Consider the following 72089-nt stretch of genomic DNA (forward strand, 5'->3'; position numbering starts at 1 on the left):
GACAAAACATCTATACAGCCAATAGACAGCTAACATCCAAACCATATAAAGAACTTAGAAAGAAAGGAAGGGAGAGAGGGAGGGAGGGAGGGAGGGAGGGAGGGAAGGAGGGAGGGAGAGAGAGAGAGAGAGGGGGAAAGAATGAGGGAAAGAAAGCAGTACGAAAGAAGAAAAACAACGACACGAACGAGGCCCCGGAATTCCGTCCGCCGTCAGCCTCTTCCTAACTGCCTGCCGTCCTTCCTTCAGCCAGGCGCTTTGACGGACAGCTCCATAATAAAGAAAGAAAGAAAGAAAGAAAGAAAGAAAGAAAGAAAGAAAACTGGGTATCAGGGAGGGAAACAGTTTTAAATGGCGTACCTATCTAAACAGAGAAATCTCAAAAGAAGAAACTCAAACGGCCAAGAAACAACTAAAGAAATGTTCAACATCTTTAGTCATCAGGAAAATGCAAATCCAAATTACTTTGAGAGTCCATCTTACAGCTGTCAGAATGGCTAAGATCAATAAAACAAGTGACAGCTCATGCTGGCAAGGATGTGGAGTAAGGGGAACATTCAACATTGCTGGTGGGACTGCAAACTTGTACAGCCACAGTGGAAATCAGTGTAGAAGTTCCTCAGAAAGAAGGGATTATGTCTACCTCAAGATCCAGCTGTATCACTCTTGGGCTTGTACACAAAGGATGCTCCATCCTACCACCAAGGCATTTGCTCAACAAGTTCATTGCTGCTCTATTCATTTTTGGGGGTAGTGCTCTATTCAAAATGGCCATAAATTGGAAACAACATAGGAGTTCCTCAACAGATGAATAGATAAAAAATGTGATGTATTTACACAATGAAATATTACCCAGATGTTAAAGAATTAAATCATTATATTCACGGGTAAATGGATGAAACTAGAGAAAAATCACCCTGAGTGAAATAACCTATACCCAAAAAGACAAATATAGTGTGGATTCATTTGTGTAGATATTATCTGTAAATGCAATGATAAGCAAACTACAATGTATAGAATAGGAAATGTGGAATAGAAGGAATAGATTGATCTCCCTAAGAAAGGGAAATAGAATAGGGAGTTATGGATGAATGCAGGGGCAGGGGTGACTGGAACAGGAAGATCAAGCAGAGATGGGGAGACAAGAAGTGGACAGGTGAGGGAATAAGAAGAGAGACATCTAAAATTAAGAGCCATTTAAAGGGTAGTATTTGGAAACCTAATACAGTGGAAGTGTCCTGGAAAAAAATTATAATATAAAGGTGATGTAAATAAAATTGCCATATAATGAGGAAGACAGAGACCCAACTGGGCATCTCTTGTCACCAAATGAGTCTTTCAGTACCAGCAATGGGTTATATCTGAGTTGTTGTTTAAAGGGGTCACATGGGAACCCCCCAAAAAAACATAGGTTGTCACCAAGGCAACAAGTTGCTCTTCACAAATGAATGGCAAGACTCTATTGTTAAAAACAACACCCACACACATCACTGAATATGGAGAAGTTGAGATTGTACTTAACTAGAACTTTCACCCTTATGGGCTAGAGTCCTTGGTACTAGAAAGGGCTCTGTAAGCTACCAAAGGAGACATACACACCAGCCCAGTTGCAAACCCTTCAATCTATAATAGTGTCTTCCCTGCAAGATATGCTAGTGCAATAGTGGCACAAAGCTCATGAGAATAATCAGCCAACACATGATTCGACTGAAGGCTTATTCCATAAGATGGAACCCAAACTGACTGCTGCTTGGTGACCAAGAGACTAAATAGCCCAAAGATCCAGAGGGGGCGAAATACTACTGTTCTTCTAAAGGAGCATAGCAACAAAAGGACTCCTAATGACCTACTATACTCATAAATAAGTGTCTTGCTCAGCCACCATCAGAAAAGTTTTCTCCAGCAACAGATGGGAGCAAATACAGAGAGAGACCCACAGCCAGACAATATGCAGAGACTAAGAGACCTCAGAATACTCAGTCCTAATCGGGACGTCTCCATCAAACCCCTCCCCTCAGACCTCAGGGAACCCTGTGGAAGAGGAAGCAGAAAGAGTGTAAGAACCAGAGGAGATGGAAGGCACCAAAGAAATAAGCCCTTTTAAATACAGCAGGACCAGCACACATGTGAACTCTTAGAGACCGAGGCAGTATGCACAGGGTAGGTCCAGGTCTGAACCAGATGAGGTCCTAAAGCCACTCTGGAACCTCAAAAGTCCATTTTCGCTTTGGTGAGTTTTATTTGCCCACATGTATTAAAATCTCTCAGAAAGCTGGAGATTTTAGCTTTATAAAACATACACTTGTGTTGACCTCAACCCTGTATGAATTCCTTCCCCGTACAGAGCACAGAAGTCAGCGTTTGGAAATGAACACAGCACAAACCCTAATTCATCATCTATGAAGAGATTGTTGGAGGATGCCAAGAAAAGCAAGTTCTCTCTCAACCCTGAACAAATCAATACATTTTCATCCCCACTTTGGGTATCCAAGGACAGACATTCCAAGCCTAGAGGAGAACACTAGCCAGGACTGTTGAAAAGGTTCAACATCCTGACTTCTTTAGAGAAATCCTATGTCACGCCAAATCCAATCCAAGACTCAAAGCTCTGTACTCTCTGTGGTTCACTGTATCAGGTAAAGAAGTTCCAGCTCATATTTCATCTCAACGACAAGGTACCTGGCAGGGAGAAAATGTCTGTTTCTTTCTCTACTGACCTTGGGGTGTTTGGGATCCCAACTGAAGTTCAATAAGTTACTCCGATCACCAGAATGAGACTTTCATTGAACAGCTGAGTTACTAGGGCCAATACCTGAACATCTAAGTTTCAATTACCATGATGCTTATACTATTTTATCTGAGTCTGCATGCTATGCATTCCTTCTGCAATCAAATTTCCACCATCATCTTCTTAATTAACTTAGCTTTTTCCAACTCAAAGCCCAGTAGCACATATATATTGTTGAGCATGTACAAGGGTGTTCCCCCTTCCCTGCTTCGCTATCAATATATGTCATTGTATACTTTCATATGTGTATTTAGTCTGTCTCTTCCAAATTCAGAGAACAGAACTAGAAAAAGTGAGTTGTTAATTTCTTTAAAGCATTCAACTTAGAGCTCTGTTGGAGATCAGTAATCAATGGAGGTTGTTTGTTCATTAGCTGTGTTAGCTCTTGGACTATGAATGAGCCTGAAGAGTGATAGCAATGGGCCTTGCATATGCTCTGATGAAGAACAGAACAAAGCTCTTTCCTCCTTACCACATGCATTCAGCCTGCACGAGCAGCTGCCCGTATTCTAGTGTCACTCTGAGTCTTTAGGAGAATGGGGACAAAGTATACATATAACTGCCTGGGGCTGGGCAGGCTGCGCAAGTCAAGACTTAGCTAGAACAATCAATGAAAGAAATTAAGGCGCTGGCTATTATGTTCAAGGTGCTTTCAAGATAAATATAGGCAGCTAAAATTGTGCCCTAAAAAATAGAAGATTTAGTTCTGAGACTTCAAAATCAGACATTAATGCCACTTAGCTGGGTTAGTATACTAACCTGAGAACCACTGGAGTATATTCTCCCTTCCACAGCACACTTCCTTGAAGCTGCACCTTGTTGGAAACACCAGTGATGTTTGAGTCTGGATCAGTACAGGAATATGGACCTAGTTAATTTTTCTATGCCTTGCATCAAGAAGTCAGTGATGTCAGATTTGCATGTTGACCATTGATATGGGTGCAGGGTGTCTTAAGTCTACACTTTAACACTGATGTTTGAGCAGTGAGTCTTAAGTCTATATTTACCCCTGACATGTGAGCCGTGAAGTCACAGTCTGCTTAACCATTGACTTGTGAGCAGTAAGTCATTAGTCTATTCCTTAACCATTGGTGTCTAGAGTGAGTCTTTAATCTACACCTTAACCATTGACATGTGAACAGTGAATTAAAACTTACCCACCAATATGTGAGCAGCGAACTTTAAAAGTCTCCGCCTTAACCACTGGTGTGGAAGTAGTTCTGCCAACTGTGCCTCTACTTATGACTTATGAACTTGCACTGTATGATCATCACCTTGCTGGGCCACGTCTTAAAAGCAGAACCATGGAAAATGTATGTGTCCAGTCTTAACAGGGTTTGGTCGGCGTGGCCTTTCAGTGTAGAATACACATAACAGTCTGCTCTAAAGGGTTTTTCATTAAACATGCCATGTAATAAACTTCTTGACTCCAACCAATGGTGTTCTTATTGTCCCTGTTCCTATGTGAGTGGCCAAACGGAATCAGACAGTATTGCACCACACAGCAAGCCACAGCAGAACACCTGTATCCTGACCTGTGCAGTCAAAACGAGAAACTCTGGCCACTGCTGAATTTTGTGTGCCTCGAAGATTGCAAGCTTTCAATTTTTCTTCCACTCCTCAGCCATTCTTTATCATTTTTCTCTAACCTTTCTGTTGACAAACAACCAATTTTGTAGCCTTTCATGATCTTGGTTGTGAAAACTCTTGGGCTTTAAAGAATTGCTGGTGTTTTGATCACTGTTTTTACAGCATGTTTAGGCCTACCACATAATTTACTTCATAAACAACCCAATGTGAACTTCATTAAGTTCTGGTGGGAAGGAACAACACTCTCCAGAGCTAGATTATTAAGAAAAACTGAAAGCCACTCGCAGTGGTTCTCACAACTTAGATGCAGTTTGCTATAAATATGCTCAATGTTGCAGACTGCCAAATACTGTATTTCAGTGTTTGTTCATAAAATGTAATTTGAAATGCATGTAGGATGATACAGCCTTTTTGTAAAAGGAAGTTATTATCTGTGATAAAAGCAGTTGTTGACATTAGAAATGCAGATGCAAGGATCCAGACGGGAAATTTAATAAAAAGAAAACAAATGTCGCAGGGAAAGGGGGTGGGAGGTGAAGTGAACAACACAGAAAACAGAGCCAGATGTGGCTACAGGCAAGACCTGGGTGCCGACCTTCCACAAGGGCCACTGGCAACTCCCAGGAGGAGGACATGGCCCAGATTTAGAAAAGGAAAGTGATGTGCTGGATTCATGGCTGTGTGCTGCACTCCACCCCTGCGCATAGAGCTGGGTAGCAGCCTTGAGAAGCCCGGCTTCCTTTGTGTCTGAGGATAATCGAGCACAGTGTGTGCACTGTCCGCATTTCCTCTGCCTCCTCGGCAGCTGTTTCCCAGAAGGCTGCCACACAGTAGTTAATGAACTGGCTTTAATTACATGCCTAAGAGCCCCACAAAGATACAAGGCCGTGCTGTAGGAACTATACCGCAGCATGTTTGAGTTAGTCTCAGATCATCTGTTAAATGTCAGGTTCCTTAAAGGAAACCCAATGACAAGCTCTGCCCTCCCTGTGCCCACACCGCAGTCGGCTCAGAAGATTGGTGTGGATGCCTAGCTTCTCGGAGACTCCTAAGTTCAACTTCCTGATGATCACCAAACCAAGTTGTTGCATTGTTGAGGGATATGCAGTCTCTGATGTTGAGACTGTGTTTGGAATAATGACTTCAATATTTCCTTTAAGCCAAATGTGTTTTACCCCAGGCAGCTCTCTTTCCTCAATGCCCAAAATAATTTTGTGCCAAAGTAAATAGCAGAAATTCTGTAGATCTCCCAAGGATCATGGTTGGCACCATCGAAATGTATCAGTGGACTCAAGGTTCCTCTTCAGTCTGGATTCCAGGTTAGGGAATTTTGGTGGTGTGTGTAGGGGGGAACGGCTGGAGAGACATCTCCATGGTTTCTAGCACATATTATACAACTGTGAGGAATGGAGCTCAGACCACAAGCCTTGTAGTCCTTTGAAACCAGCAAAGTAGGCAGCAGAGACAGAAGGATCACTGGGACATTCCTCCTGCTAACTCAGTCAACGAATGTGAGTTCCTGGTTCAGAGACCCTGCCTCAAAGAAATAAGGAAGATACCTAATGTTCTCTCTCTCTCTCTCTCTCTCTCTCTCTCTCTCTCCCTGTCCTCCTCCCTCCTCCTCCTCCTTTTCCTCCTCCTCCTCCTCCTCCTCCTCTTCTTCTTCTTCTTCTTCTTCTTCTTCTTCTTCTTCTTCTTCTTCTTCTTCTTCTTCTTCTTCTTCTTCTTCTTCTTCTTCTTCTTCTTCTTCTTCTTCTTCCTCCCTCTCCCCATCCCTCCTGCCCCCTCTCTCTTAGACACACACACACACACACACACACACACACACACAACCAGGGAGGACATGCTGAAAGTGTCAAAGGACAGTCACGTTGTCTGAGCCATCTGTAACCTTAGGGCAGCTCTTGCAGGAAAGAAGCTGCTGACAGTTCTCCAGACTCTGGTGCAACTTAGCTAACCATGCAGCAGTGATGACAACGATGCCCAGTTGAGTTCTTACATTCTCACCACTCAAGACAAACTAGTCTTGAGTATCACAAAACATTTGTCTTTTTCCTTCCTCTCTCTCTAGCTATCATACCGGAAGAGTGAAACTGTAAAGGAGTTAATGAGCTTGAAACCTGTGGGTGGTGTAGAAATACTTGGGCCTGTGTCAAGCCCATAAAAATTCCACAAGGAAGACAGCACCCAAAGGTATGCACAGGTCTTGTAGGAAAAAGATTGAACTTAACCTCAGAAAGGTTGGCTGAATTTCCTGGATCCTCTAAGTCTTTTTAACTGTTACTTTCTGTTTCTGTTTTGTCAAGAAAGAATCTCCCATAGCTTTTGCTGGCCTGGAGCTCACTGTGTAGCTGGCTTAGAACTCACTGTGAAGCTAGCCTGGAACTCACTGTGTAGACGGCCTGGAACTCACTGTGTAGCTGGCATAGAACTCACTGTGTAGCTAGCCTGGAACTCACTGTGTAGACGGCCTGGAACTCACTGTGTAGCTAGCCTGGAACTCACTGTGTAGACGGCCTGGAACTCACTGTGTAGCTAGCCTGGAACTCACTGTGTAGACGGCCTGGAACTCACTGTGTAGACGGCCTGGAACTCACTGTGTAGAAGGCCTAAACCTGAGAAACTCTTCCTGCCACTGTCTGCAAGTGTTGGGATTACAGGCATGTGCCACCATGCCAGGCCAGAGAATGTTTTCTAACAGTTTTAACAAGAATAAAGCTTTTTTCCAGGTCTTGCCATAAGTATTTTCTTTGAAATAGCCACAGCCACATCAATAGACATAAGATCAGAAAGATGTACAGCTGAGTTATTATGATGATATACACATTAGAAAATCGGGGAGATTTTTTATAACATCTATTTGTTTGTAAATAAGTATGTGTGTTTGTGTGTACACACATGTGTGTGGGTCATGGCTCGCATGTAGAAGTTAAAAGACAATTTGTGGGAATCAGTTTTCTCTTTCTACCATATGGGTTCAGGGATCAAATTCAAGCCCTTGGCGTTGGTGGCAAACATTTTCCCCTTGAGTCATCTCACCAGGACTAAGAAAGTTTTTACATGTAAAGGTTCTTGAGCAATGCTTGACAACACTCAATTGCCAGCTGAGACTCACAGTCCTGGAACTCTTGACAGGGCTCGTCCTGGGCATTTCTAACTAATCTCTAGAAACCTAGAGCCCAACACCTGGCTGTGGCCACCTCCCTGTCACTCCTCTATGGTCTGCAAAGACAGTTCCCAAGCACACTCAGGCCAGACAGAACATTTCTAGCCAAATAACTTAAAGTAGGGCACTTTTAAGACCTGGGTATTAACACATAGCCATATTATTAACATATAACCACTTATTTTAAAGGGTTTCAAATCAGCAGGCTACTCAAGAAAGAAGTATTTAAGAAGACTGAGAGTAAAGACAATGAAGAATAAATCATACAGAGAATGATGAAATACAGGTGCCAGGAAGATGGCGTCTCAACTGGCAGAGGTACTTGCCACCAAGAATGACGGCCACATCCTTTTGTCTGTCTTACTTGCTTATACTTTCTTTTATTGTTCACACTTTCCTTATTAGTTGGAAAACACTAATACAGATATTAAAAATACTAACCCTTTGCAAACTGTGTAATAAAAGGCCACACGTTACAATGGGTCTCCCTCAACAGACTGTCTCCATTTTCATCCTGATTAAGTTTGTTGACAGTTACTTGTGCCCTTTGTGCATATTGAAGAAATCCTATTATATTTCAGTGTCATAAGAACATTCTTCTCAACTGGTGAGATGGTTCAATGGGTAAAGGTGTTTGTTACCAGTCCTGAGGATCTGAGTCCAGTCCTCAGGACCTACATAGAGGAGGGAGAGAATCCGACTCCTGAAGGTTGTCCTCTGACTTCCACTCACCATGGCATGTGTGCAGTGTGCACACACCTCTGACTCCCACACACCATGGCACGTGTGCAGCGTGCACACACCCATACCCACACACCATGGTACGTGTGCAGTGTACACACAGCCATACCCACACACCATGGCATGCGTGCAGTGTACACACACCGATATCCACACACACATAATTTAAATTTCTAAAAGATACTCTTTCTACATTTTCTTCTAAGACCTTTAAGTTTTTTCTGGTCACGTTTTGGATTTTAATCATCTTGTCCTCTGGCTTCAATACTATCACATGATAGTGCTTGTAATTCTTCCTAGCGTACACACCAGCCGTCGCAGCACCACTTGCTGTAGAGCCCACCATCTCCAGCTCTGTCAGCACTGAGGCTTCTAACATCTGCAGTCTCCTCATTCCCTCCTTTTCGTCAGTCTTGGCTAGCAGACGCTATTAGCCTAACATTGCACAAACCTCCTTGAGCTGCTTCTCCTTAAGACAGACTTGACTGGTCTTATTAATTCACTCTTCCATTTAAATTTGAAAAACTATTAAATTCTGCAAGAAAAATAAATCCTGTTGGTATTCTTTTCCTGAAACTGCATTGAATTAATCATCACTTGTAGGAGAATTGGCATTTTTATTGGTGTTTTATATAGTTCTCTCAATGTTTATTCCACTCTCTTGATTATAATTGAATATGTCATCATCTTCTCCACGAAGGGCCATCATAACATTTGTCAGACATGTGTTAGGCATCCTACCTTGGGCTCCCAAAATACCCTGTGCTTAGGAGACCAAGCTACCCAGTGCTCATCATCCTTGGTTGGACAGGGGTGGCTGTTCATAAGCTGTTGCTGAGGTGAAGGAAGTTGCATTCCCAATCTGATCTGCTAAAGTTTCATCACAATGGTTGATGAATTCCATCAAGAGTCTTCTCTGAAGCTGTGCCACCATGAAGGCGTGTGTGTGTGTGTGTGTTGTTGTTGTTGTTGTTGTTGTTGTTGTTTTCTCCTTAGAGTTATAAATAGGATGTGATACAGTTCATTTTACAATATTAGATCTGTCACTTCTGAAAACGCCCTTTTGCTTTTCAGTCAGGCTGATAGATGTCTCCATGGATAAGAGCACTTTTCATTAAGCCTGACAACCTCATTTTGATCCCTGGGTCCCACACCCTGGAAAAAGAAGTGACTTCTACAATTCTCTCCTTCTGATCTCCATATGAATGCTGTAGGACAAGCACACTCACACACACGCACACTCACACACACGCACACACACATAAATAAATACATGTAAAATGTGACTTAAAACTGATACTGTATTTGTCCACTGTACAAGAGGGAAGTTCCTGTCCCTAGAAAGACTGTAAGCATGAAACTACTTCTTCCCTAAGTCTACAGCAAACACTGCTTATGAAAGTCTCTGGGACTGGTGTTGATTTTGTGGAAAAGGTTTTTAACTGCTGCCTTAAATTCCTTAAAAATTATCGACTCCTCTGGGAATTTATTACTTTTTAACTCAGGTTTAAAATCTATGCTTTTCTAGGAATTTTTCCATCTCAGCAGTCTTTAAGGAAGATGAGTGAATCATGATATTACCTAACATGCAGCCACTGCTGCAGCGCTGCGACTTGATTCATCTCGGTCACATCGGCTTCTTCTTTCCCTTCTTCCTGCTCTACTATGGGTCCTCTTTTCAATTGTTATTTCTAAATGTATGAAGTTCATTTTAACTTTATTTTTGCCCTTAATTTCCAGATTACTTATAATGAGAGAATCTAAAACTTCTAGACTTGCTTTATGATCTATTAAGCAACCAATTCTCTAATTAATCCATTAACTATTAATCTATCAATGTTTTAGTCTTCTAGACAGGATTTCTCTGTAGCTCTGGCTGTGCTGGAACTCACTCTGTAGACCAGGCTGGCCTCGGTCTCACAGAGGTGTATCTGTCTCTGCCTCCCAAGTGTTGGGACTAAAGTTGTGTGCTACCACCACTCAGCTCTATTCATTATTTTAACTTTTTAAAAGTATGCAGTTTCATACCTAAACATAATAAAGGCCATATGCAGCAAGTCAATAGCCAACATTAAACTAAATGGAGAGGAACTCCCAGTGATTCCACTGAAATCAGGAACAAGACAAGGTTGTCCACTCTCTCCATATCTATTTAATATAGTTCTTGAGGTCCTAGCTAGAGCAATAAGACAACAAAAGGAGATCAAGAAGATATAATTGGAAAAGAAGAAGTCAAACTCTTACTATTTGCTGATGATGTGATAATTAACATAAGTGATGCCAAAAATTCTCCCGAGGAACTTCTACAACTCACAAACACCTTCAGTAATGTAGCAGGATGCAAGATTAACTTGAAAAAATCAGTAGCCCTCCTTTACACAGATGATAAATAGGCTGAGAAAGAAATCAGAGAAACATCACTTTTCACAATAGCTAAAAATAACATAAAATATCTCGGAGTAACTCTAACCAAACAAGTAAAAGACCTGTATGACAAGAACTTTACATCTTTGAAGAAAGAAATTGGAGAAGACACCAGAAAATGGAAAGATCTCCATGCTCTTCGGTAGGTAGAATTGACATAGTAAAAATGACAAATTTACTAAAAGCAATCTACAGATTCAATGCAATGCCCAACAAAATTCTTCACAGACCGAAAAAACAATACTCAACTTCATACAGAAAAGCAAAAAAACCCAGGATAGCCAAAACAATTCTGTACAATAAAGGAACTTCTGGAAGCATCACAACCACTGATTTCAAACTCTACTACAGAGCTACAGTACTGAAAACAACCTGGTATTGGCATAAAAACAGACAGGAGGGTCAAGGGAACCAAATCGAAAACCCAGATATCAATCCAAACACCTACGAACACCTGATTTTTGACAAAGAAGCAAAAAATATAAAATGAGAAAAAGAAAACATATTAAACAAATGGTGCTGGTATAACTGCATATCAACATGTAGAAGAATCAAAATAGATCCATATCTATTACCATGCACAAAACTCAAGTCCAGATGGATCAAAGACCTCAACATAAAGCCAGCCACAATGAACCTTATAGAAAAGAAAGTGGGAAATACATTTGAACACATTGGCACAGGAGACCACTTCCTAAATATAACCCCAGTAGCACAAACACTGAGAGAAACAGTTAATAAATGGAACCTCCTGAAACTGAAAAGCTTCTGTAAAGCAAAGGACACAGTCAACAAGACAAAACAACAGCCTACAGTATAGGAAAAATTCTTCACCAACCCCACATCAGACAGAGGACTGATCTCCAAATTATATAAAGAATTCAAGAAATTAGTTATCAAAAGAACAAATAACCCAATTTAAAAAAATGGGGCACAGACCTAAACTGAGAACTCTCAACAGAGGAATTTAAAATGGCTGAAAGACACTTAAGGAAATGTTCAACATCCATAGTCATCAGAGAAATGCAAATCAAAACAACTCTGAGATTCCATCTTATACCTGTCAGAATGGCCAAGATCAAAAACACTGATTACAACTTATGCTGGAGAGGATGTGTGGTAAAGGGAATGCTCCTCCATTGCTGGTGGAAGTGCAAACTGGTACAGCCACTTTGGATATCAGTGTGGTGATTTCTCAGAAAATTAGGAAACAACCTACCTCAAGACCCAGAAATATCACTTCTTGGTATATTTCCAAAAGATACTCAATCATACCCCCAAGGACATGTGCTCAACTGAGTTCATAGCAGCATTGTTTGTCTAAATGCCCCTCAACTAAAGAATGGATAAGGAAAATGTGGTACATTTATGCAATGTAATACTACACAGCAGAAAAAAATGACATGAAAATTGTGGGCAAATAGGTGAAGCTAGAAAACATCATTTTGAGTGAGGTAACCCAGAACAAGAAAGACAAATATCATATGTATTCACTCATAAGTGGCTTTTAGACATAAAGCAAAGAAAAACCAGTCTACAATTCACAATCCCAGAGAAGCTCGACAACAATAAGGACCCTAAGAGAGACATACATGGATCTAATTTACATGGGAAGTAGAAAAAGACAAGATATCCTGAGTAAATTGGTAGCATGGGGACCATGGGAGAAAGTAGAAGAGGTCTGGGGAGGAAGAGAGGGGAGCAGAAAAAAACAAATAGCTCAATAAAAAAAAAAATTTTAAAGTATGCAGTTTTCTGTGGCAAGTTTCCCACACATACACATTTCATGTGTGTAAAACAAATATAGTCTCCCTAGACACATATGCTCTTCAAATCTTGTTTATTAATGATTTTAATGGGACTCTTAGTTATAAGAAATGGATGCTTTAGAAAATTGTCGACTTCTCCCTTGAAGTAGCCTTGAACTCCCTTGAAGTTTTGTGCATATCTGTAGACATTGAGATCTATAACTTCCTGTTTAACAGAAACCATTGCTAATAGGTTCAAGCTGTCCAATAGGTTATTTTTTACCTTTAAATTTAGTATTATAATACCTTTATAAATGGCTTCTGAAGACCCATGTTTCAAAGACTTGCTGTCCGGGTGTAATGATGCGTGTCTGTAATCCCCACACTTTAGAGGTAGAATCAGTAAGATCTAGAAAGGGTTCCAGGCTAGACTAGCCTACATGAAAGCCAGTCTCAAAACAAACAACCACAACCAACAACTTGGTGTTAGCATGGAAAGGTCTGGAGGAGATATTTAAGAGATATGTCCTGGTGACATGTTTTCTGTCCTTGGAGCATGCCCAAAAAGGGGAAGGGCTGTGTTTTGCTGCCTCTTTCTTCCCTGTGTGTAAACATGCATACACCTGTGCTCATACATGCATACACCTGTGGTCATACATGCATATACCTGTGCTCACACATGCATATACCTGTGCTCACACATGCATGGGCCAGAGGAGGATATCTGTGGAAAGACTCTCTATTTTCACTTAAGTTTCGGAAACAGAGTTTCTCACTGAGCCTGAAGCATGCCAGTTTAGCTAGAATGGCTGGCCAGCAAACTACCAGGGTCTGCTAGTAGGCACCTCTCAGTGCCCAGGCTGCGGGTGTGTAGACATTGCCCAGCTTCCACGTGAGTTTTAGAGGTTTGAACTCTTGTCCCCTTGCTTTCGCAGAAAGTGTTCTCATCACTAAACCATCTTCCTGCCTGATCCTTTCCCTTTTGATTCCTGGCCACAAGGTAAGGGGTTTTGTCCCACCACACTTCCCATCCTGATCTCCTGCCAACCACGAGCCCCAAAGCAACAGGGGCTATAGATGGAAACAATCAGGCAAAATAAGCCTTTCCTTTCAACTACTGACTACCCAGACAGAAGGCTGGCAGGTAGCTTTTCTTCATGGCCCATATTTGTTTAATTTGTTTAAAAGGATACCAGCATACTGAACTAGTCAAATAAAAGACAGAACTCAAGGAGCTGGGGGTGCAGTTCAGTAACAGGTCATTTGAATGGCCATGCAAAAGGTCCTGAGTTCCATCTTTACTACTGCACTCAGAAATAAAAACTTTTAAAAAATACAATGAATTCAAAATCATCTCCTGGATACACATTGCTTACAGCTTGAACAGAGCTTACAAAAACAACCTTGAAAGGTGAAAATCGTGTTCTTTTACTGTAGCTCTCCCTTATCACAACTCCCTATAATTTTTTTCAAGTGCTACCCACTACTTAAGAGCCTCTAAGGCCGGGCGGCGGTGGCGCACGCCTTTAATCCCAGCACTCAGGAGGCAGAGGCAGGCGGATCTCTGTGAGTTCGAGGCCAGCCTGGTCTACAAGAGCTAGTTCCAGGACAGGCTCTAAAAAAGCTGCAGAGAAACCCTGTCTCAAAAAAAAAAAAAAAAAAAAAAAAAAAAAAAAAAAAAAAAAAAGAGCCTCTAAGGTGAAGTTATTCAAGTGTAGTCTAAGCATTGGTCAGACTGGAACCCAAAATGAACTTCTAAGCCCCACACAGGGCTCTCTGATCTCAGCTGAAGCATTCCCAGAATCCCATTCTCAGTCTCTCTAGAACACAAAACCCAGGGCCAGATGTGGTGGCACCTTTTATCCTAGCACTCTGGAGGCTGAGGCAGGCAGAGCTCTGTGAGTTGGAGGCCAGCTTCGTTCCAGGTCCATCGAGGCAACATACAGAGACCCTGTCTCAAAAGAAACAAAAGAAACAAAGGAAAAGCAGAACAACGTGATGTGAGAGAGTGGCGAACTCAAGAACAATCTAAGGTGCAATGGAAGGCATAGGCTCAAAAAAATATCTTAGGCCAATCAACCAACAAATAAAAAAATTAAACATTGAAATGTAGTAAAAGGTGCGGGCTGCTTTTCATGCCGCCCGGCTCCCGGCCGCCCAGCTAGTTTATGCCCAAAATAATCACACAGAAATCTGTATTACTTAGATTGCTGCCTGGCCTGTTATCTCTATCCTCTTATTGGCTAACTCTCACACCTTGCTTTAATTCACATCTAATAAACTGTATGTCACCACGAGGTAGTGGCTTACCGGGAAAGATTCAGCATGTCTGACCTGGAGGCTGGCTCCATGGCAGCTCTCTCTGCCTGCCTTCTTCCCAGCATCCTGTTCTGTCTACTCTGCCCACCTAATTTTCTGCCCTATCAAAAAGGCCAAGGCAGTCTCCTTATTTAACCAATGAAAGTAACACATAGACAGAAGATCCTCCTACACCATTGAAATATCAAAAAAAAAAAATATTCAAAGTGTCAACAAATGGTGTGAGGGTTTTTCATTCAATAATCTCTTTGCTTGTGTCATTTTGTCTGTTGAGATAGGGCTTCATTTTGTGAGCAAGTATCACAGCTCAGATGGCCTTACACTCACCCTCCTGGGTGTTGGGGTTGCAGGTGTGACCACCACACCTAGCCCAATCCCTATCTGCACAATGGTGTCAGGCTGAGCTTAAGAGGAAGCCACAGGTCTGCCCATGCGCCCACTGCAGTGCTTTCTCCAAGCCTTTCTTTGTAGTCTTCCTAAAACAGGCAGAAAATGAAGTAACCAGTCTTGGAACAGGAGCTGGAAATTGGATCAACAGTTAAGAACTCGAACTGCTCTTTCTGAAGGCTTGAGTTCAACTCCCAGCACCTAAATCCATCTGCAGCTCCAACTCCAGGGGATCCAACACCCGCTTCTGGCACTCACAGGGAAACTGCAGTCACAGCTATAGACCCACACAGGAACAAAATAAAAAATAAAATATTTTTAACTTAGAACAGAAACAAATTCTGTGGAAACGTGAAGTAGAACAGAGATGTGGCCTTTCTGATGCAGGATTGGATACAGCTAGTATAGTAGCTATTGTCACCAGTAATATAGTAGCATATTGTCACCTGAAAAAAGGTCCACTCACCTTGGTCAGGTCAACATTTAGGAAGAGGGGCAAAGACAGATTTTGAATGCAAGTCCAACTTGAGCTACATAATGAAACCCTTTCTCAAAACAAACAAAACTGAACCAAAATAAAACCAAAGAAATGAACGTGATCATCTGGACAGTGCCCTGAAGACCATGAGAGAAGATAAGATCGGGAGTGAAGGGGGCCAATTGGAAGGATGGCAGAGGCCTCTTTGCAAGGGGCACGAGCAACAAAAGCCTGGGGTGGTAAAGGTGGGATTTCTTCTAGTGTGGGGAAAACCAGGAATCCTTGAGAAACAGAGGTCTAATGTGGAAGAAGGGGCTGCCATCCAACTGTCTTTGCTTTGCCAAATGCAAAATCTTCCCTCCAAAGATACTTCCCTCTAACCAGGTCATACTTCCTAACCTCCCACAGGTGGAATCGGTGCTTTCAGGATCCATCACGTAACCATATCACCAGCAGCTGGGACAAACCGTTGACACTTCGGGAGACATCTCATCTCCAAACTGTCTTTCTTTCATTCTCAAAAATCTAGAAAAAGTGAGCCAACATACACCAGTCAATCCTGTAAATAGCCCATCAAAGAAGCATCCTCACTCACCCCGAGAAACTGTGGAGAACCCAAAGAAAGCTCCTGGAGCAACTGGGTACCTTGAAGATTGGGTAAAGCTGACAGTAACTGGGGAAAGAGACTGGTTTTGCTAACTACACTTGAAGGTGGAAAGTGTTGGGACTGTGGACCCCCAGACCCTGAATTTCCTGTGACCTCTGACTGTCAGAGTAAACAACTTGTTTTCCTATGCTTGCAGCTGCTCTGAGCACGAGACCCTCAGGAGTTCCTGATGGCAGGGCAGTGGTTTCTGGTGGACTTGCTGCTGAGAGTTAGGGCATGGCCGTTTAGTCAAGGAGACCCTATATAAGCTGTCCTGGAACACAATAAAGTGGACATTCTTGGTGAATTCTCGGTGTTACCCCCCCCCTCTCTGTGTGTGTGTGTGTGTGTGTGTGTGTTTCAATTTCCAGCCCCTTGCCCAACTCCCGAACCATACCATAGCGGGTAGAGCAGGCATTCACTACAAAAAGCACTTAGAATGAAACATTTTCCTGGCTGGAAAGACATGTGCTTGGAAAGATGCAGATGGAAAGGGACAGTTAAAATGCCATGGCAACATCTTGCCCTTCTTGCATTAAATGAATGCCCTACCTGCACATTTTAGAAACTAGTGGGTTACATCCTGTGTCTTTAATGTAACAAATTTTAGCAGAATGGGGAGGAATCCTGAGATGAAGGCAGAGACAAAGACTGAGGGGAGAAAAAGACACAGAGGAGGGAGGAGGGAAGAAGGAGGCAGAAGGGGAGCTAGAGCAGAGGACCAAATGTGCTCTGCTGGGGCTGGCGAGGAGGAAGGGAAGGAAATCCCACACCTCTGAGGTTTGTTTGTCTCGCTTTTTAAGTTCTGCAAAGAACAGATAAGAAGGTGGTTGGGAGAGGGGACTAGGGGGAGAGGGCAAGGGAGGCTTTAGAACATTTTGTTACACAAGCAGAGGGAGGGCTCTCAACTGCTGCTGGCGTTTCTCTGAGTAAGAAGACCAGCGCCAGCTGACAATGCTATCCCACATCCTCTCCAGTGGAATTTCCTGTGAGCCCTCCACCAACTCTGTTCACCAGGATGAAAGACGACACTCAGGTCTCACAAGGTCCCAGTCCCAGAAACTGCAATTCATGGTCCCCCCACCTGACTAGTCTCCTGCCTCCTCAGTGCCGGAGGCCCATGCAAAGAACCTTGCTCCAAGCCAAGCAAAGCCAAAACCTGTACGTTTCCTTGGAGCTGTGGAAACCCTCAACATCCAGCTACCGTGTCAGATATTCAATAGCATTTAGCTTCTACCTGTGCGTGCATCACAGTAGGGTTCTGCTGAAGTAGGGGAGCTATGGGCTTGTCTGCAAAATGTCAACCTCTCCAGCTTTCTAGCCTGAACCATTTTGTATCCTCTGGAGCCTGACAAACAGAGTCGTGTTCATAGAGGAAAGACTCCATAAATTTAGAACTGAACTAAAACTGGGGCCAGCTGAGAGGTCACACAGCTCATTAGCACGAAAGCTTGGGTCCTCTGGGATCCTGTCCCAGGATTCTTTCAATTTGGCCACACCCTCTCACTCAAACACTCAGCAGAGTTTCCTTCTTCCAGACAGCAAAAATGCTCACTTATCAATAGCCATCTAGACTCAAATTAATACTTATGTTCCGGATTCCTCTAGTGTATCTCTGGTGGCTTGTATTTTGTTGTAACACTGGGTCTCAAACCCAGGGCTGTGCACATGCTAATAAAGGCCCTACCACTAAGCTACACCTCAACCCTCTGTTCTCTTTCTAATCCATACCATGCAATATCTACAAACGTCACTGAGCTTATAAAACAGAGTCACCTCTTTGAGGGTGTAAGTACAAGACACACAGATCACTTTTATGTGGGGGTGGTGCAGCAGTGTGGGAGCCCAATATGGACCCTCTGCATGTGCACTGTGGGTCTGACCTAAGGAAGGGCTGAAGCAGTACTGGTCTTGGGATCTTCCAGTTACAACCTAAATCCTAGACACACACACCCTTTGATTTTCCTGGTCCAAAATACCTGAAGAGGGAATTGTTCCGTCTTACAGGGAGCCATCCTATTGGACAGAGCCTTTGTCGGGTGATTTAATCCTTCTTCCTCTGGGAAACAGGGCTAGCACCTAAGCCTAACCTCGCCTCTCCAAGACATCTTCTCTAAAAAGTAGAATCCCTATTTCCCCCGACGTCGTCTTCATCGTTGTCTTCTTCTTCCTCTTCTTCTTCTTCTTCTTCTTCTTCTTCTTCTTCTTCTTCTTCTTCTTCTTCTTCTTCTTCTTCTTCCTCTTCCTCCTCCTCCTCCTCCTCCTCCTCCTCCTCCTCCTTCTCCTCCTCCTCCTCCTCCTCCTCCTTCTTCTTCCCCTTCTTCCCCTTCTTCCCCTTCTTCCCCTTCCCCTTCTTCCCCTTCCCTTTCTTCCCCTTCCCCTTCTCTTTCTTCCCCTTCCCCTTCCCCTTCTTCCCCTTCTTCCCCTTCTTCCCCTTCTTCCCCTTCTTCCCCTTCTTCCCCTTCTTCCCCTTTCCCTTCCTCCCTTTCCCCTTCCCTTTCCCCTTCTTCCCCTTCTTCCCCTTCTTCCTCTTCCCCTTCCTTCCCTTCCCCTTCTTCCCCTTCCCCTTCCCCTTCTTCCTCTTCCCCTTCTTTCCCTTCCCCTTTCCCTTCTTCCCCTTCCCCTTCCCCTTCCCCTTCTTCTTCTCATTTTAAGATTTAGCTGGGACTGGTGACACACAACTTTAATGCCAGCACTCAAGAAGCAAACAGAGGAGAAAATATATAGGTCAATAAAAACAATTAAAAATTTAAAAAGAGGCAAACAGAAAGATCTTTATGAGTTTAACACTAGCCTGGTCTACAAATCCAATTCCAGGCCAATCAGGGCTCCACAATGTCTCAACATCTCTCTCCACTCTCTCCAAAAGAAAAGAGAAAGGGATTTTTACGTTTAGTTTTATGTGTACATTTTTAGCTTTACAGGTATGAGTGTTTTGCCTGTGCATATGTGTGTGTACCGTGTGCATGCCTAATGCCCAAGGAGACCAGAAGAGGGTCACAGATCTTCTGAAGCTGGAGTTACAGCCAGTTTATGAGCCCCCGTGTGAGTGCTGGGAACCTAATACTGGTCCTCTGAGAGAGTAACCTGTGCTCTTAACTGCTGAGCCATTTCTTCAGCCTGGAATCTATTTTCATAAAATTTAAAAAAAGATTCTGTAGTCCAATAAAAAATCCTACAAGAGGATTTTTGGCCACAGCCACTAGATGAGGGAAGTTGCTTCTGAGATGAAAGCTCAGGGACCTCAGAGGCATCTGGATCCTGACTCTGGACACCCCAGGGAGTCCTGCCTTGCTTTCTAGAATGAGGTTCTGAATTATCCTTATACAACTTAGTAATAAAGCCTTTTTGCTATGTTTTCTTTCTGTGGGTTTCTCTTTCTTGGAATTCATCTGACAGTTGGAACAGAGACAAAGCATGAGAGGATGGCATCCCTTGGCTGAAGGAGCTCTGCTTGCGTGGAAACTGGCTCTGGGTAGACCGCAATCCTGTGTTAGTGTGTTCTCCATTGCTGGGGGAAACGCTGTGACCAAAAAGAGTTTGGGAAGGAAGGGGTTTCCTTCCTCTTACAGTTTACCCGTGGAGGGTAGCCAGGGGAGGAGCTCAGGGAGGGAATCGGAAGTCGGCACTGACACAGAAGCCATGGAGAAATGCTGCTTCTCCTCTTACTCCACACAGCTTTCTCAGCTTGCTCTTTAAAGTACTGGCTGCCTGTCCAGGTGTGGCACCGCCCACAGTAGGCGGGGCCCTCCCTGCATCAAAGGCCTTGTTAAAACACCTCACACACTTACCTACAGGCCAACCCGATGGGAGCACTTTCTTATGTGAGTTCCCCTCTTTTCAAATGATCCTGGCTTATAACAAGTGTACAAAAAATAGACAGCAACAACAACATCCAAAATAGCATTTTTCTGTGATCTTCAAGTTGGTATACTCAGAAATTTGTGATAAACTAACTTAGGAATAAGAAAAGGTGTGTTTCTTAAGTAGGGAAGTTAGAGAAGTGGATCTTGACGTCTAGTTGGCTCAAGTAACATCAGTTATTTGTCTTTTGTCTTATCCATCCGTCTGTCTATCCGTCCTTCCAATATCCAACCGTGTGTGTGTGTGTGTGTGTGTGTGTGTGTGTGTGTGTGTGTGTGTGTGTGTGGACACATTCATCATTCACCCCTTCATCCTTCCATGTATCTATGAAGGCATACAACCATTGATCTATCATCTATCTACCTATTCATCCATCCATCCATCCATCCTCCCACCAGTCCATCTGTCCATCCATCTACACATGCATGCATGCATGCATGCATCATCCATGCATCCAACCTTCCTTCACCCTTCATCCTTTGTGCGATATTATTCTCTGGTAGTTTCTACTACATTTTAAGGAGGAAAGCCCCCAGCTCTGGTATTTTGTCTCTTTGAGGAAACCAGTCTTTCTCAACACTTACATCAGTCTCTGAAAAAAAGAGTTTCTCTGGTCTCACACCCACTCTTTGAGAGGAGTGGGCTTGGTTGCCAGCTCTTAATTGGCTAACCCACCAGAAGCATACAAAATTCGACAATATCAGACAAAGTCGTAAGTGATATCCGCTGTGTGGGTGTTTATTGTAATGCAATGACAACGATTTTCCATGTGGTTTGCTATGTGTATCATACTATAACACCAAGATCCTGAAAACTCTAACAGGCGCTTAAATATATTTGAAGGAAATTTCCCTATTACACACGTGCACACACACACACAAACACTACAACTCTGATAGAAATGTTGATTTTAAAATCAAGTTGAAGCGGTGCCAAGGAACATTTTCACAGGGAAGTAAATCAGAGATATATGAGATCACCTGATTCGTTGATTTGAAATGACCTTGTGTAAACTGCGGGAACCGGAAGAGATGGGGCTGCTTTAGGCACTCTTTCTTAGGAGCCAGAATCCTGAGTTCCATGGAATCAGTGAAGTGTAAATGAGTCTCCTGAAAGGTAGAGAGAGGAGAAGTAAGGCTCTGGGTTTTGATATACAGTGTGGAGAGTACAGGTCAGCAGGGGAAAAGAAGGTCATTCAAACAAAGACCCCCAAGAGGCCTACAAATGTGTCTCATTTTGTGAGTATTACACGTGCCAGGGAGAGAGGGCAGTCAGATATTGATTTACGGAGCGGACCACCAAATGCAACTTCCTGTCTGTCTTTAAAGGCATTGCTCATTACCTTCGGGGAAGAATGAAATCCAGCAGGCTGGCTTGCAGTCACGGAGGACCCGACTGTCCCGGTGCGAGTTATGCAAACCCTTTTCCTGCCTCATCTGTCAGTGCAATTAGGTCACCCTAAGGAACAGGGCGGAGCAGAGGAGCCTGGGGAGGGTGGAAATCTGTGCTGAGAGGCCTGCTGTAAATGACTGGGGGTGCAGGCCCCTCGCTCCTTGCTCCTTCCGCTACTTACAAGAATCACACAGACTCTGCTACCGTCTGTGGTGTTGCTGTCATTTTGCCCCTGTCCTCCTCTACTTTTGGCTCTTAGAATCCTTCTGCTCTTGAGGGAAGGGCTGTGATGCAGAAGTAGCTGCACACTCTGCAGACACCTTCTCTATCTACGCTTTGGCCAGTTGTGAGCTCTGTATTAACCAACATTCGGGGCAGTTTTTTCAAATGCTAGCAAGACTATTTCCTATGCAGCCTTCAAAGCCTCTACAAAGCAGAACATGGTGGCACACAGTGTACTCTTAGCACTGAAGGCTGAGACATGAGGAGCACCATTTCTAAGCTTCTTATGCTTCAATAGAGAGAGCCTATTTCACAATTAACAAACAAGGTTTTGAAGTTTTTCTATCTGCGCCCTGGCACATGTTCATACCTCCTCTTTAAAAGGCACTTCCGTTTTCCTTGAGATGGTGTTTCATTAAGCCCAGGATGGCCCTGAAGTCCTGGGCTCTAGCAATCCTTCTGCCTTAGCCTTCACAGCCACTGGGCCTGTGACTGAGTGCTATCATCGCTGGCTTGAATATACTGTTTTTGTTACCACTTCGTTTTTGCTTTCACGTTTGTTTGGGTTTTGATCCAGGATCTTTCTCTGCAGTCCAAGTTGGCCTCAAACTCACCAATCATCCTTTTAAATCAAAATGCAGTTCACCGAGAAGGTTCTACACGGCACCTATTGCATTCCTGTGTTAATTTAATGGGTCCACAGCCTTCCAGGGTTTCTGAGGCTGGCCTTCCATGTGTGCAAATGTTGAAAGGTAAAGGTTCAGGTCCTCAGAAATCAACAATCTCATTTTCACCCTGAATTTCAGACTCCAGCCGTTCTCTCTTTGCTCCCAGCTTCCATGAAGGAAGCGGTTTCCTCTGCTATAAACTCCAAACGTGATATGCTACCCACCACAGGCCCAAAGGCAACCAACCCCAGATTGAAATCCCCAAGAGTGGGAGCTAAATAAAGCATTCTTTTCAAACTGATCCCTCAGTTATTTTGCTGAAGTAACTCAAAGCCAATAAAGAAAGCCAAGGAAAACAGGACTTTCTCATCTTTCTAGTCTAGGGGAACCTCATGCTCTCGGCTCTCTCTCCCTCTCTCTGTCTCCTTTCCTAGAAAGTGAAGTCAACATCAGTTTCTGGTTGGCAGTAGGGTTCCTTGGTGTGAGTGGCACTACTTTGACCTAGTCGATCAAGCCTAGTTTAGGTGCTCAAGCCAAACCGATGGGCTCCTAAATCATACCTAGCAGTCAGCTTTTAGACACATTTTCTAATGTCCACTGAAGCCACATGGAAGAATCCTTTGTTCTCAAGTGTCAAGGAAGGAGACCTTCTGTTTCTTAGTGGTCATGTGGTTTCACAGAGAACAGAAGTGGAGGCTAGGCATAACGCACAGTCCTGTAATCCCAGCGCTCAGGAAGCCGAGGTGTCGGGGTTCAGTCTCAGGCTGAAGTTCATAAGGAGACTGCCAGAGAGAGGGGATCCTTAGCCCACATTCCGCTGTTGAGTTTTCTTCCTGCTCCTTTAGTTCTTCCTTTACTAGATGTTTCAAATTTCTTGCCAGTCATGGTGGTTCATGCCTGAAATTCCAGCATTCTGGAGGCTTCGAGAAGCAGGAGGACTGTCTTGAGGTGGAAGCCAGCCTGGGCTCCATTGTGAGATCCTGTCTCAACAACTAAATGTGTACAGCATGAGAAAATAAGAGAAAATATTTATACATTCAAATCCCTAACACTCCTAAGGATAGGATCCAAGAGATCCGCAGCCTTCTTCCTGTCTCCCCTCCCCCTGCCTCCTCCCCCACCCCCTCTTCCTTTCTCCTCTCCCTTCTTCTACCCCCAGCCATCCACTCTGCTTCCTGGCCCTCCCTTTCTCCCCAAGTCACTTTTGCTAGTCAGCAGACAGCCTAGTTCGTGTCCAGCCACAGACCCTTTTCCATGATGAAAATATAAGCATTTTCTGAAATTCTTTGTTAAATTCTCTCACGTGTGTGCATGAGAGAAAGAGGGAGGGCTTCTCTCAGGGCCCAGAGGAGGTAAAAAGTTGCGTGCTGGTGGCGAACAGCTTTCCTCTCTGTTTATGTTTCTGCCCTGTCCCACAATTTTAAGTGACTCAGACATTGGAAGAGATGGCTTCCAGGTCGGGGGAGGGGTGGCCTCGGAGGTAGCTGCTGCTCATACTAGGAAGGGTGTTCTGCAGAAAATACCTAAAGAATCTGGGAGCCTGTTTTAACCCCAACAGCCAGTCTCCAAATTTCATATTTTCCTCTTAATTCTTGTCAGTTCTGTCTTCTTCTCCATCTAGCCACTGAGCAGTATCTTATTGTTGCCAGTAATCTGGGGCAGAACTGGAGTGACTTTCTTGGTTCCCATCCACAGACCACTGCATCACATTTTGAGCCATTTTGCTCAGCAGTGGTGAAATAAGCAAAATATTCTAGTAAAGAAAAATCAGATGGATAAAAATCATGAGATAGACTGTTCTTTTGTGAAGGCCTTTATATTTTCACATCATGATATTGTGGAAATAAAGGATTAGGAAAAGAAGGAGGAGGAGGAGGAGGAGGAGGAGGAGGAGGAGGAGGAGGAGGACAAGGAGAAGAAGCAGCAGAAGAAGAAGAAGAAGAAGGAGAAGAAGAAGAAGAAGAAGAAGAAGAAGAAGAAGAAGAAGAAGAAGAAGAAGAAGTGATGAAGGCCCTTGTCACTTGTCAACCTGAGGACCTGAGTTGGATCCCAGAATTCACAAGGTGGAAGGAGAAAGCCCAACTCTCACCCACTGTCCTCTGACTTCTGTGTGTGTGTGGATCATGCCATGTTCACACACACACATATGCACATATGCAAAAAGTGGGGTCTCAGAGGCAGAGCCCTTGCTTCCATTGCTCCTAAGGGTCTGATCCTTAGTACCAAGGAGAAAGAGGACAGAGAGGAGAGGGAGGGAGGAAGGGAGGGTGCAGAAAGAAAATGAGGGCAATGAGAGGAGGAAGGAAAAGGGGGAGAAATGAAAGAGTTATGAAAGGAGGCGCTTGGTTTTGTACAAGCCATTAAACATCTCCGTAGGCCCTACGTTCTCTCTCTTCTGGGCTTGCGGGATTTTGATGACAGTGATTTCTTTTTTTTCTTTTCTTTCTCTCTTTCTTTCTTTCTTTCTTTCTTTCTTTCTTTTTTGTTTGTTTTTGTTGCTGTTTTTTCGAGACAGGGTTTCTCTGTGTCACTCTGAACTCTCTCTGTAGACCAGGCTGGCCTCAAACTCAGAGATTCACCTGCCTCTGCCTCCTGAGTGCTGGGATTAAAAGTGTGCACCCCCACTGCCTAGCTGCTGGCAGCTATTCAAACACTATGTTTGGGGTTAATAAATAAAATACGGAGTCTAATTTATCTAGACCCCAAGTGACATTTGTACTTCGGTGACCAAACAGCCCTCTGGGCACTAGCCAGATTTGGGGTGCAGGATGGGATTGGCAGGGAAACATTTCCTGTGCTTTTTGGAGGAATTGACTAAACTAGAATCTATTACGTTTAAAAACTGCCCAGAGTGAAGTTCTCGTGGGGCCAGGTGTGCAAGTACGCCCCTCATTAAGAAAGGAAACAGCACGTCCTCCTGAGCCTGAGTCTCAGCTGTCCTTGACAGGGCTCTCCCCTTTCCTGGAGTGTGGAGAATTTCGCCAAACATCTGCACCTTCTCTGTGCTCTAAATGCCAACACGAGTGCTTTCCCAAAACACTCCACTCTGTAATATTTCCTCAGTTCCTCCTTGCCCCCCCCTCCACACAGCCCTGGATTGCCCTTATCCTGCGGTCACCATAGCTCTGTTATCTCGAGGGCTCTATTTTTAAACAAATCCCTTTTTATCTTCCCTTCCAAGGCCCCTTCCACCGGGGCCTACTGTCTGTTTCAACGAGGTAGCCCCACACAGAAGGCACTCAATAAATATTTGCCAACTGATTTCTGAAGCGTCTGTGTAGTTGGTATCTGGAGTGTTTTCCTGCATTTAGGTCTCTCTCCCAGGCTGGAGGCCACAGTTTAACAAAGCCAGGCAAGGTCACAGGGAGCCTGGAAAGCTTTTCAAGTTGAATAATGAGAAGCGAAGTTAATTACCGACGGGGCCATTTAGAAGGAAGAAAAACGCTATCTCTTATTAATTGTGCTGAAATGGACACACTCCTGTCTGTGGCTAATGGTTTACAAAAGCCTTCCTTTTTGAAGACAGAACAGAAAGCAACTGTTACCCAAGGACCCCCAGAGTCACCACAGCAGAGACTTCCTGTCCCCACAGTCTGAACTGGCCAGAGATAACCTATCTCACTTTCTTTTACTTTTTTTTTTAAAGGTACAGTTAGGAAATTATCCATGAGTGCTTCAAAGATTTGAAACAGCACACAGAGGGTTCAGCCTCAGAGGCCAGGCTGGCTGAAGGAGAAAGAGGCCGAGCATACATTCTGAGTGAGAGGGGGAGCTTGGGAAGGGCGGGGGTGGGGGGGCACCATGTAGAGTAGACATTCCTCCAGGTAGTGGAAGCACTAATTTACTCAATAAGAACGGTCTGGTTCTGCAGGCTGAGATCGCCTTGCAGGATAAGTCCCTGGAAGCTCCAGGCTTCCCCGCTGCTCCAATGCATTCCCAATGCTGTTTTCAACCTCAATAGGGGACTTGGCAGTCTTGAACCTCAAGTGGACCTATTTAAGCTGATCAGAGGAAGCAGGCTGACAGTGAGCTGATTAGAAACCTCTCAGAGACCCTTCTTTAAAGGGGGAACAGAGTCCTTGATGTCCCCCACCCCCACCAGCTTGCAGAGAGACCTGGTGTGGTAATAAGAAAGGTTGAGTCTCTCTCTCTCTCTCTCTCTCTCTCTCTCTCTCTCTCTCTCTCTCTCTCTCTCTCTCTCTCTCTCTCTCTCTCTCTCTGTGTGTGTGTGTGTGTGTGTGTGTGTGTGTGTGTGTGTGTGTGGTGGGGGAGGGCCTGTTTTAGAACAGAGCCAGATCCCTGCCAACCTTCCTCCTCCTGGCCAGCTCTGCACGGGAGTGTTTGAAGATAAAGGAGAGGAAATAACTGATAGGCAGGAGGAGCTAGACTTGAGGAGACAAGAGCAAGCTGTTTTCTTGACCCAGGCTTATCTCAAGCCTGCCAAAAACTAGCCATCTATCAGGGACCCATAAATAGGTTACAAACAGAGTGAAACGCCACTTTCTACAGTACAGGCTTAGAAAAGAGCATGGCAAACATCACTGGAGTCCTTTGCAATCCACACACGAAAGTATTCATCTGTCTCCAAAGGGGAGGTGGGGCATTTAAAAGGCGCATTGCTCCCTAGAAGGGAAGCGCTACATTTGAGTCATGCTGTACATGTATCCTCATTGGGGGAACCACTGCAAAACCTCTGGGAGAGGTGGGGAGAAACGGGAGAGTTGCTGACAGCGTCTCATAGAGAGAGCATCAGCTCTGCAATCTAAAGACATGAGCCATGCACCACCCTGTCCACCTCCCTGTCCAAAGTGCCCTTATCAGCAGCAAAAATGTGCAGGATCAGGATTTGCTGTGGAAATGCCTGGCCAGTTGACCTAAGATAAGGCTGGCAGGGGCCTAGAGGAGCCTGCAGGCCTCTGGGAAGCTGCCTGCAGAGTCTGGCTCCTGGAATCTGCCCTGTAGAAAATGGCCTGTGCATTTGGGGCTTTCAAACGCAGAAGAGCAGTGTAGACTCCAGACCTTCAAATGAAGATGAAGTTTACAAATTCGCTTTGGATAAATATTATCCTTCCCGTCTCCAGTGAAGAGCTACAAAAAAGACTCGATTCAACTTCTAAATACACAGAATCAAACCTAGACCGACCCAACCTGGCATCACCCTCTGACTCTTCCCCAAATAGCATGGTGATATGTCATGTTCCTCATACTCCCCTGAACCAGCCACCCGCCCTCCTAAAAATAACCTCACATGGTTTTAAAAGGGAAAAAGAAAGTCTCAAAATATTTCTTTAAAATGTTTCCTTTAAACTGTCAAGCAATAAAAGTGAGTCCTCTCCTTCCTGTTTACTCAGCTTGAATCTGTGTGTGTTGTCCAAAGGCCTTTCAGAAGCAGAAATTGTCTCCCAAATAATGTTAGCTTAGGTCCTCTGACGTCTGAAGCATCCTCGATTTTTGTTTTAAGACCCTTTGAAAGTACAATTATATTCATAGAGAGGGGAAGGACCAAATTAAGGAAATGCTAACACCAGGACGTAGATTATTTGAGTACCAGTAAGCCCTCTGAGATATGAAGCGGTAAAGCATACTGGGGTGGGGAGTGGGGGTTAAATTGTAAAACAAGACCGGAGCATCTGCACTGTTCCAAAAGAAGCCAGACGTTGGATGCTCAGTGGGACAGCCCTTGCTTACTACAAGACCCATGCTGCGTAAGAGGCATAGAAACATAGAACCAAAGGGACCCAGGTGACCCTGAGGTTCAGGCAGCGCTGAGATCTGCTACTCCAGTGTGGGTGAAGCCCAGTGTCCCATTTCCCACATTCAAAAGCAGTACCTTGTCCCAGCCCTAATGAGCACAGCAACTGTCAGCTATTTCTGATAGATTTGCAATTCTAAAGCACACCTCCTGAAAGCTGGGGATGCCTCTCCCACTTCCTTCCTTTCTCATAAATTGCTGCAGGTTGCCTTTGATCTCTGAGTAGAGCTTCCTATAAAAAAAAAGAAGCAAAGTAACTGAGATATAGACAAGCCTTACCCAGAATCCAGGAAAAGATGAGTTAAGAGGCCCCTGGCAGAGTTGGGAGATTTACTCTGATAATTCTTGACTTAAGACAAACAAAGGGAGGGCAAAGGTTAAAAACTTTGGGCCAAACTTGCCCTGTGGTTAGGAAGGCTAGATGTCATAAAAACCCAGCAAACCCCCCAAAATATGAGCCTTTAAGAAAAAGGGAGGGGTCTAATGGGCTGGATAGAAGGCTCAGCAAGAAAGTTTGCTGCAAGCTATACATCTGGTAGAGGATTAATATCCAGAATATATAAAGAGCTTTAAAAACAGAAAGTCAAAAAACAAATGACCCTTTCAAAAAATGGGCTTGGAATCTGAATAGAGAGTTCCCAAAATAAGAAGAAAAAAAGAGAGGGGCTGAGAAATATCTCCAAAAATTTTCATCATCCCTGGCAATTAGGAAAATGCAAATCTTTGAGATTTCATTTTCCCCTAATCAGAATGGCAAAATTCAACGGAACAACCAACAACAAATGCTGGAGGGCCTGGGGGGGGGGGGGGGGATCTACATCCACTGCTGTTGGGAATGCAAACTGCTCAGCCACTCTGCAAATCAGTGTGAAGAATCTTCAAAAAGCTAAAAATAAACCCTAGGAACCAGCTATACAATCCTTGGCATATGCCCAAAGGACTCAACATCCTGGTCCACAGATAACTCGCTCAGCTGTATGCACTGTCTATTCACAGTAGGTAGGAGATGGGACCACCTAAGTGTCCTTCAGCTGACCAATGGACTGTGAAATGTGACACACATCCAAATGGAATACTGTTCGCTGTAGAGAAAAGTCAAGCCATAAACTTATGGGAAAATGGATGGCACTAGAAAAGATCCCATTGGATGAGGTGACCCAGACCCAGAAAGACAAACATTGTATCTTTTCTCTTATCTGAGGTTACTAACTCCAAATCTTCAAATATGAGTCCACAACCTGGAGCAACTGCAAAAATCTAGAAACCTAGCCAACTACCCAGGGCTACTGTGAGGACACAGATCTTAGACAAGAACCTACAACTGCCACTTATGACCCTCGTAATCCCTAACTACATTCTAAATAGTTATCCTCATGTCCATAGGTAAGTGTAATTCTCCCTCATCAAGGAAACTTCACTTTGCAGCAGACTCTTTGGAGACTCTTACAGAAAACCACAGCTTATCAAAATGCTGAGTGGTGGAGCCCAGTCCAAGCTGATACATCTACAACCCAACTCCAGCTCCTAGGATTCAGGATCCACTGTGGAGAGGGAGCAGAGAGAGTGGAAGAACCAGAGAAATAGAGTTAGCTGTGACACTGTGTCTCCTAGAAATGTGAGAAAGCCCACCCAGGAAATCTGACTAACATGCCGCCTATGCAGGACCTGAACAGGGACTACACCAATAGACACGTACACGTACAGGGGAATGTTCATGAGACCTCAGCCCCGACAATGAACTATCGGCAATTGAGGAACGCTGAGAGCAGGAGCAACAGTCTTTCCCGGGGAACAGCCCGTTTGGTTATATCCAATACCAAACAGACAACCCTGATCATTTGTACAAGGAACATTATTCAGTCTGAGAATGATGTGCTTACGTATTTAAAATGTGCATAGACATACACACACCCCCACCCACCCCCACACACACACCAATAGTTAGATAAAAAGAGGCCATGTAAGAGAGCACAGGGTCAGTACATGGGTAGGTTTGAAGGGAGGAAATGGAAGGGGAAATGTTGTAATTATATTATAATATCAATATCTTTAATATTGAAAAAAAGTGCCTGCTCCTCAATTGTGAAGATCAGAGTTCAAATCACAACACCGGTTCTCTCTCTCTCTCTCTCTCTCTCTCTCTCTCTCTCTCTCTCTCTCTCTCTCTCTCTCTGTGTGTGTGTGTGTGTGTGTGTGTGTGTGTGCGTGTATGTGTAAGTAAGTGTATCTTTAAAGGCCGTAACATCCTTGAGTTATGGATCATGTGGAGGTGTTTTTGTTAAGTTTTTTTGTTTTGTTTTGTTTCTGGACCAGTATGGCCTCTCAGCCGATGTAATAATCCAAATTAGACCAAATCAGACCAAATTAGAAGAAGTCCAGGTTTAATGTACGCCAGTGTTCCCGGGTAGCCCTGGGGAAAACACAGAGAGGGAGAAAGGAGAACCAGGAAGATCACATAAAACTGGGGGGCAGTTTAAATAGCCTGTGGGAGTGGTCTTGACCCTCTCTGGGGAGGGGTCACCGTTTAGCGGACTATCTTGGAGGTGGTGCCAGGAGCTGGGGTGAAGAAGCCCCAGCCAAACATTTCAGACTTTTTTTGGATAAGGATGTTAGAGGCTGAGGTGACGCTTCCAACCAGTTTCTTTCTCTTCAACCGTCTTTATTTTACATGTTTTGGTGTTTTGCCTGTATGAATGTGTGTGCCCCACAGTGTGTATGTTTCTAGTGCCCATGGCCAGAAGAGGGATTTGGACACTCCACAACTAGAGTTACACAAGGTTGTGAGCCACCATGTGGGTTCCAGGAGCCAAATCAGGAAGAGCGCCAAGTGCTCTTAACCACCAAGTCAGCACTTTCTGGCCAGGGTTGCCCCAAATTTCATCAAGCAAGGCTGAAGCGACCATAAAAGGAGGGTCCAGGAAGAGGACTTTCACAGCCCCCCCCCCAGAAAGGCATGTCACTTGTCCCATCATCTGGGAGCAGCAAGCGCCATCCCCTCCTACATACTTAAAACCCTGTGGAAATACCTTCTGCTTGTTCTCTTTCTAGACAGCTTCTGGACTTTCTTCTGTGTCACATGCTACCAGCCTTTGCTCCCCAGACACCCCCAACTTCTTCCTGTGTGAGAACAGGGTAGAACACAGTGGTGCAGACAGCAATAACTCTGAAACCAGAGGAAGGAAGAATCTCTCCAGAGCTGTCTCACAAGGACACCTAGAAGGCAGAGGCCAGTCTTGATCTAAGGTCAGAGTAGGCTGGGGTCAGGAGCTGTGAGATATCAGAAGGTATCACACAGCAGGTATCACATGTGTGCCACATGTCAGGGTTGAGATAAGAATAGAGGTATGGCTGGGCAGGGTACCGCTGGGTGGAAAAAGTCAGTAGAAGATCATCCTTCCTGGAGGGAGGACCTATGAAAGACTCCTAGAAATAGAGCTGAAAACAAAAAGTGGCAAGAAGCCATGGGAATGAGACAGCCAGCTGAGGACCTTGGAATTATCAGAAAGGTTATAGTCAGCCACTTCTGGTTTTCAAAGAGAGTAGCCGCAGCTGTGTGCAAGACAAAAGAGACCTTAATGAGACCCAAAAGGGCCTTGACTGAGGTTGCCAGAGAAGGATGTTGCCCAAGACTGAGGCAAAGGTCTTGTGTATGAAGCCAGAGTTGCTACACACAAGGCTACGTGCCTCACAATGAACACATGCACCTACTAACTGATCATTTTGCTTTGTTTCATAGCCTGTTCCTAACCCGGCTGTGTGCAAACATTAGCGCTGATAAGAAGCTTCAGAACTGTGGGGCTCTGGTCACACACCAGCACGCCTTCGCACAGAGGGCCAGCTGCATACCCAGAACAGAGCCCGGAGGACAGGAATGAAAGCTAGAGTTCTGGCACAAGGCAGAGATCTTCCCACCAAACACAAGGCTGGTCCAGCTCCTCTCTTCACTGATTGACAGACAGATGGCAAGAAGACAGGGAGCAGCAAGTCATTGTTGACGCTTTCACTTGCAGAACCAAGTTACACATGTAGACAGAAGAAAGGCACAAATGTATTGCTTTTTTTAAAAAATCAAACATTTGTGTGTATGTGTGCCACTGCCCCTGTAGAGAGATCAGAAAAGAGCATTTGGTTCTCTTCTCCCAACAGGTAGGCCATTATGCTAAGTGGCAAATGATCTTCCTAATTTACTGAGCCATCACCAGTCCCACAAGGATATTTATTTTCTGCATAGGATATAAGCTTGATATGTTAGATACATGTGCCTACACTGTAAGTATGTTCATATGTCTCTAAAAGGCTTGATGACAGCTGTTACGTGGTGTTTATAAGTATGTAACTTATCTGGCAAGCCTATTACAGATAATGGCTTCTCCTTCACACAGTTACTTTAGGGAAACCCTAAATGATTGTTATGTCCTTGAAGTCCCTGGGGACAGGGTGCTGAGAACAGGCAAGTGTGGACCTCTAAGCACTCTCTCTTGTCAACGTGTCTCGCCCTCATCCACCGCCCAAGGGTGGGTTGCTTTCTGCACCGAGGGCAGCCCTGGCAAGCTATGTACAACCTGCAGTTTGTACTGAAGGTCCAGCCTCCAAACCTCACCATTCACAGGAATCCTGTGGATTTGGCTTTATCTCTGGACAGGGGACTGCACTCTGACAAGCTGCTGAATAAGCTTGCTTCTCACAGAGCAATGAGACAAATTGAAAAGCCATTTAGTAATAATTCCACCAGCCAGTTTTGCTAACCAGTTTCCCTTAACAAAACTGCCTTCGTTTCTCCTTTGGTCTAGAGGTGAGGGTGTGGCTTAGGAACTCCAGTGGCTGTGTGACATGACACACAGCCAGGGCACACAGCCCAGCGTGCTGAAGCAGAGACCCTGAAGGGCTTAGTGAAAATAGTCAGTTATGTTTTAGCTACGAGTAAGACCAACCTCGAGGTGAAAAGACAATCAGCGAAGCCACAATGTTGAGACTCCTGAAATGGAAACCAGCTGTCTCCAAAGGGAGCTTTGGCTGCCCTCCCTCCACACCACGGTGGGCGGCCATGTGGCAGGCACTCTCTAGCCCGATTCCTCTGCAGAGGACCCAGGGTTCACGAGCTAGAGCAGCACAGGCAGCAACACATGGCCAACCTGAATGACTCTGGGGGACCATCAGAGGCGTAGGGAGGGAGGGTGAGCACATGGGAGTGCACAACTGTAATCCCAGCACTGGGGAGGCTGAGATAGAGGCTCACATCTTAGCCTGGGCTGCAGAGTGAGATCCTATCTCAAAAGAACAATAACAACAGCACAGGAATCAAAAACATAAGCAGTTCTGGAGGAGATACACCATCAGGTAAGGAGAATGAGAGAGTCCCACAGTCACACTCTACAGGAGAGGCCTTCTGGAATTTGGTGACAGAGAAGATTCCTCTTGGAGGAATCGATGTATTTCTGAGGAAGCCAGGTCAAATATAAAGAAGACACTGTGGGAGGGAGCAAGGCTGGTTTGGAGACTAGTCTACTCAAAGGCAGATGGTTGGGAAGAAAGAATATGTAGGATGCTAAGGTGTATGTAGAGTTTCATGTGAACACACACACATTTGTATGTACACACTCATGTATACTCCAAATATAGCACTTAAAGAAAGGAAACACAATACATGGAGGGGGGGAAGCTGGGCAAAGGAAGACAATAGGGCAGGGAGAACCGATGCAAATGCAAGGCAAGACTAGAATATTCTCTTTCCCCTCCCTCTTTTTCCCTCCCTCCTTCCCTCCCTCCCTCCTTCCCTTCTTTCTTCCTACCTTTCTGCTTTTGAGATTTTCTGCATGGGCAGGCTCTTGCTGTGTAGCCCAGGCTCGCCTGGAGTCTTTGCTAACCCTTCTTCAGCCTCCCAAGTATTTTGATTGCATGCCTGCTTACTAAGAAACTAGAACATTCTCATTAGGGAAAACCTGTTTTTCATTTTTAATATTTAATAAATATTTCTATTTAGAAGACTTCTGAAAAGGGTTATATAGAATCGCGGAAGAACTCCAGTGTCTGAGAAAATAATCACCCACGTGCTCCTCTACTAAGGAGAAAGACTAATTCTCCCACACACACAGGCGGCCTGGACACAATATAAGGCCATGTGTTCCTGTCCCAGCCTTGAGGTCACGCCATGAACCCACACTGGTGGCACTCTTGCAGAGTGTCAGCTTGGCCTAGAATTAGGTCCATGTATACACAACCTTGATTGTTGCCCACCATGTCTAGAAGTGAGGGGAAGCATTCTTCCTGTGAGAAACAAGGAACCAGGATGAGGAGGGAATGGAGGAAAATTATATGTTTGAATGAAGATGGAAAGGCAGCAGAGATGAACATTAAAGGAAAAGGAGAATGTCGAAGCTAAAGTTTCTAAATTACCCTTGGCTCAAAGGTCTGGTTTACCACTGGGGCAGTATAATTATAAAGTTGGCGCAAAGTGGACCAAGGATCTAGTTACTAATTTCTCACTAGCAATAGCATCAAAACCTTTTCTTGCTAGTAGCCAGTCTCCTGACAAAAACCGTGTGTCTCTTTCATGATGGGGTCTCTAGGCAGAGCTGGTTTCAATCAGGCCAGCCTATAAAATGGTACGTACTTGTGGTCTCCTTCTCAGATGTCAGTCGAGCAGAGGAGAAAGTGGGGCTTGGGATTGTCAGAGCGACTAGTGGGAAGGAAAAAGAAAATGTAACATAAATGTTCTCTTGTCTTGTAGATGCTGTACATAGGCAGAGTTTGTCAGAAAAATCCCCATGAACCTTCTGGTGGATTTGAGGGGAAAAAATGACCAGAAACATTCCCGTTGTGTTCATGTTTCTGACCCTGATTCTGCTCAGCCTCAACGAGGTGAGTGTGACCTGTTTAGGGCCTGTCATGCGCGCTCACATCCTCTGGATGTCTCCTGCAGAAAGACTTCCATTCTCACCCCATTCCAGTTAATAAGCACAAGAGACATCAAAGGTACATCCCTGCTGGATTCCTGTTGATCTTGGCAACTCGGCAGCCAGGGACAATTCATTTCCAAAGTACAAAATCCCAACACAGGAAAAAGTGGCCAGAACTTCCACGGGGTGGATATTTTTCTCTTTCTCACTATTACTCTTGTTTCCTAGGAAATCTAAATGGCAGGCAGGGGGGATTGTTTTGTTTTCTTTTGTTTTAATTACAACATGTTATCTCTTTTCAGAATCAAGCCCCCATGTTCTTTTCTAACGTAATCAAGAGTGCTGGAAAGGCGGCCTGGACAAGATCATAGAAGACATCATAACTTCTTTTCTTACATTTTTCTGTAGGCCTGTGGTCCTCTACTTGGGGTGAGTTACCCTCAGTGGAATAGGGTAATGGCGTCTGTAGATTTGCATATGTGGTGGGCATCGCCAGGGCGTAGAGAAGGGGAGGAGAGTGGTTCTGACCTTGGTGAGGAGGAGCCCAGGGAGTCACAGAGCACCTGCAAAGCAAAGAACAGCTGCCGCTTGACAGGTTTCTCTGCCGTGAACGCCACAGTGCAGAGGTGAAAGCCCCGTGCTTTAACAGTTCCAGCCACAGTGAAGAGCAGAGTGACTCTGGCACTCTGACAGTGTTTCGGTGTGGCAGTTATGGTGAGGGTATAAAAGTCTGTGGAGAGGAGATAGACGAGAAACAGTAAAGCCAACGTCGCCGTTTGCTAACCAAGTACCCGGCGTGTGTGTTTGGTTAGAAATCGGGAGCTGATAATACAAAAATGAGTAAGTTACGTCTGGTAAGAAATTGGAGAGACTCAACTCAGACTTTACAAAATGCAAGCTGCTTACAGCCTTTTGCTAGCAGTCAGGAGCCTACTGAAATGAAGCCTGCCCTTGACCAGCGGCTAAGGAAATGGAAGAAAGAAATTGATCTACAGAGTGGATGCAGAAGCCCAGAAAAGTTAGACATCTTAGAGGTCTTTACCTAGGGCAGCTGCATGGATAGGGTTGTAATGCAAGCTTTTTGCTTGATTGGTTTGTTTGTTTTGTGCGTGTGAGTATGCACAAGTATGCATGTGCATGCATGTGTACGTGTGGTGGGGGTGGGTGTGGGGGTGGGTGTGTAATGTTCCTATGTTGCAGGAAATGGAAAGGTGCCTGTACACTAGCACAGAAGCCAAAGGAAGATGTCCAGTGTCCCACTCTTCCCCTCTCCATCTTATTCCCTTGAGAATGGTTCTCTCACCAAACCTGACTGTGGAGCTCGGCTGACGACAGCCAGTAAGTCTCAGTGATCCTCCTGTCTCTGCTCTGCACAGTGCTGGGGTTATAGGTAGTTCAGGCCATACCCCACTTCTACCTGGGTGCTGGAGATTTGAACTCAGGTCCTCAGATTTGCACAGCAAGCGCTCTTGTCCCTGAACCACCTCCCTACTGTTGATTTTGTGTTTGTGGCATATAAAGCTCAGATATCTACAGGGCAGGTAAAAGCAACTGGTATAAGAAGTACCAATGACCATACATTTAAAAGCATTTTGATGTCACTAACCACAGAAATGGATACTAAATCCATGTGTTCCCTTTTACCTTCAGACTGACAAGAACTTGGTCAAGACTGCCGAGATGAAACAAAAATTCCCCATCTGTGAATGTAGGTAAATTTATTAGACCTTCCTAATGGGAAAGTTGACCGTGGCTTGTGTTTGTCTGGATAGTCAAGAAAATCAGAAGCAATACCATCCACAGTGGTAGGAAAGAAAGGATGTATTATGGAATCAGCTCACATGACATGGAGGCTGGAAGCCCCATGACAGCCATTTGCAAGCTGGAGATCCAGAGTCTCCAGTGGTAGGACTCACATGCCAAGGCCAGAGGTCCCAGAAGCCAGTGGTGAACCCCAGGCTAGAACCAAAGTCCCGGAAAAGGGCTGGACGGTGGGAGAAGCAGAGTGGGTTGTAGAGCAGAGGGGACCAGAGGACTTGGGCTTTGATGTTTCAATGGCAAAGGAGGATGTGTACCAGCTTTAGGAGAGAAGGGAGATTCTTGCTTTCTCTGACTTTTAAAGTGTGTGTGTCTGTGTGTGTGTGTGTGTGTGTGTGTGTGTGCATGCGCGCCCACACACACACATATAGACACATGCATATCACTACACGCTGTTTCATACAACAGGCTAGCTGGTTTCGGTGCTTCATGGATTCTCGTATCTAGACTGCTATCCAGCTGTAGGAGTGTTGGGATTACAGATGCAGGCTGCTGCGTCCAGTTTTACAAGGGGTTCAAACTCAGGCCCTTCCTCTGCTCTTTTACTCTTCAAAGAATTGGAAGCTCAATGACAGCAGCCAAGGAAGATCTTTACTCAGTCTGTTGACTCAAATGCTAAGTTTTTCCTGAATTACCTTCACAGAGAAACCCGGAAGTAAAGCTTTTTTTCTCTGAGATAGAACAATAAAACATAAACAATAGAACATAAAACAATGGCCACACACACACACACACGTTTTGCTTGCACACAGTGTGTACAACCGTGGGCCTATCGCACTATATTGCAGGATGATATTAGCAGCCTTAGTTTCTGCCAGCCTGCTCTGCCATGCTTCTGTCTGTCTGCCTGCTCTGCGGTGCTCCTGTCTGCCCACTCTGCCGTGCTCCCATCAGCCCGCTCTGCTGTGTTCCTGCAGCTCAATTGCCTGGTGCTTTCTCTTTCAGAATTCATCTCCACAGTTGTATAGTGTGTAATTGTATAAAAACAGCCTACATATAAGCAGTTCAGCAAATGAAGTCTCTTGTTACCAAGTCTGACAACACATGGAAACATATGCAAAACAAATGGATTAATAATTTCTAAATCACATTCAAATATCAATATACATGCATATATAATAAATAAATGTTTGCATGCATGTTCCATAATGTAAATATTTAACTTAAAAATGAATCCTTAAAAATTCATATGAGTGTAAAATAATGTTTCCCTAACATTTAATATAGTTTTGTTTATATTTTACTATATTTAATATAGTATTATTTATGTTTAATCAATAGGGAATTGATTAAATTAATTTTACTATTTTTGAGCTAATGGAATGCATATGGCTGCTAAAATGTCACATTTTAAAAATGGAAAGAAAACAAAAAGAGTTCAGATGGAGCAGTGGTGGCGCACGCCTTTAATCCCAGTGATCGGGAGGCAGAGGCAGGTGGATCTCTGTGAATTCAAGGCCAGCCTGGTCTACAAGAGCTAGTTCCAGTACAACTAGAATTGCTACACAGAGAAACCCTATCTTGAAAAAACAAAAAAATACAAATTAAAAAATTAAATAAATAATGGAAAGAAGTGCGCCACATCAACAATAGTAAATTCAGCATAAGAGACTGTGGACGTAGCTCAGTTGATAATGTGTTTGCCTAGCTTCGCCTAAACCTCCCTCAGTACTTTACACGTTGGGCAGAGTGGCTCAGCTGGAACTCTCGCACTGGGGTGGTGGAGGCGAGAGGACCGGAAGTTCAGAATTACCCTCGGCTGCATGGTGTGTCTGAGGTGAGCCTGATCCAGAAACAAGCAAAAATAAAAACACTCAAACTAAAACCAAAGGCCAAAAAATAAATATACAACTTATTCAAGTGACCAAAAGCAGACTTTCAAACAACCTGTGTAGCAGGAAGTCATTCATTTAATAAGAATAAAATGTGTAGTGTGAGCGCCTGTGTTCAAATCCCTGCACACTCACCCCCACAAAAAGAACAGAAACTTTGCAGTGGGCAGACACCAAAGGTGACAGTGGTTGCCTCTGGCTGGAGTCACATGTGGTTTTCATTCTCAATTCTGTATTTTTATTATCTGATCTATTTTGTGAGTATTTTTCTTTATTGAAAAAACTAAAGCCAAAGGCTTTAAAAATAGACACACAATACACACTATCTGCCTTCCCAAAGAAACAAAAATAAAGATGATGACCTCTATAGTTCTTGGCATATTGAAGTGAGCTGTACTAAACATAGTTTCCAGTTGAAAGGGCTGGAAGCTACGGTGGGAACAAGCTTTCAGGGCCCCATAGTAGTTCTGCAGTCTGCTTTTCTATGGCGGTCACCAGCATTGCCCATTGCCTGTTTTGCTTGGTTTTTGTTTGGGAGGAATGGGTCTTAGGTCTTTGTTTGAAAACTAAACTGAACTCATTCTATTCAAAAAGGAAATCTGTGAATGCATTGTTTCCTTGGCTCTCTCCTTGTAAACAGGTTCCCAGGCTCAGAGAGATCTACACATCCACATCTCCCAACCTTCTCCGCTGATCAATTTGAATCTTCTTTTTTTGGTTTTAGATTTACTTATTTTTAGTTTATATATGTGAGTGTTTTGCTCACATGTATGTATGTGCATTATGTACATGCCTGGTGCTCAAGGAGATCAGAAGAGAACTGGGGCTATAGACAGTTCTGAGCCGCCATGTTTGTGCTGGGAATTGAACCCAGGTCCTCTGCAAGAAAAACAAGGGCTCTTAGTCTCTAAGCCATCTCTCCAGTCTCTGCAGATCTTTAATAAGGACCCCCGGCAAACTACCATGCCCCTCAAATTTGGTCAGTCAGCTGCTGAGCAAAAGCGTCTTGACTTTAGAGAAAACTAAATTGTATCTTACCACTCCCATCTGCCAGGGAGTGGTGGCACGCACCTATAACAGAACTCTCGAGAGGCAGAAGCAGGCGGATCTCTGAGTTCTGGGACAGCCTGGCCTACACAGCAAGTTTCAAAACAGCCAGGACTATACAGAAAAACCCTGTCTCAAAAAAACAAAACAAAACAAAAAGACAAAAACAAAAAACAAAGCCCACTCACATCTGAGCCTTGTTATTTTGACGTTTTGACTTTCCTCACCCCCTGTAACATAAAGTAGCCACAATCTCTTCAATGAATAGCCGAGTTTGTTTGCCGGAAATTCTTTCTGTGCTCAGCCTTCCTTTCCAGCCTCCTAATGGTATGTATTTGCCAAGTGGAAAAGCCCGGCACTCTTTGACTTTAATGGGAGCATTTAAACACACTTTACCTACAAAGCTTATCGCTTAGTTACTTAACCTGTATGAATAGGTTAGATATTTTTCCAGTGTTTGTATAAATATGATACCTGGTTTCGATCTAAGCCTAATAAAAAGGAAGTTATTCTTTACTTAAATTACAGCCATTTCTTTTCATTTGTTTTTATCTTCCTCTTTTTTATGGCCACTTGACTAAGAAGGAAATTCACAAGGCAGATGTGGAAATGTCACTTTATAAATACGAGATTCCGCGGGTATACTGTTGTCCCCCGTATTTTAAGTAAAGAAAGGTAACTATTCCTCCAGGATGTGTGCTTTGGCCATGAATCTGAAATCTAATATAAAAATCAAGTTAATGTGAGAAATTTTTTTAAGTCCTGTAAATAAAGCCTTCGGGACAGAGCGGGGCTGCGGCAGGCTGGTGCGCAGAGCGTCCGAGTGTTCCTCATCCCTAACAAAGCGCCCCTTGTTTCTGGGTTTCTAAAAGGCTCCAGGCGCACATGCATTCCGCCTCTCTGCCAATGGGGACGCTCGCTCCTGAGTGCTTTGTTCCTTTCCCCACATGCTATATTTACTCATTTTTCAGCAAAAAGTGGCATCTTGAATGTGTGTTTCTGGAAGTAGCCTGAAATCCATTCATAAGGCTTTCAGCTGGTTTCTCCCGCACCTCTGCATCCCAGGAGCCGCTCCTACCCGCCCAAGGCTCTGGTCAGGTTCCCCATCCAAAGCTGTGATAGAGGGATGTGATAGAGGCGGCTCCACAGTTAAGAGTGCTCTGCTCTAACAGAAGTCTGGAGTTCGGTTCCTGGTACCTCCTATCCTGCTACCCAAAGCTGCCTGCTACCCCAGTGCACATACACACATATACATATATCATTTAAAACAAAATAAATCCTCTTAAAGAAATTATTTTTTTAATATTTATTTATTTATTATGGATACAATATTCTGTCTGTGTGTATGCCTGAAGGCCAGAAGAGGGCACCAGACCTCATTGCAGATGGTTGTGAGCCACCATGTGGTTGCTGGGAATTGAACTCAGAACCTTTGGAAGAGCAGGCAATGCTCTTAACCATTGAGCCATCTCTCCAGCCCTCTTAAAGAAATTATTAAACGTGCACAAATGTTTTAGGGTGCCGAGGACAGACAGCAGAAGCATTGGGGTGAGTCTGCAGAACTGCCAATCTTTGCTTGTGGTTTTCTTTGTTTGCTCATTTGCTTGTTTGGTTTGTTTTTCGAGACAGGGTTTCTCTGTGTAGCCCTGGCTGTCCTGGAACTCACAGTGTAGACTAGGCTGGCCTCAAACTTGCAGTATGGCTGAAAGCAATCTTGAAATTCTAATCCTCCTGCCTCCATCTTCTGAGTTCAGGCGTTAGAAGCATACATCATTATGCTCAGTTAATGGGTTGCTGAAGATGAAACCCAGAGTGTCATGCATGCTAGGCCATCACTCATCCAATGAAACACATGAGTCTGCATGCTTAGGATGGCACAATCCCCTGTCCACAACACAAAACAAATCATTGCCTCAGCCTACTTCGCTAGACCTGCTGCCTACTGTTTGTTTCACCAAAGGCAGAAGAGAAAATGAGATCAGCACTAGGCAGAGAATCTTGTGGAAGAGGGTGCCCTTGAAGATGAGGCAGGAGATGGGGAAGGTGTCAAAGCAAAGCTGGCAGCCTGCATTTAAATTTCGCATACAGACCCTGAGATGGTGTGGGATACACAGCACGCAGTGAAGACTGAAAGTCTCAAGGCCACCTTATACCCCATATACATTTTTATTTTTAAAAGGAAGAGAATTGACATTTGTATTAGTTCTTCTTACATTGCTTGCACAAAATATCGGACAGACACAACATACGGGTGGATTCAGTTGTGTCTCAAGATTCGGGAGACAACTGGAGCAACTCCATCCATGGCAGTGGAAGCACATGCCCCTAGTTCACACTTGACCAACAGTATCAGAGATCAAGCTCCTACAACCCTCAAGGCCCAGCCCCCATAAATCCACTTCCATCTGGACCCCATCTCCTAAAGGCACACAACCTCCCAAAGCGTTACCATCAACTGACAACACAGCTTGTGGGGGACATCCCAAAATCAAGCTGTAACAGGATCTTATCTCCACGATCACCCCGGAAGCACATCTGAGACACATCTAGGAGGGCTGGGTCACTCTAAAGAACCAGACCTCGAAGCACAGAGCTTTTATCCATTGTTTTTTCTCATCTTAAAAAGCTCGATTTAGGAAAAAGAATGGTTCTAGTGCTTCAACTGCCTAATAAACTCAGAGAGGCTGCTCCATACAGCTAATGCAAGACCCAGCAGCTAAAGAAGAGTAGGCTGCCTGAAGTCAGGCATAGCAGCAGGCCTGATGGACTCGTGGTGAGAACAAGAGAAATGTGTCATCCAGGAAACAGGGGCAGCCTAAGCATTGGTATTGTAGCATCTCTGAAGGAGAAGGGGGCAGTTGGAAGGTAGGTCATCTAGAGTTGTCCTGGAACTGTGAAATGAGTGACCTTGGCTCCATAATTTGATCTTTCTGGGGCCTGTTTCCATCTACAGAACTGACAGATTTGATAGTCTCTAAAATCCTCCTACTGGAAAGTTACAGTTCTGATAGATAATTGTTTCAAATTATGGGACACCCATAAAGTCCCAGCTACTCATAAGACTAAAAAGGAGAATCACTAAGTCAAAAGTTTAAAGCTATCCTAGGCTATACAAGGAGACTAGGTCAAGTAGCAAAAAACAAAAATCCATCATTTGTAGGTAGAAACCAGAGGATGGGGAGCCCAAGGTCATCTCTGAGTACATGACAAGTGTGGGGACAACCTGCGCTACGTAAGACTGGCTCTACAGAAAGGGATGGGAAGAGAAGGGAAGGGAAGAGTAAAAGGGAATGGGAAGGGATGAGAAAGGAGAGAACAGCTAAGAAAGAGAAGTCGAGGGGAAGGGAACCCCTGGATATTAAATGGGACCTCAGCACTCTCTCTGAAACATCTTAAACATCTTAAAGAACCACAAAACTTTCACCTGGATCTCACAGAGCTGCAGGGTGAACTCCTGCTGGCCACATTGGGCCTCCCAAGTCAGTGAACACAGGGAAGCCACTGCTCCTCACTTGAACAAGTTACAGAACTCCCAGGCACAGACCCTCAGACTTTGCAAGTCCCCAGTTTCCATCTTGAGGCCACTCTGGCTTGAGCTGGGAGAGCCATATGTGCAGCCTTCACTTTAGAGATCAACTCTAGGACACTGACAGTACTTTTCCTTCTGTCCCTGCTGCATGCAGAGGACTGGCTGACCACAATCAACCTGCTCACCCCCAAGCCTAAATAATGAGCCCCTTAGGATTACCAGTGACTGCAATGGGGAGAGCTGGGCCCAGAGCAAATTCTCTTGGGTTGTGATGGTTTTGATGTACTTAGACAGCTCCCTGGTTACTGGGCATTTTGAGGACCTGTGGTTCATGAATGTTCTAACAAATCTCTTGGGTTCCTTAACCTTTGTTCCCTCTGGATTCCTACAGGTCACTCTCCATGATCAACTTCCTCCTTCAATACTCCTTATTCTTGCTTCAACCCAAATCTCATGCTGTGGTTACAGCTCAGAGTCAAGGCAGGATGGTGGCTCATGGATTTTCTGCTGACGTTCTAAAACATCAAAGGCAATGAGAACTTTAAATGTTATGAAGAAAAAGGATTTGGACAAACAGTCAATATATACTGACAAGTGTGGTGTATTCACAAAGAGGCCTCTGGGAAGGCTCCAGTCTGATCCTAGTTGCTCTTGTTCCAAGTTAGGTGTTTGAGAGTGGTTCCCAGCCACAGACCCTCAGCTGTAGACTCCAGTTCTTCAAGGGAGCAGTAATGAGAAGGACACGGTTGAAGCGCACGCAGCACAGGCTGACGTTTTAATATGATGGCTAAACCACCAGCTAAAGACAGGAAAGAACCCACAGGTAAATACCGGGGGAAACATGGCTATATATAACCTCTGAAAATACACCACTCTCACGACATACTGTGTTCTACTCTAGAAGATGCAGTTGACTTAATTCATTTCATACTCAAAATAACAGGATGATTGGAATGCACTTCCCCCCAACAACCCTCCACACTGCCCAAATGGGAAAACTGGAACCTAGAGCCATCCATCCACTTCCCCATCTTCCACATCTACTGTTGAGATGAAGCCCAAGCACTCTGACGCTAGACTCTATCCACTTCATCCCAAACCACTCTTAGCCCCAGGAGTCTCAGAAGGATGGCGGCCACACTTCAAGCACATGAGTTCAGTGTTGAGTTGGAGCCACTCTGCTCAAGTCTTCTTATTTACTTCCCTGCCTTCCTTTCACCCGCTCCAGCCACATGCTCCAGATGTTAGATAGCAGCCGCTAGGCTCCTGTGGAAAGCAGCTCTCCCACCTTCACCTGCTCCTTTTTTATTATCACTCATTCCCAAGCCCAATCCACGCTGCTCATATGCACATAGGTGTGCAAATTCTGGCAAGGATGTGGAGAAAGAAGAACATGTATTGGCTGTTGGTGGACTGTAAACCAGGGCAGTCATAGTGGAAATCAATGCAAAGGTTTCTCAAAAAACTGAAACTAAAACTACAATCTGCCCAGCTGTACCTCTCCTGTGCATGGCTGTGCACCTAAGGAGCCCCTTGGACATCCGGGTTTATCGCTGCTTTATGAACAACAGCAAAGAAACCACATCAGCATTCATGGCCACCACCAGATGGGTGGATAATGAAAACAGAGTACACACCACGGAATTTTATCCAACCATAAAGACAAATGAAATTATGGATTTTTCACAGAAATAGATAGAACTAAAAGATATTACACTGAGGTAAGCCAGATTCAGAAAGACAAATACCACATGTTCCATCCCCTGTGTAGATCCTAGCTTCTAAATGTATGGGTATCCATACAGAAGTGAGTATGTGTCTAGACAGAGAATGTGAAAGGGGCCAGTGTCAGATAGTGAAGGGGGGTTATCAGAGGTGAAAGGGTAAAATAAGGGTGCCAGAGAGATGGGCAAGAGGCAAGGATCAGGGGAGGGTCATCAAAACCAAACCTGTGTGGAAATGCTTTAAGGAAATCTGTCACTCTGTAAGCTAATTTAAAAAAAAAAAAGAAAAAGAAATTAACTTAAGAAGTTATATTAAAGTATTTGGAGGAATCAAAGTTTTAAATAAACTTAAGGGGGTGGGGATAGGCACAATTTCTAGCTTGGGAACTGCAAACAAGCATTAAAAAAAAAGTGTTCACATCCCGGGGGAGAAAGATAACCCTAAACAGTTGAAAGGGGCAGTTACAGAGGAGCAGAGCTCAGATAAGGACCTGGTGGTGGCCCTGGGATAAAAGGGAGCTGAGTCAGTAGATAGCATAAGAAACCTAAGTGTCTAAGTGACAAAAACATCCAGAGAGAGACAGGTTCATTGTCTGCGGGAAAGCAGCCTTTTCCCACCGAAAGAAAGATGTAATCAGCCCAAGTTGAGGCTGAGAAGTGAAGTAAAACCTGCCCCCAGTCCTCCTGTCGCCCACTGTCCTCTATGCCTGAAACAGGAGACTTCTCTTTTTCTATTCTTTTTTCCTTTTCTTTTTTTTTTCTATTTTTAGCACTAGAGATGGAAGAACCCAGGACCTCATGTACATTAGGCAAACACTTTGCCACCCTCACCTAGGACACTCTGCTTGTCTGTCAACCAAAGAAACGAGCGACACCTCCACAGACTCCAGCAGTTAGTAGCCTTAGTACAAAGTTAGAAGTCCCCAGGCCTGAAGCTGGAGGTTGCAGTTAAGTGTTCTGTGGAAATGCTTCCACTAAAGGGCAAATAAGACTGGTCCCAAAGGCAAGAGAGACGGCAGACATTAGTGCAGACTAGTAAAACGGAACGTTGGACTTGACCCTAGGGCTGCCGTAGCTGGAGGCAGAAGGTGGCAGGCTGAGACTCTGGGATAAATGAGTTCTGCTCAGGGTACTTAGGTTTTTTTACTAGGGTGCAGTTAAACCTGGACAGAGACCCCGGCGATTAAACATCCTTCTGCCGCTTGGTAGCCCCATACCAAATAGATGTCAAGAATGTCCCCTGGAGTTGGTGGGGCAGAAAGAAGCAAAACCATCACACCAACAAAGTCTTACTCACTTGTTTCTCAATACTACACAAAGGACTTCAGTCTTGATTACTGGCACCCTTATTGTATTCTCTGGAGTGTCAATATAGCTTTCTAGATGTCCCATCTTACCTAACTCACGTGCCACCAGAGTGATCTTTCCAACCCTCAGATCTGACCACAAGGGCCCAAGACTAGTGTAAAATCAAGAGTTACATGTCCAATGTCCAGTGTCCCCAGTGCCCTGGGAAGACATGCTGCCATTTCCTGCCTCAAAGCCCTCAGAGCCTCCACTAACTCCAGTGGCCAACAGTGGACCAAATCCTACCTGCAAGCCAAGATTGGCTTTTATATGTGTAGAGGGTTTTAAGTACTTTCTTAAGGAAAGTGTAAAAGAGACACACTTCCCCAGCAAAGCCTCAGAGTTTCCCACCTGAATTCGTGGAAAGTTCCTTAGACCCTATGAAATGGCAGAGAACCAAAAATCTAAACATGGTATAATGTAGAAGACCTTTCCTGCCCTGCCAGCCTCTCTCCTTCCTGTTGGCCTCTCTTCCCTGAGTTCTCCTCTCCTGTCAGAGAACCATGGGCAGCCTTGAATATACCAGGCACCTCTGTGATGGGCTTGCTCTGGTGCCCCAGCCTCGAATGCTGGCCACTCACCAAGGCTGAGCTGTCAAGATCCACTGCGCGCACAGGCTTTATGAGCACACTGGACACCAGATCAAAGACTCAGCTTCTTCCTCAGCCCTCTTCTCCAGCCCCCTCTGCAGCCCCCTCTACAGCTCTCTCTGCAATCCTCTCTGCAGCTCTCTCTGCAACCCTCTCTGCAGCTATCTCTGCAGTCCCCTCTGCAGCTCTCTCTGCAACCCTCTCTGCAGCTATCTCTGCAGCTCTCTCTGCAGCCCTCTCTGCAGCCCTCTCTGCAGCCCTCCCTGCAGCCCTCTCTGCAGTCCTCCCTGCAGCCCTCTCTGCAGCCCTCCCTGCAGCCCTCTCTGCAGCCCTCCATGCAGCCCTCTCTGCAGCCCTCCATGCAGCCCTCTCTGCAGCTCTCCATGCTGCCCTCTCTGCAGCTCTCTCTCTGCAGTCCCCTCGCAGCTCTTTCTGCATCCCCTGCATTAATCTTTTTGAAAAATCTTAGCTTTCTGTCTTCCCTGTTCCAGTGTGTGTGTGTGTGTGTGTGTGTGTGTGTGTGTGTCTGTGTGTCTGTGTGTCTGTGTGTGTGTGTGTGTGTAAGCCTACCTGTACATGTGTTCTTTTAAGTTGCAGGATCAAATCCAAAGCCTTTTTATTATATGCATATGGGGTTTTACATGCATGGGTGTCACTGTGTGCACCATTTGTGTACCACACAGGCCAGAAGAAGGTATCAGATTCCCTGGAACTGCACTTCCAGGTGGCTGTAAGTCACCATGCGGGTGCTGGGAATCAAACTCGGATCCTCTAGAAGAGCAGCCAGTGCTCTTAACCACTGAGCCATCTCTCCAGCCCCCAGCTTTCCATCTTTAAACAGAAATTTGAGTTTAGTAACTTTTAACTACACTTCATTCCTCCCTTTCTTCTCTGTTGAAATGCAGTTGACTTCAGAGTACAGGCTGACAGCAGCCTCCAGTGATGGTGTTTCAGACACAGTATCACACCAGGTCAAAGGGCCTTTTGTAAGAAAACTGAAGCTATGGAGCCAAACAGTGAGCAGTGAGACTCTGCCAAAAGGGAACCGTGAGGCTCTCTGGTGTAGAGCGGCTACTTGGGAGATTGTCATTGAGTCTGGCTTTTCTACTTTCCTTTACCTTGTCTGTTTTTAACATTAGAGGCAAGCATCTGCCATGGAATGATCTTGGAGGCAATTGCTAAGAAATGGCTCGTAAATGTCTATTTTTAAGAGTGAAAAGTTAGCCATGCTCTGGCGGTGCACACCTCTAACCCCAGCACTTGGGAAGCAGAAGCAGGCAAATCTCTGAGTTTGAGGCCAGCCTGGTCTACAGAGCCAGTTTTGTTACATCCAGGGCTACACAGAAAAATCCTGTATTTGTAAAACCAGAAAGCAAAACAAAACAAAAATAACAACAAAAAACTCCACATGAGTGAAAAGTTACAAATAGTAAATCCCTTCCACTCAGGCCCTCAGTCTGGGGCTACTATCCCAACATATTCTCACACACACAGGAGCACATGGGTTAGAAACCAGACTGTTTGTCTTACATTACTGGTAATATTTTATTGACAACATGGTTTACCTTGCTTGCCCTGAATTCCTGAAAGTATGGTCAATTGGACAAGGGTTCCCCCCAAAAAGTCACACCCTAATCCTCCATACCTGTAAACCTTCCATGGAAACAAGGGCTTTGCCGATGTGACCAAGTGAGGAATGGCCCAAAGGAGGGCTGACCGGGGACTGTTCTGGTCTGTGTAGGTGGGCCCAGGTAACCATGGGGTTCAGACATGACACCGCAGTGACAGCAGAACCTGACAGAAGATGTCGTGCTGCCTACTGTCACCTGACATTCAAGGGCAGGTTACCCTGAGCAGTTTGAAAAGCCCAGGCAGCAGATGCTTCCGTAAAGCCTCAGAAGAGGCCTACCCTGTCAGGATCTTGACTTGAGTAAACTAAAGAAATTAAACCTCAGGGAACCCACGTAACAAAAGTGAGTGTGTAGGATTGGCTTCAGAACAGAGAGATAATAGGGCTGTGACTTTCAGCACACTGATGGGGGTCATCTATCACTGCGGTCCTAGAACACAAGCACACCTGTAGATGGCTGCATGCCATAGGCAGAGACGCCACTGCTGCTCTCTCAATGTTCATTTGGACAGGTGAATGGCAGGTGAATGACGTCAAACTTCCTCGTGTGGCCTCTACAGAGCTCCTCTCTTGTCTAAAGAAGTGTTCGTCTCAGCCAGGCAGGTCTACAGCGTGAGTTCGAGAACAGCCAGAGAGAGCTTCATAAAGAAACCCTGTCTGGAAAACAAAACAAAACAAAACAAAAAATGAAGAAGAAGCATTCGTCTCTAGTACCAATGAATAAATTAATGAACAACATTTAAAAATAAGTGTCAGACCGTACTGGTCTACAAAAGCTAGTTCCAGGACAGGCTCCAAAAATACAGAGAAACCCTGTCTCAAAAACCAAAAAAAGTAGACGCCCAAGGAACCGCAGCACCTGCAATTGTTGCCTTCCCGTCTTTTCAGAAAGCATCCTTCTTGGGGTGCCCTTTGCCAGGGTGAAGCCTGGAGGGGTGGTGTGGTCTCCCTGACAAAGGACCTTATGTCTTAATGTAGAGAGCTTCATTTGAGTGCATAATCACAAAGGGCTTCGTGTATGGGGAAACAAATTTAAAATAAAGAAAGTGGTTCTTTTTTTCAAATCTTGACTCTTTTGGCTTAGATTCTGGAGTGGATGGCAAAGCAAATATCAACTGGAAGTTGTGGTTTTGCTGCAGGGAGCTGGAAGTCAGATTCCCTTCCAAATAGAAACTACGGCTTAGGGAGAATTAGTGACTTTCAGAGGGAGGGTCATGCGCTCATTTAATGCTGCAGCGTGTGTCTCTGCATACGCTAGTCCATATACACGCAGCATATATATAATATATAATATATATATTAATGTGCTCACTAATGTGCATATTTAATTCCCGAGCCATATGAAAGGCTTACACTAGTCTGTAGTCTAGCCCCAGGCACATTTGTACCAAGAGTCTTTGTAAGCTTTATGCTACTGAAATAAACACCTGAGATAAATCAATGTCCCAAAAGAAAGCTGAGTGTGAGGGTCCTTATCTGTAATCCACCCCAGGGAGACTGGGGTCAAAGGATTTGGAAAGTGGGAAGCCAACTGGGCTGTGGGAAAAAACCCCTTTTCTCCCGAAAAGAAAAATACCAAAAGAAAAGGGAGGTTTATTTTGCCTCCTGTTTTGGAGATTCCAGCCTGTGGTTGGTTGCCGGCCTGTGGCAAGGTCATATATCACGCCAGACCACGCCACAGAGGGAGCAGCTCACTAAATGACAGCCGAGAGACAAGAGGAGACAGGAGAGTGTGGAGGTCAAGGTCCCAATGTCCCCTTTGAAGGTGTGCCTCAGTGGTCTAGCTTCCGTCCACAGAACTCCACCTCCCACAGCACAAGCTGTCCCCGGACATCTGGCTGATGGCCTTTCAGGGTACACTTGTCCAGACCATAGGCTAAGGTAAATCGGCCTTCTGAGAGAGTAACCTAATGAGATGCAAACAATTTAAACAAGGCCCCATGGGACGCTGACCAACCCCTGAGTACACAGACATCTGTGCCATCCATTCTATGGGTGGAGATGTCTGGGAAACAGGAATTCTAAAGAGCAGCCGCAGGGTTGGCCAGGAAGCAGTGAAGACAGCCCTTCTCAGGAGAGGAAGCTGCACAAACCCGCCTGGAAGCGGTGGTGCTCACCAGGATCACTAGGTCATTAAGGAGCTGGCACTAGTGTGCTTTTGTGGTTTCGTTGTACCCCTCCCCCACCATTACCCCCACCCCTACCATCCTCCTCTGCCACCCACCTCCAAAACCTGTCTAAAATAAAAATCAGTTTAACAATAAGAAAATAAACCAAAACTGTTATTCTTTTGGTCCCCACCCCTTTACAAGCCAGGCCCACTCCCAGCGACCTCTGATCTCTCACCATCTTGAACTTCTCTTGCTGCCCTTGCTTCCTGGAGCATGAGTGTTCCCGCTTCTCCTCTCTCTCTCTCTCTCTCTCTCTCTCTCTCTCTCCCTCTCTCTCTCTCTCTCTCTCTCTCTCTCTCCCTTGCATTTTAGGAATAAAAAAACATGCAATATTTTCTTTTATAAAGAAAGTCAGCTCAGAACTAAGGACACAGCTCAGTGGTTGTAACTGAGCTTGCCATGCAAGCATGAGCACCTGACTTCAAATCCCCAGAGCCCCTGAAAGCCAGGTGTGGTGCTGTGCACATATCTAATCCCCAGAGAGATGGGGGTGGGGGTGGAGATCCCCAGAGAGATGGGGGTTGAGGGGTGGAGATTCCCAGAGAGATGGGAGGTGGGGTGGAGATTTTCAGAGAGATGGGAGGTGGGGTGGAGATTTTCAGAGAGATGAGGGGGGGTGGAGATTCCCAGAGAGATGGGAGGGGGTGGAGATTCTCAGAGAGATGAGGGGGGGTGGAGATTCTCAGAGAGATGGGAGGGGGGTTGGAGAGTCCCAGAAACCCACTCATAAGCCAGTAGCCTGGTGTCCTTGGAAGATGAACAACAGAAAGAATTCTGCCTCAAACATGGTGGAAGGAGAAAACTGACACCCAAGATTGTCCTCTGACAGCCCCCACACACACATGTACACACAAATACACGATAAACAAGAAAATGGAGGACCGTTCTAAGAAAAGGTCTGGCACGACCTTGGCTACCTGCTAAGGTGGTTCCTCTGGGTGGGGTTCTGAGAAGGGATTGCCAAAGACTGGACTGTCCCCCAAGGGAAAGTGTCAGACATGTTCTGTAAACCACTTCCGGCAATTTAAAAACAAGAAAGACGAATGTGGACAGAGCCAGCCATACCTGCTCTCTCCAAGCCCAAGCCATGGCATTCGAGTGCTCATCAGCCATGTGCACCTCTCCTCTCTTTATGGACAGCAAGCCATTACTCATGCGGAATCCTCACCTGCATCATCGTGACCAGGTGCAGGGAGAGAACGGGTGTGACAAGGTCTTGACAGCCCCTAATGTTTTGGGGGTGAGCATAGATTGGAAACCACAGCAAACTTCAGTTTCAGCTTAGTGGGAACCCCCCCACCCCAACTGCTAAGTCCTGAGAATAGTTTCCTTCAGTACTCCCACCACAGTGTAAGGGGGGGGTGGGTAAGAAGGCCATTCCAGAACTTTCCAGTCACTTAGTGCTCGGCTGGCCCTGCCAGTAGTCATCTTCCACTTCAGCATACACAGTGATTAACTGCCCTCCTCAAGATCCAGGATCCTGAGCCCAGTTTCCCTGATTATCTCACCACCTAGCCAGAAATGCTGTCTGTTTTAGCCTTTGAGATAAAAATATGAGCAAAATTCCTGTCCTAGCTCATCCCTTCTGGTGGTTCCAGCATGAAGGGTTTCTTTCCATTCTGTCTTAGCATACCTTGAGTCTCCTGTTTGAGTTTTCAAGGTTAACAGGATTGGATGGCTTATTAGTCCTCCTGTTGCTGTGATTAAACACTATGACCAAGGCAACTTCTAGAAAGGAAAGTTTATTTGGGTTGCTGGTTTCAGGGGGATAAGAGTCGGAGGCACAGTTGCCGACAGGTGTGACGGCTGGAACAGCAGCCAAGAGCTCACACCTTGAATCTCAAGTAGGAAACACAGAAAGAGATCACTTGCCCTGAGAAACTCACAAGGCTTTGAAACCTCAAAGTCCACCGCCAGTGACATACTTCCTATAGTAAGGCCACACCTTCTAACCCTCCCCAAACAGCTCCACCCACATGGGGGGGGGGATGAACTAGGAAAACATCTGAGCCTATGGGAGAGGTTCTCATTCAAACAGCCCCGGGTAGGTTTTGCCATTATCCTTTGTTTGTAGTTGACCAGGCTGTCTGTCTAGTATTGAACTTTGGACTAGTTTAGCATTTTCGTACTATCTGGAAAAACACTGAAAGTATTACAACCTTCACACCTAAAAATGGAGCTGGCTAGTCTCAGGTACTTTCTCAACCTCTGGATAAGTTCTGTGTCGTGTTTGTTCCAACGCCACACTTTGTAAAAGTCATTTATGTATTATGTAGGGAAAGGTGGATGTGTGCTGGATGAGCTCCTCCAAAATCCCTCCTGACCTCCGAGTGACCCCCTACTCTACCGGGTTTGTGCCGAGTCTGACAGTGCATGCTAGCGTGCCTCCTAGCTATATCCCACCTGATATCCTAAGCCATTCTTTCTGGAGTGCTCTGTCTTCCCAAAATGAGATTATATATTCCTCCAGGACAAAACTATCGGATTCCCTGGAACTGGAGATTTAGGTGGTTGTGAGTCACCATGTGAGTGCTGGGATTCAAACCCAGATCCTCTAGATGAGCAGCCAGTGCTCTTAACCACTGAGGCACCCATCTTTAAACAGAAATTTGAGCTTAGTAACTTTTAACTCAGTGGCTCTGAAACTACATTAGTCTATGAACAAGAAGGCTGAAATGAAACACAGCAAGGAAACTTCTCATCTGTGTCTACAAGAAATCCCTGCCTTTCTCAGTCTCCCTTCTTTCTTTCTTTTTTCCATTCCTTCTCTTTGCTCCTCTTCATTCTCCCCTTTCCTCCTCTTCCTCCTTCTCTTCCTATCTTTATCGTGTGTCCCTGCTCTCCTACCTGCCTCCTGTGAGTACCCACTAGCCCAAAAATAACAGCATGCCAGAAAACATATTGGGAAAATTCCAATGTCGTATGCAAAGTTTCACATTTTGCCTTAAATGCGACAGTACATGAGAGAGCAATAAATACAATGTTCTTCTACAAACTTCCCTGGAGACTGCTTTTGAGTCACTCTTTGTTTTTAAGGATACACGGTGAAGAAAGGCACTTTTTTCCCTTCTGTTTGCTCCTGACACTTGGGGAAATTTTTATGCACATGTGGGAGAAGTAGGGAAATGATTCCCATCCCAGGAGCCAATCTCCTCCTCTCTGACTGACCAGCCCCAAGCGGGCAAGGTAGCACTTTTTCAGATCTACTGAAACCTCTAAACTGGTGTCCTAGGAGATGCTAAGCAAGCTAAGTGTCTGAGAAGAGGGGCACTACAGTAACCCTCCTGCCACAGAGGAGCAAACTGAGGGGCCAGACCTGGTGAAGACAGAATCGCCCCGGCTCATGTTTCCTTGAGGGTTCAGTTCATGATCAGTTGGCATATAGTTTCTAGCCTTCAGTGACCCAAGGTATTATCGCGAGGTCCTGTGGCATAAAAACAAGCTCCCCTCATGCTGGGAAGCAAAACGGGCAAGGAGGGGTCAAAGGACATACCCTAATACCCCAATGACCTCCCATGAGACTCCATGTCCTAAAAGTCCTACCACCTGGTGACAAAGCCTTTGGGGGACACTTTGCATGGAAGAGATTTGGAGCAATTTTTAATGGACTGTTTATGCCACATTCCTGTCTTATCATCCAGTCATTGCTTTCCTTTCCTACTGTCAAGGTCTCAGTATTTACACTCTTTGGCAATGCCATCGGGGTCACTGATTTTAGAATTACCACTATCTAACAATCCCATACGTGCAACACTGTAGTTATATGAATACCACTCTGTGCCGAATCAAATAACATCAGAGTCTGCTGAAAAAGACTGTCACAAACCACTGTTCTTTAAAGAGAATGTTCCTGCTTCTTGGTCATGCTTGGTGCACCTCTTCTGGCACCAATATATATATTGGGTGCACAGGTGTTCAGATTTCTGAGAATATACTAGTCTGGGAATGCCTGTCCTTTGTCGGAATGCTACGGACCGAACAACGGTTTGCCTATGAGAAGCGGCAGCTGGTCGTGTTTTCCCACCGCCATTCTTCAGCATGTGACGAGCAAACTCGTCTGTCTTTGGACTGTATTGTGTCAGAAGGTTTGGGTTCAGACATTGCTGTTGGAATTGCTAACTTGAACTTCTTTCAACATCCCTCAGTGCTTTTTGGCTTGGTATTTAGATGTGTGTCAACATTTTGCACCATTTTAGGTGGAGTGTCCTTAGCACTGATTATCACAAAATTAAAATATTGGTAAACTTCAGAAAGCTTTTGAAGTTATTCTTTGTCCTCCAATGCACTATCCAGTGTCCCCAACCCTCAGACAAGACAAAATTCAGGTAAAAAACAAACAAATACATCTATCTCACAAGTCATTTGCTTTCTTTAATAAATGGCAAAATTGCATGTGCACCAAAAGACTGTTTTAGAAGTTTCTGTAGAACTTACTGTGAGTAACTGTTTTATTCAGATACCTATCTACACAAATCAATGTAGAAAATTCTAGCAAGAAAAATCTCATTCTAGTGGGAAAAGCTTATGAAACCCTATCAAGTGGGTCTTTCCGGTGAAAGTTCCCTGTCCCTTAGGCAAGCTTCATCTACTGAGTATTTGATTCTACCCATTGCAGCTCCTCTGATGCCTGTTTGTTCCCTAGCAGGGGCTAGCCTCTAACTCCTTGGTGATTTTTATTTATCTGTTGTGTTGTTCTTGTTTGTTTTGGTTTGGTTTGGTTAGTAGTGGTGGTTTTTTTGTGTGGTTTTATTTTTTTATAGAAATCCTTCCAAGATTTGTCTTTGACCACATTTAATATATATTTTTCATCTTTTTATTTTTTTATTTTTATTTTTTTTTCAAGACAGGGTTTCTTTGTGTAGCCCTGGTTGTCCTCGAACTCACTCTATACATCAGGTTGGCCTTGAACTCACAAAGATCCACCTGTTCCTACCTCCTGAATGCAATGGTTAAAAGCATGCACCAGCACTGCCCAGCTAAACATATTTTTCAATGCAATTGGTAAATTTCTTTTTTAAAAATCAATTATATTTTAATTACCAGGAGCATCTTATTCTGATTGTTTTTCAGTGGTAACAACTTTATTTCAAAGATCTCTACCATTTGTTTTGTTCTGGGAACTCTAAAAAGAATTTTCCGTGTTTCCTCCCTCTGTTTGGCTTGCTTGCTTGTTTTGAGGTAGGGTCTTTGTAGCTCAAGCTGGCATCAAATGTCCAGTACTTCCCCCTCAGCCCTGCTGGTGCAGACATGGACAATCTGGCTAAAAACATGTTTTAAAGTTATTTTTTGTTTCCCAAACTGTAACTGTATTTACTTTCTTCAACATCAGCTTCTCTGTTTGCTCACATTAATCCTGTTCTTTCAGGAAACTGGCATCCTCTGATACCAGCGCTGTATCTATGAACGAAGGGGCAAACCTGACCTGTGCAGGTAACCCACCTTGTCTTCCTCACACGGAGGCTCGGCACAAACCCTAGCCGAGTGGGCATATTGACAGCTAGGGTTCCCTCCTCTACAGAGCTGCCAATCCAGACCTCCCCTGTAGTGCCTCAGGCATAGAAAATTCTGGCAGGGACCCTACCTGGGCAAGCTGCCTTCTCCCAGCCTCTGCTGGGCAGGCCCTGGGTGGCATTGAGCTTTTGTCTTCAGGCCCAGCATCCATGTTGCCTCCCCCTTCCCCCCACCCAAGGCAGGTTTCTCTGTGTAGCCTTGCTGTCCTGGAACCCAGCTATTTTTTAATTGTTTTTGTTTGAAACATAATCTAGCTATGGCAGCCCAGGCTGGCCTTCAGTTCACTCTCCGTGCAGCCCAGGCTGGCCCTGAACGTTCTGAGGCACGAGCTTCAGCCTTCCAGCTGTCACGACCCTGCTGCTGCGTCACACCCTGTCTAGGCTGTCTTTTTCTCACTCTTGGGTGTCAGCAGACATCATCTGACTTTGTTCCACTTGTCCCAACGGACCCATGTTAACAATGAAATCGTATAGTAGAGAAGAAAAAGAAAGGGAAGTGCTTGCTACGGGAGGTTGTCCCCAATCCTGAGTCCTGAACCTCAAGTATACACGGGTGAGTGCTCAGACCCTGACTGCCCTTTGTATTAATGACGCTAATCATATCTCCAGTCTTTTTGTTTGTTTGTTTGTTTTACTTTTCAAAACAGGGTTTCTTTGTGTAGCTTCGGAGCCTGTCTTAGAACTTGCTTTGTAGCCTAGGCTGGCCTCGAGCTCACAGAGATCTTCCTGCCTCTGCCTCCCAAGTCCTGGGATTAAAGGTGTGCACCACCACCGCCCGGCTGAGTATCTCCAGCCTTAAACCAAGAATCTGCCTCCTGTGTAAACCCACTGCTTTCTATCCATCGCGTTGGTCCACACTGGTGATTCCCACATTGCCATTCAGCCTTGCTATGATTTTACAATCTAGATTTATGGATAAACAGACAATGGACAGTCAATGACTCCAATCATGTCAGAGGGACTTTAGGAAGGTTAAAGGTTGATCGGCAAGCCCTGTAAACATCCAGAATGAGAGGACACTGGGCAGAGTTTAATCTGTAGAATTCATCCTTGGGGACCGTCTTCACCTTTTCCTCTTTCTATTCTATCAAATTACAATTTCAGGAAATCGTCTGAACGCACACACATATACACATGCATTATCTGTTAATTACATATTTGATAATTGTCTAATATGCATATATGATCAATTCGTTATTTAATAATTACTCTGTTTAAATACCTACATAGACATGGTGAGGAGCCACATTTTAATTTAAATGGGGAAAGCCTACCTTTAAAAGGAGAAATGAAAACCTGTGTCAGAGCCTGTGAGAGGCTCATCAGGTAAAGCCCTTGCCACCAAGGTAGAAAGGGAGAACTGGATCCCAAAGTTGTCCTCTGACTTCCACAGGCACACCATTCCACAAGTGTACAAACAAATTAATGAATTAATTATGTAATGCATTTTTTAAACTATGTTTTTACCATTGGAGAGAATTTGAGACATCATTAATATGCAAACATCCACATATTTCGTGGAAGCTTTCTTCTCTAGGAGCTGAATTGTCTCTGACTAACTAATTCCATCTGAGTATCCTTGAATCTTGGTACCAACCAGACATATTAACAGAGTAGGTGATATTTATAATTACTGGACAATGAAACTCGCTATTTTTTAAAACACCATGGACTACACTAAGCTAAGCACACCAAAGTAATTTTAAGCATGCCATTTTTCAAAATGTTTCAGACTGTAGGAATCTTTGAAAAGTTCATGATAAAGAAGTATTGATAAATTAACATTTCAAAGAAATGTCTAAATAAAATACTTTGCCTCATCATAAATAATGGCTTATCCAGATGCTTGAGAGCAAGGTTGAAGGGAAGGCTCGGTAGTTATGAGCACTCACTGCTCTTCCAGAGGACCCAAGTTTGGTGTCCAGGCAACTTAGAAACATCTGTAACTCCAGATCCAGACACACACACACACACACACACACACACACAAAATGAGAACACAGAAGTATAAATAAAATAGGTGAGCATACATGTAAACAAACAATTCCAGGGTAAATGACTGAAAACAACGTCTTGTCCGTGGACTAGCAATAGACCTCACAGTAAAGACACTTGCCTTTTTGTCAGGCCTGAAGACTTGAGTTCAATCCCCAGAACCCATACGATGTAAGAGAGAATTCTCTTTTACTTCATGTTTGGATTATTTGCTCCATCATTCTAAACATTAAAATAAGAGATGGAGTAAGCTTAACCTCTAATGTCACTGCGGCAGCCTTCGTGTCCTGTAAAGTCAGTCAGCTGTAGAACAGGTGCAGCAGGAGAATGTTTTGAAGAGTTAGCAGCACACTTTCCTTAAGCCTCCTGGCTAATCCTCCTCTCTGCATTGAGGGTACGCTGGTCCCCTTGTCAAGCTTGGATGTGTATACCTGCCAGCACACAGTGCACACACACAACCCTTGTCTTCAGAACCAGCATAGGGATGAATAAGGCTTCTTGCCAGATTCAGCGGTCCCCTGCAATCATCGAGCATGACAGAACTGGAAGGAAAACATCTGGCCCAAGGTCACTGCTGGGCTCTGTAGCTAGGAACATCCTTTGATCTCCCTTCGAAGTTTCTATTGAGCCTAACAGATCAATTAGTTAATAGACCATTCCCACTAGTGGCCCCTCTAGCAGACACGGAGGGTAGAAAGTTCTAGTTCTTCGCCTTCCCTTCCTCATCTACTTGAGGTAGATCCTTCTGTCCCCCTGGAAATAACAGAGTCTTTAAACCATTTCAGTTGATCCTGGGGTACAGGAGCCCCCTCTTTTAGGTTCCACTCATGTACTGCTGGAGCCTCGAGTGTGCGTAAGCACAGCACTCATGGCTACAATTTCATTCCCTGGATAGTTAAGGTTGAGGAAAGTTTGCAAACCATTATTAAAACATCTTCCCTGGGTTTGGTTGATTCCCCTGAGGAATTGGAAAGATCATTTTAGTATCTTGTTTTAAAAAATTCAGAGAAGTGTCTTGCACTTTTCGCTAGGTTCCCTTCTAAGCTGGCTGGTTTTCCTGACATTAGTAAGGATTGGTTCTAGGAATTTAAACAAACATGTTCAAGATTGGTCAGCACTTCAAACAGTGCTACTTTTAAACTAAAGTAATAATTATGCATCAGGGAACAAAACCGGATTATTTGGGAATTGGAATATAGAATTTCCATTAGTTTTTATGATTTTAATGAGGTTAAGATAGTGTCTCTAAGGGGCTGAAGAGATGTCTCAGGAGTTAAGAGAACTGGCTGCTCTTTGCAGAAGACCCGGGGTTCAATTCCCAGTATCCACATGACAACACACAACTGTCTGTAACTGTAGTCCCAGGTTCCAACACCTTCACAAAGGCATACACGAGGGCAAACACCAATGCACATAAAATAAAAATAAAATAATAAGAAAGTGGTATCTCTGAACCTGTGCGTTAGCTTTGAGTTTTGTAACTTAACACAAAATAATAATTACTCTAAAATAGGCTGGAGATTTTGTTTTTTTAAGTACAGTCATACCAGGGCAGTCAAGAAAAACAAAATGGGGTCAGGCTGGTCGGCTCATGGGATAAAGGTGCTTGTAGCCAAGGCTAACCACATGAATTTGATCCCAGAACTTACATGGTGGAAGAGAGAATCAACTCCTCCACACACATACCATGGTACAAGTGTGCCCCATCACACACAATAAATAAATGTAAAAAATTGATTAATTATATATATATATATATATATATATATATATATATATATTACTGTGCTCCAATGATCTGAGGTTTGGGACACTGCCCAGTGTACTTTCCAGTAAGAGTCTGGGTCTGACCTGTGTGCTGGGACCAACTTAAAGCGTGAGGTGCTCACACTGCCCCTCTGGAGACACTCAGCTGAGTGGGGATAAACATGGTAACTGTCCCCTACATGCCACACCCTAGGGGATTTCAGGAGACAGAAAGCAATTATTCCCTTTGAAGTTGGCATGAATAGAAGAATTAGAACTGTCCTTTGTCCCCAAAATAAAACATTTTGGTGGCACTAGACATAGCTAAGACATGACAGAGTATGGAGTCTGTTCTGAGCGCAGTGACCCCTTTTTCATCTCCATATGTCACTCATATCTATGTTCTCAGAAAACGTACACAGTCCTCAAGGTGACCCTTCTTCTACCGTGTCACTTTGAGTAGCTTTGGCTTTGTTTTCCATGCTGGTGATTGAACCCAGGGCCTAGCAGATGCTAAGCAAGCGCTCTCCCACAGCTTAATAAAGTCCTCGTGACTCACCGACTCTGCGACCCACTAAAGTAAAGAATGACGAAGGACACATGTCTCCAGGGCCTATAAATTGGCTCAGCTGGTAAAGGTGTTTGCCACCAAACCCTGACAACATGAGTTTGAGCCCTGGGACCCACGTTAAAGTAGAAGGGAACCAACTCCTGCGACTTCCCTTGAACCTCCACATATATGCAATGTGTATTTATACACACATGCATGTGCACACACAAATAAATGTAAATTTTTAAAAATATAAAGACATGTCACCAAGCTTTGCCTCCCAGGAAGCTCTACCCCAAGCTTTGATAAAGAACTGACAAGAGGCCACTGGAGATGGGATGTCAATTCAGCCATGGTGAGAAATCGACCTGAGGCAGCTGCAGACTCCAGAGGCTTTCTCATATCTCATTTCCTAAGCCGTGTAATAATTAGCCCTCGTAATTGGGTTGGTAGAAAGTTAACTACTGAGCGTGAGTCCTTCAGAGTACCTCAGCGGATGATATCTGTCGGCTGCCTGGTGTATGCCAAAAGATGCACAAGTGAGGGACAGCCAGGACGAAGCGGAGTGCCAGGGAACCTTCCAGCCACACTTGCCCTCTGGCTTAGTGAACTCTAGCTCCGTGTTTTGCTGGGGCATCCTTGCCATGATTCTCCTTCCCGGGCCTTTTCAAGTTATTATCCTATCAAATGATCTCCTGGAACCCACTCAGTTGCACCAACATCTTTTTATACTGACCTACCCAGCACTCTCAAGACAGTATATTTAAAGTTCGTGTCCTTGACTCGACACAACTAGCTGGCAGAAGCTAAAACACACAGTTCTAAAAACCCCAAGATCAACTTTGGCAATGCCTGCATCTTAGTTTTCCAACCATTTGTGTCCAAAAAGAGTATTTGTAAAGAAGCACTCAGACTGAGAAAGTGTAGCTCACTAGATATGCTAGAAGAGAGCCTGCGTCCTCCACATCGGCCACCCTTCCATCAGCATTTGTCCAGATAACAACCGTCCTCCTGAGTCCTCCACACTGGCCACCCTTCCATCAGCATCTGTTCTAGATAACAACCGTCCTCCTGAGGGCAGAAACAGCAAATTCTTCTTTCTCAAGAGTCACTTCATCAAAGTGGCCCGGGTCAAATCTTATGTGCCAACTTAGTGGAGAATAAACATCACCTGTAAGTCAGCAAGTTGCTTACTCTAGCTGTTCTCTCACCTCCAAAGAAAGTGTTTTGGGGTGTCTTTCTACAAAAAAAAAAGACATTTGGGGACTGTAAGTTAGTCCTAAGGTTCTTTTTTACCAAACAAACAAATAAATCTGTTTTTTTTTAACAAGGAGACACACACGTGCCAGTGTGTGTGTGTTTGTGTGCATGCACACGTGCATATGTGTGTGTATGTGCGTTTGTGCGCATACACATGTGTGTGTGTGTGTGTGTGTGTGTATGTGTGTGTGTGTGTGTGGTCAGAGAACAACTTACAGAAGCCCATTCTCCTTTCACCATGTGGACCCTGTAGTGAGGAGGCAGCGGGCTGCATTCCCGCCTGGCTCCCGGCCGCCTGGCTAGCTTATGCCCCGAAATAACAACACACAAACTGTATTCTTTTAAACATTGCCTGGCCCATTAGTTTCAGCCTCTTATTGGCTAATTCTCACATCTGCTTTAACCCATATTTAATGATCTGTGTAACACCATGAGTGGTGTCTTACTGGGAAAGATTCAGCATGTCTGACCTGGTGGATAGCTCCATTGTGTCTGTCTCAGAGAGGAGAGGCATGGCATCTGACTAACTTCCCAGCATCCTATTCTGACTACTCCACCCACCTAAGGGCTGGCCTATCAAATGGGCCAAGGCAGTTTCTTTATTAACCAATGAAATTAACAGATAGATAGAAGACACACCTACAACAGAACCCTGGGATCTTCAGGGCCTCAGGCTTAGCAGCAAGCATGCTTACCTACTGAGTCTCACTGCCCTCAATCCTAAATTCCTTCTGGTCTTTTGGGGAAACATTTTGTTGCCTCATTTTGTACACCCTCCTCCTCCTCTCCTGCTCCTGGTCTTATTAAACTCCTTCTGGGAGCCTGTCTTCCGTAGGACTGCGCTTCTAAACTTGTCTGTCTCCTGTCCTGGGAGCTTGTTTCTTGCAGACATCACTAGGACACTCTCGCATTTCCTCATATACACACCAGGCTGAGAGACCCATTTAGCAAAGATCCCTTGACTTATGGACTCTGAGAAGCTTCCTACACAGTGAGCTGCCTGCACTGGGATTTGCCTAACTGTCCTGGTCAAAGCCAGGTTCCCTTCATTTGGTAGCTATAGAAAACGTCTATCCCAGGTTTACAGTAGGTTATGTTTCTTTTTCAGACTTGCTTAAACCACTTGTCTGATCTCTGAGTGGCACTTGGGATTTCATGACATACAGTGTAAGCACACACATTCAACTCTAAAAGAAACACTGAACTGAAAAGAACCTATTTACAAAAGAGTAAATCTTACCAAAATAGAGCCAGACTTTCCTCACTTAGTCTCTGTTGCCACACCTCTGTACCCACTCCTGTCCGGAGGACAGGGTCAAGACAGAATGCTGCTTTAGCCCAGGATTAAAACACACAGCATTGTGCTGGCCAAAGGGAAGAACCACAGGCAATGGGGCTTTCAGGAAGCCAGTGATGTCACCAAGTAGCAAGGTCCAAAATACTAGTTTTCTTTGGAGGTTCCATCGTGTTCTCAGTATCAGCAGCAACACATGGATTAATTTATCTAATATTTTATTTTATACATTAAGTCATTAGCAACTGTTGTACCTAAGCCCAACCTGAGAAAGCAGGAAGTATCCAAAAAACCTTACTATTTTTCTCTCATGTATGTGTGTGTGGTATGAATACATGTGTGTATATTTGGTGTAGGAGGTCCTTCTGTTTATGTGCTGCTTTCATTGGTTAATCAATAAAAAAAAAAAAAACTGCTTGGCCTGATAGGGCAGAACTTAGGTAGGCAGAGAAGACAGAACTGAATTCTGGGAGGAAGAAAGCAGTCAGAGAACTGCCATGGAGCCGCCAGAATCAGACATGCTGAATCTTTCCCAGTAAGCCACTGTCATGTGGCAATACACAGATTAATGGAGATGGGTTAAACTAATATGAAAAAAATAGCCAAAAAGAAACTAGAGATAATGGGCCAGGCAGTGATTTAATACAATTTCTATGGTTATTTCAGGTGTAAGCTGGCCAGACGGCCAGGACAAAAAAGGGCCACCCTCCAGGTGTAACATATATTCACATGCAGAAGTGCATATACACATGTATGTTCACATGTGGTGTGTGGAGGTATATCCACATGCAAGTGTGTATGTGTGTTCACATATATGAGTATGCATGCACATTTCTGTATTATACAAGTTTATAAACATGGATTTTGCATTTAGGAATGTATATCTACACATTTGTGCAAGCATATGCATTCACATGTGGTATATATATGCATTTGCATGTGCATGTTTATGTTTAGGTATGTTTACATATTCATGCATATAGTATGCAAGTTTGTGTGCAAATGTTCAAAAGTTAGTATGCATGCATGTGTATATAGTATACATGTATTGTGTATTCATGTTCATATGTGTAGGGTATATGTGCATGCATGCATATGATTCACATGTGGGTTATGTGCACATATTGTTTGAGTATGTGCATATATGGACTCACATGTGGGGTATACATGCACATGTGTGTGCATGTAGGTATAGATGTGTCTTCATATGTGATGTGTATGTGTTAGCATGTCTGGTTGTTCGTGCACTGTATATGCATTTGTGTATGTGTGTGCATGTATGTACTATATGTTCACATGTGGAATATGCATGCACCTATATGTGGTATGCGTCCATATTTATATTCACATGTGTATGATATATATGCATGTGTGTATACACACATGTGTATGGGTTTTCACATGTGGTATCTGCATGTACTTGTATATGTGGTTTGCATGTATTGTCTGTGTGTGTTCACATGTGTGGAGTGTGCATATGTGATATATGCGTGTTCATATGTAAGGGTTTGTGAGTGCATATGTGTGTATATATGTATGCATGTAAAGAACAGATATTGGCATCTGGTGTCTTCCTCCATCACTTTTCAGTTCACTGACTAAGGCAGTGTTTCTCACTGCAGACAACTGTTAGCTCCAGGGATTGCCTGTCTACAGGCAGGCTGTTGTGTCTAGAGTTTCCATTCAGTGATAGTGCTGTCCATGCTTAAGGGTGTTCTTAGGGGAGATCTGTCTAAACTGGACCTCAGTTTCCTCACATACCAAAGGACATAATCAATGGGATGATTTCCCAGGTACCTGTAGTTATTATATATGTACATTATATATGTCTATGCCAACCATGGTCTAGTCCAAAGCTCTGTCTCAGGCTTCGCTGAAGAACTGCGCACACAGGCGAGAATCTACACACAGGCAAGAAACCCTGGGAACTTTACATCTCACTTTACTTGTGGGTTTGAGACTGATGTCTCCACGACACCAACCCCAGCAACAGAAGGAACCCTGAGTGCTGTCCCTGAACTGGAAGCTTGCACAAGTGAAAGCCGGCCTTGGCAACATGAAGGTAAACATCTTTAGGACTCATTGCTGTTGTCAGACTGTTTTCAATTTGCAACGCAAATTCATCAGAAGCCTTTCTGCCGGGGAACCGGATGGCCCAGGGAATTGGCAACTGGTAATGAGTTCTGCTGCCTTTCAGGTCTCTGTTACCCATCTGAATGGAGCTCAACTAATAGCGGATCACCCGATACTGTTGGAAATCTCTGCAACATGAACCAGACCCTGGATCCCCTCCCAAACCTAAAACACCAAAGCAGCATTTGCCTGAGAGAAGAAACCAGAGGAAGGAAGGCCTGGGTGGGAACAGAGGCAGACCAGGACCAGGAGCTCAGAGTTGTCCCCCCCAGAACATTCCAAGGGAAACTTCCAAGGAATGTCAGGCCTAAAGAAGTAGAATTCGCATCTACCTCACATTCTTGAAGGGCCAGGAATTCCAGCGGTAAAATTCTTATTTCTTCCTAATTACTCTCTCGTAGGAGAGTCAGCCCTACTTCTGCGGCAAATTTCAAGCACAATGGATCTCACTACTTATCTTGTGCTGTGTGGATCTGTATCTTCATCAAGAAACAAAAGAAGGTTTATCATGAGGACTGTACGAGCAAACCGAAATTGACAAATCCAAGAGTTTCCAAGATGCGTTTCCGAGTTACGAGTTACGATGTGGTCTGCTGCCCTGTAAGAATTTGTAGCTGCCCTGGGGAAGCCTTCAAGCAAAAACACGGTGCTAATATCTCTTGCTTCACCGACTGCTCCACTTCCATATTTATATAGCTACTTTTCCTTTACACTCTTCAGTTTATAGTAGCAATAATTTTCCCTCATATATAGTCCAACGAACAACCAATTAACAAATGCCCAGAGCGCTCAGCATTCTTGGCTGTCCAGCCTAGTGGGTCATTAATTTGGTGAAGGAAGGGCTAACAAAGTCATAAACCAGTACTTGAATTTTAGAAGTTGGTTCAATTTTACATTATTAAAAGGGAAAATGTAGTAAAAATAATAAGAGCTTTGCCAAAACTCTACAGCGAAGTCAATTAGCCTCACAAAGGGCACAGAGTCTGTGATACGAACCTACATTTGGAGCTGCTTAGCCTATTAAGGCAACTCCAGACAGCATCTCTTGCAAGTCATATTCCAGGGCTCCCACTGTGGCCCAAGCTGCATGCCTGCAGCATCCTTACCACAAGTCTCAGGGCCTTGCTTGGGCCTGCATCTTGAAGATACACACACATGCTTCATGGGTGCATTTTTTCATACATAGAGACATACTCATCTATCATCAAAAGTTCAAATAGCAAATATGAGCCTAGTGTGACAGAGAGCAAGATGCATGCTGCATTAGTATAGGTATGCAATACACAAAATGCATGCTGCATTAGTATAGGCATGCAATACACTTTTAAGATTTTTTTTATAAAGTTTATTCCAATCAGCAAAATGGTAATGCTAACGTTGTACAATGTGTTGTGTGATAGATCGTGTTTGTAATAAATTGCATTTTCAGTTAGAAATCAGTTTTCACCAGACCTCAAGTATCTCCCTTACGTGTGTGTCTATGCATATATACATGGTAACGCTGAAATATTTTGTTCATTAGTATATTACTGTGGGCAATAAGTATCTTGTTTTGCTCTTACTAATCAACAGGAAAGGCTTAAAATACTAAATAAGATTATTTTCATAGGCTAGTTTTATAAAACAGTTCTTCAATCAACTATGAGAGTTAACTGATAAATTTTTTAAAAAGGAAAACAAAGATACATTTCAATGAAATCTTCCAAATTGCTTTAAAAAAAATGAAACTGAATCTCTTCAGCCCCGTGGCTCCTGTTCTCAGCTTCTGTCCAAACACTAGCTTTCCAGGGAGACTCAGAACTAATTAACTGCAGTTCTGTCTATATTTTGTTTTTTCTCCTACACTGAAAGACTAGCAGGGGGTTAGCCCTGCAGAAGGGAGATTATTAAAACTTTAATAAGCCAAGCCTTTGAACCTTTCCACATTCTTTACCATTTTTCTCACATTTCCAGCCCCAGGGTCTACACGGCGTTACAGCGCCCACTTGAATTTTGCGCTGATGCTTTTAGTCATCATGCTTTTAGATTGTGTATTGCTCTTCCTTAAGAAAAAAGAAAGAGCAAAAGAGAAAGAACGAATGCTGATTTTATAGTCCTTCTAAGCAAAGGAATTCAATTCATTTTAAAAAGAAATTTGCAAGATGATTCTTGTCCATATGTGAGCCGAGCATTCCCAACAGTGCAACCGTTCTCTTCCTTCTGCTGGGGGTAAATTGTCAGGCCGCCTAGCAACCAGCCACCAATCACAGTGCTCTTTTCTACAGCGAAAAGGCTCCAGAAGAATGAAAGGGGCTTCACCTTGGAAAATTGAACTCTTGAGAAACCCTGTCTCGAAAAACCAAAAAAAAAAAAAAAAAAAAAAGAAAGAAAAGAAAATTGAACTCTTGAGGTTGCTGCAAAATAAAGCCCCGAGAGGAAGCGTCTTCTTAACAAAATTAGCTGCCATTATTCAAGGAAAGCATTGCCATGGGAAGCGTTATAGCTCATTGCACCTTGAAGACGCCTGCTGTCTACTACGGTGCCGGTGAAATAGGAACAGGTGTGTCAAATGGTGCTTTCAGGAAGTCTTCTGAAAGAGAAGGAAGAACCTGCTTGTTCTCCTCCTCGCTATCATGGCTGAATTCCGGGAGCCACAGTGACCTTGAGTCCAAGAGACAAAAGCAATGAGAGACTGAGCCCTGAGATAGGGGCCTAAGTGGTGAGGACCGTGGAGCTACCTTCCCAGCTACGGAAAACAAAACTGGGCATTATTTTACACATAAAGGAGATATAAAAGATCTGTATTGCTCAACCCACTGTTATACTGGGTATTTATTTTATGAGACAAAAGTCATTCCTAAAGCATCACCTAGCCCATGTTGCTCCATCTGTAGCGATACTTGACTAGCTGAAAAAGAAGGCAGTTCTGGCCTGCCCATCCATGATGGAGACAGATGATGCTGCCATGGCTCACACTGCCCTGCTGTTCAGGGTTGGATCTGCACATCAGCCTGTTGAGCATAAATAGTTTTACAGAACATCAGCAGACGACCTTGAAGAATCAAGAATCAGAAGGAAAGGGCTAGAGAGATGGCTCTGCGGTTAAGAGCACTGGCTGCTCTTGCAGAGGATCCAGGTTTGGTTCCCAGCACCCACATGGTGCCTCACAAGTAACCTTCTGTAACTCCAGTTGCAGGGAATCCAATACACTCTTCTCACTTCCACAGGCATCGGGCATGCATGTGGTGCATATCCATACATGCAGGCAAACATTCATAGAATAATTATAAATAATGTATCATATATGATAATATACATTATGTATATCATATTATTTATATTGGTTATTTATTGTGTATTCTTATAAAATAATATTTTATTTAAGGGAACTTTAACAATATCCTCTAAAAAGAAACAAAATGGCATGAATAAATGCAAAATATATGTTTGTGCAATTCATATAGTTCCTGTGACTCAAGATCTTGGTCCCAACTCATGACTAAAATGATAAGAACAAAGAGATTTATATCCCAATATAAATTCTCTTGACATATTTTAAAAATCAGTTTTAATAATATTTCTTTACCAGTCACTTACATTATATTATATATTTTTTCTATATTATACATATATGTTATTGATAATTTTTTGTTTTGGGGTTTTTTTGTTTTTTCTTTTTTCTATTATTATTATTATTACAAATTTTCACCTCCTCCCCTCCTCCAATTTCCCTCCCCCTTCCCCACTCCCCCTTCCTCTCCCTCTCCAGTCCAAAGAGCAGTCAGGGTTCCCTGCCCTGTGGGAAATCCAAGGTCTTCCCCCTCCATCCAGGTCTAGGAAGGTGAGCATCCAAACAGACTAGGTTCCCACAAAGCCAGTACATGGAGTAGAATCAAAACCCAGCGCCATTGTCCTTGGCTTCTCAGTCAGCCCTCCATGTAAGCCACGTTCAGAGAGTCCGGTTTGATCACATGCTCCATCAGACCCAGTCCAGCTGGCCTTGGTGAGCTCCCATTAGATCAGCCCCACCGTCACAGTGGGTGGGCGCTCCCCTCGCAGCCCTGACTTCCTTGCTCATGTTCTCCCTCCTTCTGCTCCTCATTTGGACCTTGGAAGCTCAGTCCAGTGCTCAAATGTGGGTCTCTGTCTCTATCTCCATCCATCACCAGATGAAGGTTCTATAGTGGTATGCAAGATATTCATCAGAGTGGCTATAGTATAGGTCCAGTTCAGGTGCCCTCTCCTCAGCTGCTCAAGGTACAAGCTGGGACATCTCCTTGGACACCTCAGATGTCAAGCATGGTGGCACTGTCTGATAATCTAGAACTTGAGAATGATTGAGAATTTATGTTCATACTGGCCTAAAGAGTGAGTTTCCTACCAGCCAGGGCTATGAAATAACACCCTGTCTCAAAAGAAAATAATAAAATAAAATAAATAAAAATCATCAAGTAATAAAAATAATAAAGTAAAATAAAATACAGTAAATCAATAAAATCATTCCACATCGTGTCTAAACACAGGAACATTATCCGAGCCACAAAGTAGCCGCCCTTTCTCTGCAGCACGGCTGGCCCCTTCCTTCAGTCTTCCAGCAATCTAATAAGATGCACCTTTGGAGGATTCATTAATGCCACTTCTTAGCAGCATCCAGTTCAAACCAAAGTCCTACTTCCTTCCACTCTCGCCCTAAGCCCCTCACATAGTCCAAATCCCCCAAATCCTTTCTGACACCTTCCCTTGGAGACTCCACAGTCCTCTCTCAGTGCAGTAAGTTGATAAAGTTAGTCTGTTCAGCAGCAGTGTGTGTGTGTGTGTGTGTGTGTGTGTGTGTGTGTGTGTCTGTCTGTCTGTCTGTACTGGAAGTCTTTGGTCTTCAGGCACTGGCATGGCAACACAGAAAAGCTTGTATCTCCCTACAACAGAACCCAACTAAATACACCTAACAGTCTAGCTGTGACTCCGATGGCTGCAACCGAATGGGAACACCCCAGTCTTGAAAAACTCTAGCCAAGAAACGGAAGCATCAGATTCTGGTGATCGGAATCTTTTCGTGTTCTTGTGCTGTTTCTGTGGCCTGGAACAGACCCATCTGAACCCTACCCTGGTGACAAGTGTGCAGTAGCTTAGCTTGGCACCCCTTCAAACAGACAGACGGACAGCCTGCAGCACAGACAGGGGTCACTCGAACCTGCTTCTCTCCAGTCCCAACCCCTGTTCTCTCTTTGCCTTCTACCCTCTCATTTTCAAATGTCCAGTGGTTGCCCAGAGTTGTTTGTAAGTTCCTTGAGCCTGGTCTCAAGTCCTAGCTCAGAGCTGTCCCTCTCAACACCCAACACCATTTCCTGTTCCTCTGTGTCCTTTCCTGAGCCACAGAACAGATTTCTGCCATTTTACTCCTTCTCCTTCCCATAGTTTTTCATTTATTCATTCTTTTTCTGCCATATTTACTGTTTGGTGTTTTACTGGGGTATATCTTTTCAAATTCCGTTTCCTATTCTGTATTTTTTCAAGTTATTTTCTTAGTGGCCACTAGACCTTGAATTCTAAGCTTACAGTGATCTATTAGAACAGATACTAACTCAGCTCAGAAACACGAAAACACTGACCCGTGTTATTTTCACACATGCTTACTCATGTGTGAGGTTTTTGTTTATGGACAATAATTCATTTTACACATGTTATAAATCACAGAGGACACAATGAGGAACTCCCAACAGAAGTGTGACCGTCTTTTGTCTGGGTTTTTCTCACTCCCCAGGCACCTTCGGTGGCATCTGGGTCAGACCCTGTTGGCCCAGCCTGAAGTTCCCCCTACAGCATTTCTCTCTGCACAGATCTGCTGTCAAGAGTTCTCTGCTTTTATCTGGGAATCTTGGAATCCCCTTTATTTCTGTATGGTGTGCTGCCATTGTGTTGGTCGGCAGCGACTTTTGCTTTCAGCATTTTCATTGTCATCCCCTTGTCTTCTGGTTTCCCATAAGAAAACGGTACGCGTGTTCCTGAGAGCCCCAGTTTGTAGAAATGTGCTACTTTCTTGCTGCTTTTAAATGATATATAAAATCTATAGATTGTGATATGCACACTGGGTTTTTGCGAGGTGGGATCTTTGACAGTTCAGCCCCTGGTCTGGTTTTCTTGTTTTCCTTTGTGACAGGGTCTCACTCTAGCCCAATCTGTACCTGAACTCCTGGGAATCCTCCTGCCTCAGGCTCCTGAGTGCTGAAACTGCATGCCTGTAGGAGCATTGTACCCGGCTAGGATTTGCTATTTTGGACTGTCAGTGTTAAGAGTCACCCATTTGTTTATTGGCTATTTCAAGCTCTATTTGTGAATATTTTATTGCTTATCACTCATTCTTATTTTAATTTATTATTTAATTTACAATTATTTATTTTAATTTAATCTCTGTTCCACTATTTCAGACAGAAATAGACTATTACCACAGAAGTCAGACAATCACAGCACATTTTCTCAAGGGCATGAACCGGAAGGATAGTTATGCTTTTCCGGTTCTTGCATCTCTTCCGGGCTACAACATTCCTTCACCTCTCAGCCTGGCTGCTTACAGCAACACTCTCATCCCTTCCAGATTTCATGAGCCTACAAATTCACCCCAGGTACAAGCATAGTGTCCTCTCCAGTTCCTTCTGCGCATGCACCAAGCCCTGGGTATACACATTTTACTTCGTTCCCTCAGTTACAGTGATAGCTCTTCAAAGTCTTCATTCCACCACCTCCCATCAGCAAAAGAAACTTTCTGCTTAGCATCTTCTCCCCAAACTTCTGTGTCTGATGTGCATCAGATTGTCTGTCCTTTGCTCCACCTGACCAATAAACAGTGCACATCTTT

General features: G+C 44.3%; 1 long non-coding RNA gene across 1 annotated transcript; it reads left to right on the plus strand.

The window, feature by feature from the left end:
• Positions 1-35198: 35198 nt before the first annotated feature.
• Positions 35199-37564, plus strand: LOC119817617. Its single transcript, XR_005285926.1, has 4 exons — positions 35199-35267; positions 35384-35510; positions 36282-36419; positions 36732-37564. It is a non-coding gene; the product is annotated as an uncharacterized LOC119817617 (long non-coding RNA).
• The last annotated feature ends 34525 nt before the right edge of the window (positions 37565-72089 follow it).

The sequence above is a fragment of the Arvicola amphibius genome, chromosome 6, assembly GCF_903992535.2.
Source record: "Arvicola amphibius chromosome 6, mArvAmp1.2, whole genome shotgun sequence".
Classification (NCBI taxonomy): Eukaryota; Metazoa; Chordata; class Mammalia; order Rodentia; family Cricetidae; genus Arvicola; species Arvicola amphibius.